The 72,089-nt window shown below is 35.9% G+C and overlaps 1 non-coding gene and 1 pseudogene across 1 annotated transcript; both read left to right on the top strand.

Annotated features, from left to right (window-relative positions):
- Positions 1-14,508: 14,508 nt before the first annotated feature.
- LOC118608112 lies at positions 14,509-14,615 on the top strand. The gene has a single exon (XR_004952914.1). It is a non-coding gene; the product is annotated as a U6 spliceosomal RNA (small nuclear RNA).
- A 34,810-nt stretch (positions 14,616-49,425) lies between these two features.
- LOC107520760 lies at positions 49,426-49,611 on the top strand (annotated as a pseudogene).
- The last annotated feature ends 22,478 nt before the right edge of the window (positions 49,612-72,089 follow it).

Genomic DNA, 72,089 nt, shown 5'->3' on the forward strand with positions numbered 1-72,089 from the left:
CAGAATTTTCTGAATTTCACTGTATATATACCTTTATCAATGTTTCATACTTTCATCAATTTTCATGTAATTTCTTAGTGTCCTTTTGTTTTAACTTGAGAAACTCCCTTTAGTATTTTTTGTAAGGCATGTGTGGTGATAAAGAATTTTCTATTGTTTTGTTTGTCAATGAATGTGTTTAATTCTAGTCATTTTTTTAAGGACTGCTTTAACTGGTAAAATATTTCCTATTGACAGTTTTTTTATTCTTAGTGTTTTAAGTACTTCTACTCTTACCTGTCTTGCAAATTTTCTGCTGAGAAATCACACAATGGTCTCCCTTGATGTGAGGAGTTGCTTTTCTCTTGCTGTTTTCAAAATTCCCTTTGTCTTTGAGTTTTTTGGCTTTATTGAAATATAATAGACAATTAGTTGCTTGTATTTACATTGTACAATTCAATGAGATTGTTTTCAATTATAGCTTGCATACTATAATATACCACATTCAATTGTATAGCATAGTAATCAGAGATAATTTACAAAAGAATTGCCACAACAAATCTAGTACACCTCTTTTCTCTTACATATGTATTACAACATTAATAATCATCTTCCCCATGCTGCATTTTATATCTCCTTGTCTCTTCTGCAACTATCCATTTGTACTACTTAAACCTTTTGCCTTTTTATGCCATCCCATCAACCCCCTCCCATCTAGTAGCCCTCAAACTGTTCTCTGTATCTGAGTTTATTTTGCTTTTGTTGCTGTTTATTTTGTTCTTTAGATTCCACATGTATGTAAAATTATGTGATATTTGCCTTTTTCTATCCAACCCTTTTCATTCAGCACAATAGCATCTAGTTCCGTCAAGGCAATATCTTTTTCATCCCCTTCCTTTTAGTCTCTGTGTGTCTTTTAATCTGAAGTGAGTTTCTTGTAGGCAGCATATATAGGGGTCTTGTTTTCTTATCCATTCTATCTTTTGGATGGAGCACTTAATTCTTTTCCATTCTTTTCCATTTGAGGTACTTGCTGACAGGAATGTAATTATTACCATTCTTTATTCCTGTTTTTGATACATGGTTTTTATTTTTAAAGAAGTCCCTCCAACATTTCCTGTAATACTGGCTTGGTGATGATAAATTCCTTTAGCTTATTTTTGTCTGAGAAGCTCTTTATCTCTCCAACTCTAAACGATAGCTTTGCTGGGTAAAGTATTCTTGGTTGTAGATCCCGAGTTTTCATCATGTCAAACATTTTGTGCCAAGACCTTCTGTCCTGCATAGTTTCTTTTGAGAAATCAGCTGCCAGTTGTATGCTCCCTTGTAGATAATCAACCTCTTTTCTCTTGCTGCTTTTAAGATTCTCTCTATGTATTTAACCTTTGGTATTTTAATTATGATGTGTCTTGGTGTGGGCCTCTTTGGGTTCCTCTTTCTTGGGACTCTCTGAGCTTCCTGGGGTTGTGTGTCTATTTCTTTCACAAGGTTAAATAAGTTTTTCATCATTATTTCTTCAAATAGCTCTTCAACATCTTGTCTTCCTTTCAGTACCCCTATGACACGGACATTTTGACCTTTAATAGTGTCTTGTAGGTTCCTTAAATTATCATTATAGTCTTGGCTTCTTTTTTCTTGCCATTCTGATTGAACGTCCTTGGCTTCTTCATCCTCCATATAGGTCATTCAATCCTCTTCTTTATTCACTCTGTTCATTCCATTTAATACACTTCCATCTCAGATAATGTGTTCTTCATTTCTGACTGGTTCCCTTTTATAATTTCCATTTCCATTTTTATGTATTTTTTTATCTCCTTGTTAAAGTTCTCACTAAATTCATCTACATCCCCCCTAAGTTTATCAAACATCTTTATAACCAGTATTTTAAACTCTGGATCTTTCAGATTGCTTGACTCCATTATTGCTGGATCTCTTCTGTTTTCTCATATGCTTCTTCTTTGTCTTCCATTCTGGCTAACTTTCTGTGTCTGTTTCTATGTACTAAGCAAAGCCTTTACATCTCCTGGTCTTATTAGTGCAGCCTTTGTGAAGTAAGTATCCAGTGACATGGTCCTGAGAGGAGTTCAGCTGAAGGCCAAATTTAGCCCCAGCCTAAATTTGTCCCTCCCGGGCCACCTGTTAAGATCCAATATGCACCCACAGATGCTGTGCTTATAGTTGCCTGAAGAGGTCATGCCAGAAACTGCATTCAGCTGCCACAAGTGTGAGTCTAGGCACTGCTCAGCAAGGGGCACCTGACTCACCGAAGATACATTTGGATGTGGCTTGGGTGGGGCTGCAAGTTGGGGAAGGTGGAGTTTCAGGGAATCCTCTGGGTGGAGTGACCTCTATTATCCAAGCTGATTAAGTCTCAGCTATTGTGGAGCTGGGAGCGGGGAGGGTTCCACAGAGAAACAGTGGATACCTCCAGAACTTCTATACAGAGTGAGTCTTGCCTCTTGCCCTCACCCTGACAACTCAGTGTCCCCATGTAAGTCCGTGGTGCCCCTGGAGCAGTGAAACCAGCGCTGGTCCTCAGAGAGAGCAGATTCGTCACTGTAAAAGTCTGCTCATGGACATGGCCCCTTTAAGAGACATCTGCAGCTGCTAACTGCCACTGCTATGGCCTCTGTCCCACTCAGCCACTCAAGATCTGGCAGCCTGGTGTCCTTGCCCAATCCTACCTCCTCTCATTTCAGTGTGATTTCTTACTTTTCTCCCTAGTTATAAGGCTTGTTCATCCAGATCCCAGGCAATTTTCTTTGCTGTTTGCTCCTTGTTTCTTTCACTACTTTGCTTTGGTCGCAAGTGGAATGAACAGAGCCTCTATCATCTATGCAATTTTTTTTCTCTGTCTTTGAGTTTTAAGAATTTTATTTTAATGTATCTCAGAGTAATATTCTTTGAATCATTCTCTTTGGGAATCTTTGTTTTTCATGGGTCTAGATAGCCATATCCCTCCTTACATTTGAGAAGATTTTAACCATTATTTCTTTTTAAAAACTTTCTGATTCTCTTTTTTTTTTCTCCTTCTAGAAAGGAGACTCCCATATATGCCAGAGAGTTTCTTCTTTTTTATTATTTTATGTTTTTAAGTTTATTGGGTAACATTGGTTAATACAATCATAATTTTTGGGTGTACATTATAATTTGACATCTATATATTCTATTGTGGGATTACCACCCAGAGTCCAGTTTCCTTCAGCTACCATATATTTCATCCCCAATGCCCACTTCATCCTCCCCCACCTCCCCTATATTTGACCCCCTTTATCCTGTCTACCTCTTCCCTCTTCTCCCACCCCCCACCCTCTGGTAACCACTAGTCTATTGTCCATGTCCTTGAGTGCCTGTCCTGTTCATTTGTTGCTTTTAGGTTTATATCCCACACATAAGTGATATCATGTGATTTTCAACTTTTTTTTTGTCTGGCTTACTTCCCTTAGCATGATTATCTTGAGGTCCATCCATGTTGTAAATGGCAGTATTTCATATCTTCCTATGTCTGAGTAATATTCCATTGTATATATGTACCTAGCTTTATCCAATTGTCTACTGTAAAACACTTCAGTTGTTTCCATGTCCTGGATAACATGAATAAAGCTGCTATGAATATCGGTGTGCAAATATCATTTCGAATATGAGTTTTCAAGTCTTTGAGGTAAACATCCAGTAAAGGGATTGCCGGATCATATAGTAGATCAATTCTTAGTTTTCTGAGGAACTTCCATACTGTTTTCCATAGTGGCTGTACCAATTTGCAGTTCTGCTAGCAGTGTATGAGGGTTCCTTTTTCTTTGCATCCCCTTCAACACTTGTTATCAATTGTGCTGTTGATAGAGCTGTTCTAACAGGTGATAGACAGTGTCTCATTGTGGCTTTGATTAGCATTTCCCTAATAGCTAGCTAGTCATGTCGAGTATCTTTTCAGATGCTTAATGGCTGTTTGCATGTCTTCTTGGGAGAAGTGTCTGTTCAGGTGCTCTGCCTATTTTTTGATTGGATCATTTGTTTAATGTCGTAATTGAGTAATATGAGTTCTTTGTATATTTTGGATATTAGGCCTTTATCAGAAGCATTGCTTACAAATATATCGTCCCATTGGAATGGTTGTCTCTTTACCTTGTTGACAGTTTATTTTGCTATGAATATTTTTAGTTTAATGAAGTCTCATTCACTTATCTTTGCTTTTACTTCTCTTGCCTCTGAGAACAAATTTGTAAAATCATCTTTATGTCCAAGGTCCATGAATTTAGTTCCTATGTTTTTTCTATGTACTTTATTGTTTCAGGTCTTATATTCAGGTCCTTAATGCATTTTGAGTTTATTTTGATCTATGGTGATAGACAACAGTCTAGTTTCCTTCTTTTGCTGATGGCTTTCCAGTTTTCCCAGTACCATTTATTGAAGAGGCTTTTATTTCTCCACTGTATTTTTTGGCTTTTTTTGTCAAAAATTATTCGCACATATAAATATGGGTTTACTTCTGGACTCTTGATTCTGTTCCACTGGTCCATGTGTCTGTTTTTCTGGCAATACTGGGCTATTTTGATTATTGTTGCTCTGTAGTATAATTTGATGTTAGGCAGAGTGATGCCTCCAGTGTTATTATTTTTTCTCAGGATGGCTTTGGCAATTTGGGATCTTTTGTGCTTCCATACAAATCTGATTACTTTTTGTTCTATTTCTTTAATAATAATAATAATAATAATAATAATAATAATAATAACAATAAAATGCTGATGGAATTTTGATGAGGATTGCATTAAATCTGTATAATTCTTTAAGTAATAAGGTCATTTTAACTATGTTGATTCTTCCAATCCAATAACATGGGATATCTTTCCATTTCTATGTATCTTCTTTAATTTATATTAATAATGTCTTATTATAGATTTCATTATATAGGTTCCTTAAAGTTTAGTTAGATTTATTCCTAGCTATTTTCTTCTTTTTGATGCAATTGCAAAAGACATTATTTATTCCACTTTTTTCCCCCCCAAGAAGTCATTATTAGAATATAGGAGTGCTATGGATTTTTGAACATTAATTTAGTATTCAGACACTATACTCTATTTGCTAACGTTTTCTGGTAGTGTTCTTGTGGAGCTTTTAGAATTTTCTATAAGAGAATCATATAATCTGCAAGTAGTAACAGTTCAATTTCATTTCCTATTTGGATACTTTTTATATCTTTATTTTGATTGATTGTGCTCGCTGGAAACTCCAATGTTACATTGAATAACAGTGGTCATAGTGGACAGCCTTATCTTGTTCCTGACTTAGATGAAAGGCTTTTAGTTTTTTACCATTAGGTATAATGATTGCTGAATATTTGTCATGTATGGCCTTCATTATGATAAGGTACTTTCCTTCAATACTGATTTTATTAAGTGTTTTGATCATAACTGGATGCTGTATCTTGTTGAAGGCTTTTTATGCATCTCTTCATATGATCATATAATTCTTATTTTTTAATTTTTTATATGGTATATCACATTAATTGATTTGCATATCTCAAACCATCACTGTGCCCCTGAGATGAAGCCCAACTGATCATGGTGTATAATTTTTTTAATATGTTGTCCTATTTGATTCACTAGTACCTTATTTAGGATTTTTGCATATTTATTCATGAGAGATATTGGTCTGTAATTTTCTTTTCTTGTGTTATGTTTACCAGGTTTTGGTGTATGAGTAATATTGGCCTCATAAAATGAGTTGTGAAGGATTGCCTCCTTTTCTATTTTTTGGAAGAGTTTGAGGAGAATGTGTATTAAATCTTCTTTGAATATTTGGTAAAATTTACTGGGGAAGCCATCTGGTCCTGGGCTTTTACTTTTTGGTAGGTTTTTGATGACCGTTTCAATTTCCATACTGCTGATCAGTCTATTTAGATTTTCCAGTTCTTCTTGATTTAGTCTAGAAAGGTTGTATATTTCTAAGTGCTTATCTGTTTCTTCTAGGTTATTAAATTTGGTGTTATATAATTTTTCATAGTATTCTTGTATGATCCTTTGTATTTCTGCAGTGTCCGTTGAAATCTCTCCTCTTTCATCCCTGATTTTGTTTGTGTCCTTTCTCTTTTTTTCTTTAGTGACTCTTACTAGGGTTTTTTCAATTTTATTAAACTTCCTAAAGACCCAGATCTTAGTTGCTTTTTTTTCTATTTTTTTCATTGTTGTTGTTTTCAATTTCACTTAATTCTGTTCCAATTGAGATTATTTCTTCCCTTCTGCTGACTTTAGGCTTCATTCGTTCTTCCCTTTCTAGTTTTTAAAGATGAAGTGCTAGGTTGTTTATTTGGACTCATTCTTGTTTTTGGAGATAAGCTTGTAATGATATAAACTTTCCTCTAATGACCACTTTTGCCATGTCCCAAAAGTTTTGATATGTTGCACTATCACCATCATTCATTTCTATGTATCTCTCGATCTCTCTTTTTATTTCTTCTCTGACCCAGTTTTTCTTCAGTAGCATTTTGTTCAATCTCCATGTACTTGTGTTTCTTCACACTTTCTTTTTACAATTGATCTCCAGCTTCAAAGCATTATGACCAAAGAATATGGTTAATATTATTTTAATCTTCACATATTTGTTGAGGCTATCTCTGTGTCCCAGTATGTGGTCAATCTTTGAGAATGTTCCATGTGCACTAGCAAAGACTGTATAAGCAGCTGTTTTGGGATGAAGGGCTCTGTAAATGTCAATTATGTCCAGTTGGTCTAATGGGTCATCTAAAAATGTTATTTCCTTATTGATTTTCTATTTGAATGATCTGTCCATATTTGACAGTGGGATATTTAAGTCCCTCACTATGATAGTGTTTTGGTCTGGTTCTTCCTTTAGTTCTATTAGTAATTGCTTTATATATTTTGGGGGTCCCTGATTGGGAGCATAGATATTAATAAGTGTTACATCTGCTTGGTGTATGACTCCTTTTATCATTATGAAGTTTCCCTCAGTATCTTTTTTTACTTCTTTTTTTATTTTGAGGTCTAATTCATCCGATATTAACACTGCTGCTCCCACTTTTCTCTGAATGCCATTTGCTTGAAAGATCATTTTGCACCCTTTCACTTTGAGTCCATATTTGTCTTTGGAACTGATATGTGTCTCCTAGAGGCAGCATATGGTTGGGCTTTGTTTTTTTGTTCCAATCTACAACTCTGTGCCTTTTTATTCATGAGTTCGATCCATTTACATTTAAAGTGATAACTGAAATATGAAGCTTTTCTATAGCTCTTTTATCTTTTGTTTTCTGGTAGCTCAGTGTTTCCATTGCTTCCTTCTCCTTGTGTTTCTGTTTTCTTTATTTTCGTTGGGTTTTGGGTGTTTTGTCTCTTTTCCTTGTTGTCTTATGTTATATACATCGGTTCTGAATCTTTCTATGTGTTACCATTACAAATATGTAAAAGATGGTTATGTGTATGTATGTGTGTGTGTGTGTGTGTATATATTATTCCACTTATGCCTAATCTCTATTCCTCTTTGTGAATCTAGATCTTTGAATTCTTCCCTTTTCTACTCTTGTTGTCTCAATTCGTCCTTATGTATGCTGAGTGTTCATTACTGTCTTGCAATAACAAATCTCTTCTTATTTAAGCTTATAACGCCCTATTCTGTCTGCCTGTTAGTCATCTTACTCATAGTTATGTATTTTTTTCTTTTTCTTTTTTTTCTTTTTTCTTTTTTTTAGGTAAGTTGACCGCTTTCAATATTTTCTGCATTGCAAGCCTTGTAATGGAGAATTCCCTCAATTTTTATATGTTTGGAAAAGTCTTTACTTTTCCTTCATGTCTTAAGGAGAGCTTTGCTGGATACATTATTCTTGGCTTGTGGTTCCTTTCATTTAATAGCTTGAGTATTAGATTTCATTCTTTTTTTTGCTTGTAAGGTTTGTGCTGAGAAATCTGACGATAATCTAATTGGTTTTCCTTTATAATTTACCATTTTCTGTTAACTGGCTGCCCCAAGAATCCTTTCTTTGTCGTTGATTTTTGATCATTTTAATACAATGTATCTTGGAAAGGCCTTTTTGGATTGAGATAATTGAGTGTTCTATTGACTTCTTGAATTCCAAGCTCTAGCTTATTCCTTACATTTAGGAAATTCTCACCAACTTATTTGTCTAAAAATGCTTTCTAATCCCTGCTCCTTTTCTTCTATGAAATTGCCTGTTAGTCTTGTTTCCTGTCCTGATGGTATCAGCTAGTTCTTTAATTTCTCTTTCATTCTTTTTTATTCTTCAATTTCTCTCTTCTTCCTTCTGATTTATTTCTAGATTTCTGTCTTTGATATCACTGATCCTTTCGTCCATTTGGTCAACTCTATTTTCCAAGCTTGCTATTTCCCTCTTCATCTCTTTCAGTGTGTTCTTCATTATCAGAAGTTCTATTTTATTTTTAGGGTTTCAATCTCTTTACTAAAACACTCATTCTGATGGTCTACTTTTGTTCTTGATTTCTGGAATTGTTGGTCTGAGTTCTTTTGCATCTCATTGAGTTTCTTCATAAGTACCATCTTGAATTCTCTGTCATTTAAGTTGCATATTTCTATGTCTTTAAGCTTATTTTCTGGAGATTTTTCTTTTTCTTTCTGAGTTGCCTTGTCACCCTCGTTGTTCATGGTGTTTAGTGGACTATTTCTCCTACTCGAGATTAATGGAAGTGTAGTCTGCTTTTTTTACCAGAAAGATTTATCATATAAAGGTCTCTCTTTAGCCTGTTGCTAGGAAGGTGTTTTGCTTTGGTTTCTAGTAGGTGTTATCTAAACTCATGGATCCCTGCTTTATATAAAGTCTTACTAATGCTTTTTTTCCCTTAAATATAATCAGTTATGCTTGCTATCCTCAGTCTCAGTCCCTGTCAGTGTTAGCAACAGTTTTGGTATTATTTGCTGAGATTCCCCTGGGGCTTCACTGTGTTCTGTTTTGGAGTATATGAGGACAAAGCCCTCTGGGTTGGACAATGGGGGCAGTGGCTCATGTTTTGCAGCCTGGCTAGTAATAATCAACTGTTGCTTCTCTGCCATCTCCATTTCTCTGCTGTCTGCCCTGACCTCTGATCACTGCCCCTGGGTTGAGCTCACAGCTCTCTCAGGCAATCTGCTGTACTGTCTCCCCTCCACCTTCTCCTGTAGAGAGTTCCAGCTATGTGAGACAGCTTCTTTTAATATCTGTGTCTACTTCCTGATTCCCATGTTTCTGACCTGTGGTAGCTCTTATGCAGAGATCACTCAGATGTGCTTATGTGAAGGTCAGGTGTTTTTTGTTGAGTTTAAATGTTCAGCTTATTGTCATTTCATGGGGAGAGATCTGGGGACATCTATCACTCTGCCATGCTTCTGACATCACTCTCTGCATATGCCTATTTGAGTTAGTGTTTCGGTTTCTTCAGATAAATATCCATAAATGGGATTGCTCGGTTCTTCTTTCTTTGTCTCTTGTCATAGACTTTATTTTAATGTCTATTCTGTCTGATATATGTATTGCTACTCCAACTTTTTAAATTTCCATTTACATAAAATATCTTTTTCCTTCCCTTTATTTTCAATCTGTGTGTGTCTTTCAATCTGAATGGGTCTCTTGTAGGCAGCATGTGTATTAGTCTTGCTTTCTTATCCATTCAACCACCCTATATTTTTTGATTGAATCATTTTATCCATTTACACTTAAAGTAATTATTAATAGGTTTGTAGTTATTGCCTTTTTAATTAATATTTCTAGTTTTTACTTCATCTTCTTAAAGAAGGCCCTTTAACATTTCTCATAGTACTAGTTTGATGGTGATGAACTCCTTTAGCATTTACTTGTCATCATCTTCTTCTTCTTCATCTTTATTTTTGAAATTTTAGGTTTGTTTATCTGTATTTCACTAATATAAAAAGACTCCTATGTGTAAATGCCATGTGACATTAAGCAGAACCTCTATACTTCTGTCAGTGCTTATTTGTCATATGTGGTACATTTATCCAACATGTGCACTACTTTCATGCAGAAAATATTAATTTTATGATGTTAACACACTCAACCATGATGTAACCTTTTAAAATATATTGTTCTGTGCATTTCATTGGTTCAGGTAAGAGACCAAGTTGTATAATATACTGACTTACTTACTTAGTACCCAGGCAAACTTGATGGATTTTTGAAACTATTTCAACCATTATTGCCTTCTCTCAATACTAATAGGCACTTGTATATCTGAGCTCAGCTACAGAATAGCCCGAAGTCTATATTACTGCATAATCATCAGGTTGGTTCAACATGTCAGTGATGACAGATGACCTAATTTTTTACTGAGAGTTACCCATTCAAAACATCTAACTTTTATAGATGCACAAATCAAGTGATATTATTAGAAGTACACTTTGTATTTTTGCAACTACACATTAACTTTTTTATTATTGCTACTATATTGTGTATTTCCAGGGGGTGACATTAACATATTAGTCTATTTGAATGATTCTCTAGGAGTTTCATATTGCACAGCCTATTTGGCCATGCATTGTAAAGTGTCATCTTTTTGTTATTTTTTATTGATAGATAATTAGTGAACAAATTCTACACACTGATCACAATAGCTTAGAACAAAGACAGTGCTTAATATAGCCTATGCAGTCAAAATAATAAAATATCATTGTCCCAAATCTGAATTTGTATATGGTAATGTTTTATACACTTCCACTCAAAATATTTTTGTATTAAGGCCTTTTGTGGCAAACAACAAAAAGCAAATTTGACAAACTTAAGTGAAAGAAGTTTAGTAAAAGAACAATGAAGGCTCATAGAATTTATGAAAGTCTAGAAGAACAGGAGGATCCAAGAAAGCAAGAAGCAGGAAATGAAAATCAAAGCCTCTGTTTTTAAAGTAGAGTTCACCTGTTTAGAAGTTATTTCTGGTTTTCCAGTTCTATTTGCCCTTACCACCATGGCTGCTGCTCTGGTAAGTATTATGTACAAATAGACTTTCTAAATTTATTACTGTCTTCAAAATTTAAAATCCAGAGAAAGGGCTTTTGTTTAACTGAGATTAAGTGGTCAACCTTTTGATTTCTCAGATCCAATAGTCAGAAGAATGAAATTGGGCAAGGGGAAATGAGTGCTCAGAATTATTATTACACAAATATTATACATAATGAGGAAGTGGCATGAACCTGAGAATGGAAGTGTCAAGTCACCCAATATTATCTAGGTGTTACATTCTTTAAACTGAATCTACCTAGGTGTCACTTAGAAATGGCACTACTTCAAAAGGTGTCATTTTCCCCCTATATTATGTTAGAAGAACACTGAATGGCCCAGTGATTTATTTACTTTCTCGCCTCTCCTGATTCTATTCTTTCCTTATCTTTACTTGAATTTCAGTGCAGCTTTTACTTTAATAACCTTATATAAAAACTAATTTACACTGGAATTTGGATTCCTGTGACTGGTTTCTTTTTGTTTCTTAAAATCATTAAATATATGACTCAATACCTTATTTTACCTATTTCATACCTTTTGAGGTATAGCATTCTTATTATGTTCCTGAGTTATGACTCCACCTTCTTCTGTGCTTCAGATTATTCTAGGCTAGGGCCTTTCTTCTTGGCCAAAGTGGTGTGTCAAGAGTTTCTTTTCATTGCCCTTACAGGTAACTGATCATATCTATATCCAGCATGTTTCCATCCATTCTGATCTTTTGCCGCCCTCTAGTGGTCAATAATTGCTTAATTTCACTTGAGACATCACTATTATCTATCATCAATATCTGTCTATCTATCTATCTATCTATCTATCTATCTATCTATCTATCTATCCATCCATCCATCATCTATCTATCTACCGTCTATCTATTCATTCTCTCAGGTTGTGTCTAAAAAAGGGAAGAGGAGGAGGAGAAACAAACTAGAAAACACATGAACACAGGTATATATATGTATATATATACATATTCATTCAAAATTTAGGAAAAATATTATTTACAATATTTGGTGGAACATAACCATTAGCTCTACTGATAGGGATTTATTTCCTTTTTGCTTATTTATAAGAAAGCAGAAAAATTTAACCATACAGAATGGAATTCTGCTGTATTATAGTAGCTTACTTTAATAGTCTTAGGGATATTGAGGTAGATAACAATGTATATAAAGTAAAACAAAGGCTAACCTCATCTGTTTTCCAAACAATATATTATTACTAGTATTTTACTATTACTACTACTACTTATACAACTACTACACTATTATTACCACCATATTAATCTAATAATAACAATTAGCATATAATAAGCACTAACTTTATACTAAGACAATGTGCTAATTAAAATAGATCTCATTTAGTACTCAAACCAACCCTCTGAGACATATACTATTATTAGCCCTCACAGATAAAGAAATTAAAGCTTCGAAATGTTAGATGAATTGTCTAAGTTTTTTAGCTAGTTAGGGGCAGATTTGGGATGTGAGCACAAGGAATCTTTTCTCAGTCTTTTTTAAAAAATTAGTTTTAGGTATACAGTACATTGGTTAGACATTTGTATAGTTTATGAAATGATCCCCTAATTATTCTATCACTCATCTGGCTCTACACATAGCCATGACAATACTACTGACTACAATCTCTATTCTGTACTCCCTATCTCCATGACTCTGAGACTCCAAATGCTTAACCCTTAAGCCAACCATTGAGGACAATGAAACCACTGCAGGAAATGTTGCACATTACTCTCTTAATCTTCTTATAGGAGTTTTAAAATTTCAGGTCTTACAATCAACTCTTTAATTCATTTTGAGTTGATTTTTTTGTATGGTGTAATATAGGGATTTGGTTTCATTCTTTTGCATTTGTCTATCCAGTTTTCCCAACATTATTTATTGAAGAGACTATCCATTGCCCATTGTATATTTTTGGCTCCTTTGTCATAATTTAATTTCTTTTCTCCCTTGAATGTACCATTTTTTCTTGTGTCTTTGCATGCCTTGAAATGTTTTTGTTGAAAACTGTACATTTGAATATTATTACGTGATAGCTCTGGAAATCAGTTTTCCCTGCTCCCCGCAATTCATGATTGCTGCTTCCTATAGGTAGTTTTTGCTTGCTTTTGGGGGGACTTATTTATAGTATTTCTCAAAATCTGTATTCTATGTGGTCTCTAAAGTCTATGTTTTTCTGCTTATTGGTCAGCCAGTATCTTGACAGTTACTTCAAAAGCCTAGCTTCAAAGAAAGAAAATAAAATCTCTTGCTCTTTGCTGATTGGCTCTGTGTTGGAGTTCTTTAACACTAGCCATGCCATAGATAAAGCTTGCCTTAGATTTTACTTCCTGATTTCATGGAGCCTAAAGGTTGTCCAAAGATATAAATTTAGTTTATTCTCTTATTTTTTTTTTCCGAAAATGGATATAGCACAGACATCTATATGGACTTCTTAATTCTACTGTATGTTCTGGAGCTTTAAAAGACCATAATTTTCCCATCTATCTTCTTTCCTAACCTCTTCTTTCTAAGGCATTTTGGGCTGTCCATTGCTTGTACACACTGTTACCTTTTACTTCAGACTGCTTTATTCAACACTTCTGCATTTAAATGCTCTCAGTCAATGCCACATTGGAAGCCATAGCAGCCATGGGAATCTTCTGAGTTGGGCAAAACAAAGTCAAGCCTTTGCACCAGTCGTTCACATAGGATTAAACACAAAACCACAATTTTTTTTTGAGAGAAAGGTCTTTTTGCTCTCTTGACACTAGCAACCTGAACTAGGAAAGTGGGCTGTTATGTTCATGGCAGCTGCCAATTTAGAGGATCAGAGATGGTAAATGGGTAATTTAAAAAGTGTATGCTCTCTTGCTGCAATATAGTAGCTACATTCTTTGTTTAATTCTCTCCCCAGTTGTAATTTTTGACTAGATAACGGAGTTTTGTAGAAATTAATTCTGACAGCATTTTCCAGCTTTTTTTTTTTTTTTGCTTTTTTTACTGGGATGGAACCCTTGTTTTCCTTATTCTTTTATTTTTGATGATGTCACTTCCTAGGTCTATTTTTTAAGTCTCATATCGATTCTTATTTATTTCGTATATAATTTTAACTTCTGTTTTCTAAATGTAACCTCAAGGAAAAAACTTATAAAATAAATAACTTTGTGCAATTAACATCTTACTTTCTCAAGATCATTTTGAACATTACGTATAGCTGGGCTATTTAAATTTCCCCCTATTCTTTCTCCCTGATGCTTTTTAAACTTTTTTCTTGTCAAAGAGGCTAAGTAGTTGACACATATATAATAGTCTAGGACAAGAGTATTTGCAAAAGTCCTAAAATTTTTTATTACAGAGGGTAGATTTCAAAAATTTTGAGTGGTAGTGAATTCTTTACTTTGTTTTTGCTAGTATCTCTGAGAAAAGCTATATTGGAGTCGATGTTTGGTTTTCAGCCTTTAGTTTATCATTCAGATAAGTTGACCTTTGGGTGTTCTGTCTCCTATATTTCAAAAGACCATGCATAATTTAAAAGACCATAATTTTCTTCATAAATTCCTCATAATGGTGCTCACTTTGGTAGCGCATATACTAAAATTGGAACAATACAGAGAAGATTAGCATGACCCCTGCATAAGGATGACACATAAATTTGTTAAGCATTCCATATTTTTAATAAATCAGACAGAAAAAGTTGAGAACCATATGTGGGATATAAAACTGAAAGCAACAAACAAACATGACAATCAAACAAAGACTCATGGATATAGACAGTGGATTAGTATTTACCAGAGGGTAGGGGAACAGAGAAGAGGTAGATAGGGGCAAAAGGGGTCAAATATTTGGTGACAGAAGGAAATATAACTTTGGATGGTGAACACACAATGCAATATGTATATGGCAAACTTGCGAATTGCATGCTCGAAACTTATTTAATTTTATTAATCAATGTCGCCCCAATCATTTTTAATAAAAATAGCCAAATATTTTTATGATAATAATCATGATGTCCAATTCCCCCCCCCCAAAAAAAAAGTTCCCTATAATGGCCATTATAATTTTAAGTCTTAAAAATGTTGTCATTTATCTAGGTAAGTAAAAACTTAGCATTATAATGAAGTACATATAAAACCAGTTGTGGGTCCCAGGCCTGGCTGGTCCCAGGTCTTGCTGTGATCCAGGCTCATGGGTAGGAAAAGGACCTGGAATTAGAATGTTATATTAGTGTAGTAGGATACCTGCACCTAACTCATATAAGAATGATTCAGCTTATTGTATCACACATGTGTGGCAGAATGCCATTATTGTTCTTGGACACATATAAAGCTCATGGAGTCCTCTAATGGAGCAGAAGTAGATTTCCACAATAAAGTACGCACCTGTTATTTCATTCTCATGTTGGCCCCTTGTATGTTCTTTCAACTGGGAGTCTCACCACTGAAACCTTCCTTTCTCAGTCAACTAGTTGCCGACACGTGGTTGTAGCCAACAGGATGAGGTGAGTACAGCCCCCAGCACAAGGCAAAACTGGGATAGAAGATACCCGGGTGGAGGACGTATGGCCCCCCACCTCCCAGTGGTATCCTGTGGCAGCATATATGGCTACATGGATGCCCCAGAGGATTGGGATGGAGTGAAGCCATGTCCAGAGGACATCTGGAAAGCCCTGAAGATGTTGGAGCCAAATGTCCCAACCACTCACCAAGAGGCAGCGGGTTGGGTGGCCTGGATATTCCTGGTGGCAGGCCAGCCTGGAGATTCAGGACCAGGTTCAGCGGGTTGCAGCAGCTACAATGCCAGGAAAAAGTGCTGGAAAGGTGGCTGGTGGTAGTAGAATGCATGCTGCAGGGCCCTGAAGAGTCACTGCCATCATCTCAGTCTGGGAGCCTGCCAGCAACACCACAACAGGCGCGGCTGGTGATACGGTGGCAGGTCAAAGTGGAACACCCGTTGGCAGTGGGGTTGAGGGGTGGGAGGGAGTGGTAGGAGGCAAGCCGGCGGCATCCCCCAGGTCAAAAAGCATAACACCTTGATTCAGTACACCCCTGGTGAACTCCAAGACCTGACAAAACAGGTATGGCAGAGAACCAGGGATACGGTTCTGGGGTGGTTGCTGTGGCTCTTGGTTTACAGAGCTGAAGGGACAGAATTATTTCCAGAAGAAATGGCTCAAGTGGCCTCCATATCAGTGATACCGTTCCTCAGGTAGCACCTCCAGAATGTGGTGCATACATCGTGGGTCACAAGTAATCACTCCCTGATTGTATCATGTCTGCTGCACAGACAGTGTGGGCCGACTGAGGGGAGCTGCCAGAGACAATGAGCAGATGGACCACATACTTATATCTGGTCCAGGGAACTTGGGAAATGGGCATGCGGCAGATGATGTTTCATACCCGGTATACTAGCCCTGATGAAGAGGTATTTACAACCCAGATGAAGGACTTGATTTTGACTTCTGGCCCTGCGGGTACTTTTAGCACTACAGCGGCACTGCTAGCCTCTTATGTAGGTAGGTGGATCCAAGAAGCGACATTCTCCATGGCTAGGTCGGGGGATGTGGAAGTGAAAAGCAAGGAGTGTTCAGCCTAAGTGAGCTCTGTACGCCCCCCACCACCACCCTGTACTCCCAAACCTGCCAGTTCATGGATGGAGGCATGGCCTAAAAGGAGGAGCAGAGCAGCCTCCAGATAATTCAGCCATGAAACTGGGCTGCAGGAAGATGTAGTTTGATTTCCTCACAGCAGGTGTTGCAGCAACTTAATGAAGTGCTGCTGGTGCTGTGGAATCAGCTGTGCCCTGACCAGCAATTCATTCTTATTTCCAGGAAAGTCAGAACCTGTGAGGTGTGGCTGGCCAATTATCTCCCTGATTAGGCATGCAGCTGGGACACCCTGTTAGCAGGGGAGCCGGTTGACCTGAGGCCATGTATGGAACTGACTATACATTGGTCCTCTCGCAATGTACAGACGGTATTAGCCCTTGTGGACATGGGTGCTGACAGAACTCTGCTTTATGGGAATCCAGACAAGTTTCCCACTCATTGAAGCCACAGAAGGCTATGGGGATCAAATCATTTGCGTGCAGCAGGTCCTGTAACACTGGGTATTAACAGACTGCCTCCTCGGATATACTAAATGTACATGTTCCCATATAGGAATACATTTTGGGGAATTATGTTTTGCGAGGCTTGACTGTGAATATCATCGCTAATGAATTCTGTCTTCACATCCAGGTGATGAAAACAATTATCTGGGATTTCCACGACATGCCCCATTGGTGTTGCCCTAGGCTACCCAGGTAGTCAACACAAAACAGTATTGCCTGCCCAGTGGCCATGAGGAAATAGGGCTCACCATTATGGAGCTGGAAAAAGCTGGTGTCCTTCGTTCTACTCATAGCCCATACAACTCCCTCTCATGGCCAGTGAAGAAACCTGCTGGCTCCTGGCACATGACAGTTAACTAATGGGAGCTCAATAAGGTTACGCCGCCCCTACATGTTGCCGTGCCAAACATCATGGACATTATGGACCAGTTGCCACATAAACTTGGACAATATCATTATGTGGTGGACTTGGCAAATGCCTTTATCTCTATTTCCATAACCCAAGAAAGTCAAGAACAGTTTGCTTTAACCTGGGAAGGGCAACGGTGGACATTCCTCATCTTTCTCCAGAGCTATCTGCAAGGCCTACCTTGAGCCATAGTCTCATGGTTCGAGGTTTAGCCACGTAGAAACAACCACTTGCAGTGCTCTTGTACCATTACAGTGATGATATAATGCTGACCTCTGATTCTCTTACAGAACTAGAAGCAGTGGTAACCAGCCCGTGAGAAGCTCTTGCTGACTGGGGTTGGGCAGTCAATGAGGACAAGGTCCAGGGACCTGGGTTTTCTGTCAAATTCTTGAGAGTTGTCTGGATGGGTAAGACAAAAGTAATGCCAGAGGCAGTGATTGATAATATACAGGCATATCCCCGACCTGAAACTGTGAAGTAGCTCCAAACTTATTTGGGACCGCTGGGGTGTTGGAGAGTGTTCATTCTTCATTTGGACTCCTTGATGCAACCCTTGCACTGTCTAATGTGACAGGGTTCCCAGTGGGATTGGACCCCCGAGATAGAAGAGGCCTTTAAGGCTACAAAACAAGCTGTAGCACAAGCCTAAACTCTACACATAGTAGATCCAGCCCTCCCATTCCTGCTTACAGTGCAGGTGGATGATGCAAGGTTTGGATGGGGCTTGTGGCAGAACCATGGTTCCTGGAGGTACCAATAGGCTTCTGGTCCTAGTAATGGAAAGGAATGAAAGTATGGTATTCTCTGATAGAGAAACAACTAGCTGCCATATATGTAGCCCTTCTGGCCAGTGAGGCCATCACTGGCCCTAGTCCCATAACCATTCAGTCCACATACCCTGTGGAGGGGTGGCTGTAGTCCTGGGTGAAGACTCCCTGTACAGGAATTGTACAGATCCCTACAATGACCAAGTGGGTGGCATATCTGAAGCAGCAGGCACAGTTCTCTGTGAGTTCCCTGTCAGGTCAACTGCACTCCCTATTAGAACTAGTGCAGTTTCAAACAGAGCTCCAGGTGGAGCCTGCTGAGATGGGAGATGTACCAAGTTCCTATGTAGAGGTCGAGCTCCCATTGCCGAGGATGCCTGGTACACAGATGGCTTGTGCCATGGACAGTCTCCAACGTGGGCTGCTGTGGCATTGCAGCTGTCCACATAAACCTTTTGGTATGAAACTGGTGTTGGGTGGGCCAGTCAATAGGCTGAGCTTCAGGCTGTGTGTTTGGTCCTCATGAATGAAACTGGCCCAGTACACGTCTGCACCAAAATTTGGGCTGTGTATCGAGGTCTAACTCTGTGGCTATTCTGGTGGACTTCCCAGGAGTAGATGATAGGTCACTGCCCCCTATGGGGCTGTAGATTATGGGAAGACCTCTGGAAGCAAAGACTTCAGTAGGGCCCATGGTATACCGTTTTCCCGGCCATTAGCCATTACAGGCCTCAGGCAATGATGCAGGTGATGCGCTGGTACACATTCACTCCACCTATGTACCACTGCTGGTTCCAGTAGACATTGGCCCCTGGCTCCACCAAAGGCTGGGGCATGTAAGGGACCATACCATGGAACAGGTAGCAAAGCGATGGGAGCTATTGTTGACCTGGGCACAAGTGCAAGTTGCTGTGTCACAATGCCCCTGGTTTGCTAAGCAGCACCCAGAGAGACGGCAGGTAAAAAAGTAGCCCAAGGGTGGTGCCCTGCTGGGATAAGCCACTCCAGGAATGGCAAGTGGACTTTATAGGGCCTTTCTCACAGACCAGGGACACTACTATGTGTTCACAGATACGGACATGGCCACCAAACTCAGGTTTGCATGGCCGGTGGCAGCTGCTGATTATGCTGACCAGACACAGGCAGACCTCCAGGAATTGAGTGCTGAAGTCTAAGCCATCCATGTCCCGGAGAAGACCCCTTGAAAACTTGGTGGAATTCCGCGGGGTCTTCCTGGAGCTGGTAAGTAGCTGCCTTAGCCCTGTAGCCTGATAGTGTTTTATTGTTCTTTATATTGTTATTATGGATTGTGGGCCGAAGGTAGTGTCCTCCTGGCCAGATCCCATACCACAACCCTGTAGGGGTGGAGTGTAGGTCCCAGGCCTGGCTGGTCCCAAATCTGGCTGCGATCCAGGCTCACGGCTAGAAATAGGACACCAGATTTAGAATGTTACATTAATGTATTAGGGCGCCTGCACTCAGCTCATGTAAGCATGATTCAGCTTATTGTATCATGCATGTGTGGCAGAATGCCACTATTGGTCTCTGACATATGTGGAGCCCATGCGGTCCCCTAGCATAGAAGCGTGCTCCCTGCAAGAAAGTGGGTGCCTGCCATTTCGTTCTCGCATCGACCCCTTGTGCGTTCTTTCAACTGGGTGTCTCACCACCAAAACCTTCCCTTCTTGATCAGCTTGGCACTAACACCAGGTGTTATGCCAGATGGAACTACTTTACCATAGATGAACTCATAACAAACAAGAAAGATAACACTCTTGTAACTCAAAGCTTGTGCTTATAAAAAGGATCTCAGGGTCTCAGACCGATGGGAGTCTTGGAGGTGGCTAAATGAACAATGATATGATGATTTTTGTCACCATAATATCAATCAAAGAGAGTGTCTTTTATATATATGTATGTATATGTATATATACATGTGTGTGTGTGTATATATGTATGTATGTATATGTATATATATACATATGTGTGTTGTGTGTATATATATGTGTATATATGTGTATATATGTGTGTATATGCTCACATATATATGTGTATATACACATATATATGTGTATATACACATATATGTATATATGTGTATATATATGTGTGTGTGTATATATACACATATATATACATATATACACACACATATGTGTGTATATACATATATATGTGTGTATATATATATATATATAAACACACACATATATATACACATACATATTGACAAGACGGAGTGTCACATGAAGTTTCTGTAAGATACCCAGGCATTTTACCAATCATCTTTGCATGATTTTTTTTTAACCAATCGAATGGACCTCCAATGATTAGTCCGTGGACTTGTATTGGATTATATCAGATCATATCACAAGGTTATTTGATCAGTGTCTCTATTTATTCTTTATGGCACACTCTTTTATATAGTAAATAGAAACAAAACTACTCAGAATAAAGAAAACACATAAGACATGACTTCATTTAAATAGACACCTCTTGAAAACTGTAAATAAACAGAAGAATAAATAGATCACAAAAAAAATGAAATAGTACTCCTTTGAAAAGAAAGATATAAGGGAAACATCATGGAGTGAGAGATATCCCTAGATCTCTCCCCTTGAAATAATAATAAGCTGAACATCTAAAACTCAACAAAAAACACTCAAACTTCACATCAGCACATCTGAGCATAGAATCTACACATAAGAGCTACCATAGGTAAGAACCCCAGGTGTCAGGTGGTAGGAATAAAGAGGAATACAGAATCTCCTTCTCACAGCTGCTAGAGCTCCCTGCAGGAGAAGTTGGAGGGGAGAAGGAGTGGTGAGTTCTTGAAGCGAGTTCATGCAGCAAGTTTCTTGAACATTCCTGCCTGGAATAGTTGTAAGCTCCCCAAGGCCAACTGGTGGCAGGGCCCAATCATCAGGGTGGAAAGCAGAGAAACAACAGTTGATGTTTACCCACCATGCTTGCAAAACTGAGGCAGAACCGCAACCCCCACCCCAAACCAGAGGGCCCCTTTCCCCAACCCGTTGAGACAGATCACCATGGAGCCCCGGGAGAATTTGAGCAAATGCTGCCGAGACTATCACTAACACTGGCATGGACTGAAACTGAGGGTAGCGGGCGTGACTGAAACTGAGGGTAGCGGGCGTGATTAAAGATCTACCAAAAAATAAAAAAGGCATATTTAAAGCTTTATATAAAACAGGAATCCAAGAAGGTCAGACGCCACCTACTGGAAACCCAAAGAAATACTCCTTCTTTGTAACAGGCTAAAGAGAAACCTTTATATGATAAATCTTTCTGGATAAAAAGCAGACTACATTTCCATAAATGCCCAGGCAGAGACATAGTCCATTAAACACCATGAACAACCAAAGTGACAAGGCATCCCAGAAAGAAAGAGAAAAATCTCCAGAAAACAAGCTTACAGACATAGAAATATGCAACTTAAATGATGAAGAATTCAGGATGCCACTTCTAAAAAAAAACAATGAATTCCAAAACAAGTCATATCAACAGTTTCAGGAATGGAAAAAAACGACTAGATGAGCAGAGCAAAAATACCGAAACCCTTGAAAAGAACAGAATAGATTTTCTGGAGGTGAAAAAAAAACACACATTACATGAGTTGAAAAATTAAATAGCAAGCTTAGAAAATAGAGTTGACCAAATGGGAAAAAGGATCAGTGATATTGAAGAGAGAAATCTAGAAATAAATCAGAAGGAAGAAAAGAGAAACAGAAGAATAAAAAAATAATGACAGAGAAATACAAGAACTATCTGATATGACCAGAGGGGAAACATAAGAATAATGGGCATTATGGAAGGTGAGGAAAAAGAGCAGGGACTAGAAAACATTTTCAGACAAATAATTGATGAGAATATCCAAATCTAAGGAATGAGCTGGAGCTTGGAATTCAAGAAGTCAACAGACACCCAATTGCCTCAACCCAAAAAAGGCCTTCACCAAAAAAAAAAAAATGGTATTAAAATTATCAAAAATCAACAACAAAGAATTCTTAGGGCAGCCAGAGAGAAAAAGAAATGGTAACTTATAAAGGAAAACCCATTAGATTATTCTCAGACTTCTCAGTGTGAAACTTACAAACCAGAAAGGAATAGAATCAAATATTTAAACTATTAAGTGAAAGGAGCTACCAACGTAAAATGATGTATCCAGCTCAGTTGTCCCTTAGATATGAAGGAGAAATTAAGACTTTTCAAGACATACAAATATTGAGGGAATTCTCCACTACGAGGCCTGCACTACAGGAAATATTGGAAGGGGTTAGTACACAGAAAGCAAAATAACAAACAAACAAAAAAAAAAGCAAAACATAATTAGAAGTAAAGTGACTACCAGGAAAATAAAAGCAGAGGAGTACAACTCTTATTAAGAACAGGGTATTATACCCTTAAAAAACAAAAAGAAAATTGTTATAACAAGAGAATAATGAATGTTCAGCATGTATAGGGACAAATTGAGATAACAATGACTGAAAAGGGAAGGATTAAAAGATTCAAACTCACAAAGGGGAATGAAGATAAGGCACGCACAGAAGAAAATGGATGATTGTGTGTGTGTGTGTGTGTGTGTGTAATTTTTATATATATATATATATATATATATATATATATATATATATATATATATATATATAAAACTATCCTTTACATATTCATAATTGTAACCACATGCCAAAAATTCAAAACCAAAGTATATAACACAAAAGAAGAAGGACAAGAGGGAAAAACCCACAAAAGCCAACTGAAATAAAGAAAACAGAAATACAAGGACAAGGAAGCAATGGAAACAGTGAGCTACCAGAAAGCAAAACATAAAATAGTTATAAGAAGACCTCATATTTCAAAAATTGCCCTAAATGTAAATGGACTGAACTCACCAATAAAAAGGCACAGGATTGCAGACTGAATCAAAAAACAAAACTCAACCACGTGGTTCCTCTAGAACATAGATCTCAGCTCCAAAGACAAGTATAGACTCAAAGTGAAAGGGTGGAAAATGATAAATCAAACAAATGACATTCAGAAAAAAGCGATAGTGGTACTAATATCAGACAAAAAAGACTTCATAATAAAAAGAATAAAGAAAGATACTGAAGGACACTTCATAATGATAAAGGGAGTCATGCACCAAGAAGACATAAGACTTATTAATATCTATGCTCCCAATCAGAGAGCCCCGAAATATGTAAAGCAATTACTAACAGAACTAAAGGGAGAAACAGGCAAAAACGCTATCATAGTAGAGGACATAAATACCCCACATTCTTCTCTAGTGCACGTGGAACATTCTCAAGAATTGACCACTTACTGGGACACAGAGATAGCCTCAACAAATATAAGAGGGTTGAAATCAGACCAACCATATTCTCTTCTTATAATGCTTTGAAACTGGAAATCAACTGCAGCAAGAAATCAGGAAGAACCACAAATACATGGAGATTAAGCATCATGCTTCTGAAAAACAACTGAGTCAGAGAAGAAATAAAAAGAGAGATCAGGAGATACATAGAAATGAATGACAATGATAGTACAACATATCAAAGCTTTTGGGACGCAGCAAAATCGGTCATAAGAGGAAGCTTCATATCATCACAGGCTTATCTCCAAAAACAAGAATGGTTCAAATAAACAACCTAACACTTCATCTTAAAAAAACTAGAAAAGAAAGAACAAATGAAGCCTAAAGTCAGCAGAAGGAAAGAAATCATTAATTAAAATCAGAGCAGAAATAAATGAAATAAAATAAAATAAAATAAATACAACAAAGAGCTCATTCTTTGAGATGGTTAATAAAATTGACAAACCCATGGCTAAACTCACTAAAGAAAAAAGAGAAAAGACACAAATAAACAAAATCAGGGGTGAAAGAGGGGAAATTATTACTGATATTGCAGAAATACAAAGAATCATATAAGAATACTATGAAAAATTATATAACAATGCATTTAATAACCTAGAGGAAATGGACCAGTACTTAGAAAAATACAATCTTCCTAGACTAAATCAAGAAGAACTGGAAAATCTAAATAGAATGGTTGACAGTATGGAAATTAAAACAATCATCAAAAATCTACCAAAAAATAAAAGTCCAGGACTAGATGGCTTCACCAGTGAATTCTACCATTCAAAGAAGATTTAATACCTATTCTCCTTAAATTCTGAAAAAAATAGAAAAGGAGACAATCCTTCCCAACTCATTTCATAAGGCCAATATTACCCTGATACAAAAACCTGGTAAAGATAACTCAAAGAAAGAAAACAACAGACCAAATCCTTCATGAACACAAATGCAAAAATCCTAAATAAGATATTAACAAACCGAATACAGCAACATATTCAAAAGATTATACACCATAATCAAGTGGGCTTCATCCCAGAGACACAGGGATGGTTCAACATATGCAAACCGATTAACGTGATACACCCCATAAACAAATTAAAAAACAAGAATCATATTATGATATAAATAGATGCAGAAAAATCTTTCAACAAGATACAGCATCCATTTATGATCAAAACACTTATCAAAATTGGTATAGAAGGAAAGTACCTTAACATAGTAAAGGCCATCTATGCCAAACTTTCAGCCAACATTATATGTAACTGAAAAATTAAAAACTTTCCCTGTAGGATCAGGAACAAGGTAAGTCTGTCCACTATGGCCACTGTTATTTAACACAATATTGGAGGACCTATCAATCAGACAAGAGAAACATATAAAAGTCATCCAAATAGGAAAGGAAAACATCGAACTGTCACCATTTGCAGATGACATGATTCTTTATATAGAAAACCCTAAAGACTCCACAAGAATACTCCTAGAAACAATAAGCAAACAAAGTAAAGTTTCTGGATACAAAATCAATGTTCAAAAATCTATAGTGTTCCTATACTCTAATAATGAAGTGTCAGAAAAAGAAGTGGAAAAATAATTCTTTTTGCAATTGCAACAAAAAGAATAAATTTCCTAAGAATAAATTTTATGAAAGAAGTGAAGGACCTATACAATGAAAACTATAAGACCCTATTGAAAGAAATGGAAGAAGATATAAAGAAATGGAAAGATATTCCGTGTTTTGTATTGGAGGAATCAACATAGTTAAAATGACCATATTACCTAAAGCATTATACAGATTTAATGCAATCCTCATCAAAATTTCACCAACATTTTTATAAAGAAATAGAACAAAAAACAATCAGATTTGTATGGAAGCACAAAAGACTCCAAATTGCCAAAGCCATCCTGAGAAAAAAGAATGATGCTTCAAGCATCACTCTGCCCAACTTCAAATTATACTACAAGGCAATGATAATAAAAATGGCATGGTATTTGCAGAAAAACAGACACACGGACCAGTGGAATGGAATCAAGATTCCAGAAGTAAAACCATATTTATATGGGCAAATAATTTTTGATGAAAAAGCCAAAAACATACAGTGGAGAAAGGAAAGCCTCTCAATAAATGGTGCTGGGAAAACTGGAAAGCCACCTACAAGAGAACGAAACTAGACTGTTGTCTATCACCACACAGCAAAATTAACTCGAAATGTATTAAAGAGCTGAATATAAGACCTGAAACAATAAAATGTATAGAAGAAAACGTAGGAACTAAATTCAAGAACCTTGGACTTAAAGAGGATTTTATGAATTTGACCTCAAAAGCAAGGGAAGTATAAGCTAAAATAAACAAAATCTACTACATCAAACTAAAAAGCTTCTGCTCAGCAAAAGAAACCATCAACAAGGTAAAGAGACAGTCATCTCAGTGGGAAAATATATTTGCAAGCAATGCCTCCAATAAGAGCCTAATATTCAAAATATACAAAGAACTCATACAATTCAATTACAACAATAATACAAATGATCCGATCAAAAAAATGACCAGAAGACCTGAACAGACACTTCTCCTTAGGGGATATACAAATGGCTGACAAATATGTGAAAAGATGCTCAGCATCACTAGCTATTAGGGAAATGCAAATCAATACCATAATGAGATACCATCTCACTCCTGTTATAATAGCTATAATAAACAAGACAAGTAATAACAAATGCTGGAGAGAATGCTGAGAAAAAGGAACCCTCATGCATTGCTGGTGAGACTGCAAATTGGTATAGTCACTATGGAAAATAGTAGGGAGGGTCCTCAAAAACTAAGAATTGATCTACTGTATGATCCAGCAATCCCTCCATTGGGTATTTATCCAAAAGACTTGAAAACGCATATCCAAAAAGATATTTGCACACCAATGTTCATAGCATCATCATTCACAGTGGCCAGGACATGGAAGCAACCAAAGTCTCCTATGATAAATGATTGGCTAAAGAAGCAGTGGTACATATATGCAATGAAATATTACTCAGACATAAGAAGAGATGAAATAGTGGCATTTGTGACAATATGGATGGACCTCAAGATAATCATGCTAAGCAAAATAAGCCAGACAGAAAAAGTTGAAAATCACATAATATCACTTATGTGTGGGATATAAAACCAAAAACAACGAGTGAACAAGACAAGCAAACAGAGACTCATAGACATGGACTATAGACTAGTGGTTACCAGAGGACTATAGACTAGTGGTTGCTAGTGAGTTGGGGTAAGAAAGAGGAGGTAGACAGAATAAAGGGTGTCAAATGTAGGGGAATAGGAGGAAGGTGAAGTGAGTAAAGGGTATTAAATATATGGTAGCTGAAGGAAACTGGATTTTGGGTGGTAAACATACAATGGAATATACAAAGGTCAAATGATGATGTCCACCTGAAAATTATATAATTGTATTAACCAATGTTATCCCAATAAACTTAAAAAAGGAAAGATCTATTTATCTAAGACAATTCTAGTTACCTTACAGAAATCCTAAAATAATAATTTTTTTAAATTAATTAATTAATTTTTACGGTGACATTGGTTAATGAATTCCAGTAAGTTTCAGCAATACACTGTAACGGTAAGGCATATATATATACATACATATATATTTACATTATGTCACTATGTGTTCACCACCCATAGTTGGATTTCTTTCTGTCACCACATATTTAACCCCCTTTACCCTATCTACCTCGCCTGCTTCCCCACCTCTACCATTTTGTAACCCCTAGTCTAGTCCATGTCCATGAATCTCTGTTTGTTTGTCCTGTTCATTTGTTGCTTTTAGCTTTATATCCCACACATAAGTGATACCATGTGATTTTCACCTTTTTCTGTCTGGGTCATTTCGCTTCGCATGATTATCTTGAGGCCCATCCATGTTGTCATAAACGGCAATAGTTCATCTCTTCTTATGTCTGAGTAATATTCCATTGTATATATGTACCACCAGTTCTTTATCCAGCCATCTATCCTAGGACACTTCGGTTGCTTTCGTGGAGTTGCGCAGTCAGCACAGGCAACAGACAGACCTTAGCTAGTGCTGTGAGTGCATTTTAGGAAGACAGTTGTGGACAGACCACTGCTGCCTGTATGAGCTGCAATGTCTCTTGAGGGGATTGCAGGGGACTGTACTGGCCCAATAGCCCTTGGCTCCCTGAGATCCTGCCCTATCCAATACACTAAGTGCCCACCTCACATAGAAAGGCAGCTGCCCCTGCCCTGAGGTAGCACATTTAGGCCCAGGGTGGGCAGCAGTTGACCTTGCTACAAGTGGAAACTTATACAGGGAGCCACAGAGATAATGTTGGCATGTAAACTGACAGTGCAGCGGCAGGGGGAAATTTACTCAATAGACTCAGGAGACCCCCAGGGTCCCTGCACTACCCAACATGCATATCACCCAGAGGCTCATCCAGTTTCAGACACTTACACTCAACTGACAAGCAGTGTCAGTCCTTGAGGAGCACTGGTTCCTCTGCCAAACTGCCATAGGTCAGGGATGGGGAATAACTGACCACTGTTTACAGTGTTGTCTGGTCCTCTTATCTATAGATCTAGCATAGGCAACAACCATCTGTGGATCATTTGTAGTTCTCACCGGGTAGCCCTAAGCAATAAAAAAGCAGAGGCTGACCTTGGCCTAGTGGGAAACCCATCCCAAGGGGCCAAAAAACCAATGCATCTGGAGGCTTCTACCAAACCACAACAGAGAAACTCCTGACTAGTGTAATTAGTGATACACACAAAGGGTGGTTGTAACAAGTACACAAGTCTGCTAGGACAAATCCCACTCAATGGGGTCAGCCTCCACAAAACAACTCTTACCCTATGGGTGTAGTCGATTCTCAAATTTAGTCAACCTGAGTGTTAATCCTACCCACTGATCTACTAACAACAATAAAGGCTTGGTGACAACAGCAGATCACATACAACACACACAAAGATCATGTCAAGAGCCACCGGCATAAGAAATCAGGGAGTGTGTGCCACTCGGCCACACAGGACACCTTCCACATTAGGCCATCTGGCCAAGGCTGAGAGACCAAACAAATATTCCTGACACATAGAAATGAATATGGAGATGCTAATAGCATCAGAAAACAAAGAAACATGACACAAACAAAACAACGAGAGAAAACTCCAGAACATAAGCTAAATGAAATGGAAGCAAGCAACCTACCAGAGACAGAGTTCAAAATAATGGTTATAAGGATGATCAATACACTTATGAGAAGAATGGATGAGAACAAGAACAACATCAACAGAGAGATAGTAAGCATAAAAAAGAACACAAACCATAAAAAAGAACCAGACTGAAATGATGAATACAATAACTAATGTAGAATACACTAGAAGAATTCAACAGTAGGTTGGATGAAGCAGAAAATCAAATCAGAGAATTGGAAGACAAGGTAGCAGAATACACCTAATAAGACCAACAAAAAGAAAAAAATAATTAAAAAAATACAAGGATAGTTTAAGAGACCTCTGGGACAACATGAAGCCTAAAAATATCCGGATTATAAGTGTACCTGGAGAGAAAGAGAGAGCAAGGGATTGAGAATCTATTTGAAGAAATAATGATAGAAAACTTCTCTAACCTGGCAAAGAAATTAGACATACAAGTTCAGGAAACATAAAGAGTTCCAAACAAGTGGAATTCAAAGAGACTCACACCAAGACACAACATAATTAAAATGCCAAAGGTCAAAGACAAAGAGCAAATCTCAAAAGCAGCAAGCGAAAGACAGCTAGTTATTTACAAAGGTGTCCCCACAAGAATGTCTGCTGATTTTTTTAAATGAAAATTTTGAAAGCAACAAGGTGCTGGCAAAGAAATATTCAAAGTTATGAAAAACAAGAATCTACAACCACAAATACTCTACCAGCAAGGCTTTCGATTAAAATGGAAGGTAGATAAAGAGATTCCCAGACAGAGAAAAGTTTAAGAAATTAATCAACAATAAGTCAGCATTAAAAAAAATGTTAAAGGGTCTTCTGTAAAAAGAGAAGGGGTAAAAAAGAAAATAGAAATAACAAATATGAATAATAAAATGGCAGTAACAATGTACTTATCAAGAATTTCTTTAAATGTAAAAGACTAAATGCTCCAATAAAAAGACATAGGGTAACCAAATGGCTAAAAAAAAAAAAAAAAACAAGACCTATGCATATGCTGTCTACAAGAGACCCACTTCATATCAAATGACACTCACAGACTGAAAGTAAAGGAATGGAAAAAATATATCATGCAAATGGAAATGAAAAAAAAAGCCAAGGCAGCAATACTAATATCAGGTAAAATAGACTTTTAAACAAAGGCTATAATAAGAGACATAAAAAGGGCATTACATAATGATAAAGGGATTGATAAATCAAGAGGACATTCCCTTAATAAATATATACGCATCCAACATAGGAGCACCTACATACATAAAGCAATTATTGACTGACATAAAAGGAGAGATCAATCGTAATGCACTCAGGAAGGTAAAAGACCTGTTTGCAGAAAATTATAAGTCATTGAAAAAAGAAATTGTAGAAGATACAAATAAAGGAAGCATATACTATATTCATAGCTAGGAAGAATCAACATTATTAAAATGGCCATACTACCCAAAGCAATCTCTAGATTAAATGCAATCCCTATCAAAATACCAATGGCATTTTTCAGAGAGCTGAAACAAATCATCCTAAAATTTATATGTAGCCATAAAAAATCCTGAATAGCCATGGCAATCTTGAGAAAGAAAAATAAAGTTGGAGGTATCACACTACCTGATATTAAACTATACTACAAGACTACAGTAGTCAAAATAGCATGGTCCTGGCATAAAAACAGATACATTGGTCAACAGAACAGAATAGAGATTTAAGAAATAAATCCATATATATATGCTCACTTAAAATATGACAAAGGAGTTAAGAATATATAATGGGGTGAAGACGGTCTCTTCAATAAATAGTGTTTGGAAAATGGGACAGATACATGCAAAAAAAATAATAAGAAGCTGGACCACTTTCTTAAACTGTATACAAGAATTACAAGAATAGATTCAAACTATATTAGGCTTAAATGTAAGACCAGAAATCATAATACATCTAGAAGAAAACATAGGCAGTAAACTCTTTGATATTACTAACAGGAATTTCTTTTCAGATATATCTTCTCAGGCAAGGGAAACAAACAAACAAACAAACAAACAAACGGGACTACATCAACTAAAGAGTTTTGTACAGCAAAGGAAACCATCAACAAAACAAAAAGACACCCAACGGTTTGGAAGAAGATATTCGCTAATGATACATCTGATAAGGGGTTAATATCTAAAATATATAAAGAACTTATACAACCCAATAACAACAACAACAACAACAAAAACAATCCATTTTAAAAAATGAGCAGAAGACCTGAACAGATACTTCTCCAAAGAGGAAATATAAATAGCTAATAGGCATGAAAAGATGTTCAAAGTCACTAACCATCAGAAAAATGCAAATTAAAACCACAAGGAGATATCACCTCACCTGTCAGAATGGCTATTATCAATAAACCAAAGAACAAGTGTTGACAAGAATTAAGAGAAAAGGGAACCCTCATACATTGTTGGTGGGATTGCAAGTTGGTACAGCTGCTATGGAAAACATTATGGAGGTTTCTCAAAAACTTAAAAGTGGATATACCTTTTGACTCAACTATTGCACTTCTGGGTATTTATCCAAAGAAAACCAAAACAATAATTTGTAAAGATCTATGCACTCCAATATTCATGGCAGCACAATTTACAATAGCCAAGATATGGAAGCAACCTAAGTGCCCATCGACCAATGATTGGATAAAGAAATTTTGATTCATATATACAATGGAATATTTCTCAGCCATTAAAAAAATGAATTCCTACCATTTGCAACGACATGGATGGACCTAGAACTTATTATGCTGAGTGACATAAGTCAGACAGAGAAAGATAAATACCATGAGATTTCACTTTCATGCAGAATTTAAGGAACAAAAAGAACAAAATAATCAAAAATAGACTCACAAATATAGTGGACAATTTGGTGACGGGCCGAGGAAAGGGGAGTTGGGGGGCTGGGAGAATGGGGTGAAGGGTTAAAGAAGTACAAATTAGTAGTTGATAATTGGTGGCAGGGATGGAGAGCACAGTATAGGGATGCAGTTAGCATAAATATGATGGCTAAGTGGAGGGCCAGTGGAGGCTGGGAGAAATTGTGGGGATCGTTTTATGAACTGTATAGATGTCTAACCAATGTATTGTATACTTGAAAGTAATTTAAGTAAGTAAATTTTTTAAAAAGGAAGATCTAACACTTATTAATATTTATGCTCCTAACAAGAAAGCAGCAAAATATAAAATGCAAATATGAACAGTATGAAAGGGAAAATTGACAAAAACACAATTATAGTAAGGGACTTAACTACCCCACTGTCAGCTATAGACTGATCATCCAAACAGAAATCAAGTATAAAGAAGTATCATCCTGAATAACACAATAGACCAATCGAACACAATTGCTATTTGCAGAGCCTTTCATCCCCAAACAGCACACTATATATTCTTCTCTTGTGCACATAGAACATTTTCAAGGATAGGCTATGTGATAAGGCACAAAACTAGCCTCGATAAATTTAAGAAGTTTGAAATCATACCAAGCATATTCTCCAAACATAATGATTTGAAACTGGAGACAACTGTAAAAAGAAAGTGGGAAAAACTACAAATATAACATGCTAATAAAGAATGACTGGGTCATAGGAGAAATAAAAAGAGTGATCGAGAGATACATAGAAACAAATGAGAATCAAAGTACAGATAACAAATCTTTTGGGACACAGCAAAAGTGGTTATAAGAGAAAAGTTCATATCATTACAGGCCTATCTCAAGAAACAAAAATGAGCCCAAATAAACAACCTAACATTACATCTTATAAAAACTGGAAAAGGAAGAACAAGTGAACCCTCAAATCAGCAGCAGAAAGGAAATAATCAAAATTAGAGCAGAATTAAATGAAATTGAGAACAAAAAAAAAGTAGGAAAAAAATTAATGCAACAACGAGTTGGTACTTTGAGAAGATTAATAAAATTGATGAATTCCTGACTAATTCAATGAGAAAAACACGGAAAAGATACATGTAAAAAATAATAAATGAAAGATAAGTTACAACAATACCACCAAAATACAAAGAATCATACAAGAATACTATGAGAAACTATACGCCACCAAATTTAATAACCTAGAAGAAATGGACAAGTTCTTAGAAAGATACAACCTTTCTAGACTGAATCAAGAAGAACTGGAAAATCTAAACAGACTGATCAACAGTATGAAAATTGAAACAATCATCAAAAACCTCTCGAAAAGTAAAATCCGGGACCAGGTGGCTTCACCAATGAATTCTACCAAGCCTTCAAAGAAGATTTAGTACGTATTCATCTCAGACTTTTCAAAAATTCGAAGAAGGGACAATACTTCCTAAATCATTTTATGAGGCCAACATTACCCTGATACCAAAACCTGGTAAAGATAATGCCAAAACAAGCAAACAAACAACAACAACAAAAAGAAAAACTATAGACCAGTATTTATCATGAACATAGATACAAAAATCTTAAATAAATTTAAAAAACTAGCAAATTGAATCCAAGACATTAAAATTTTGTACACTATTATTACGTGGACTTCATCCCAAGAGCACAGGGATGATTCAAGATACACAAATCAATCAATGTCTTACACCACATAAACAAAATAAAGGATAAAAATCATGTGATCATATCAATAGATGCATAAAAATCACTTGCAAAGATACAGCATATATTTATGGTTAAAACAATGAATAAAATGGGTATAGAAGGAAAACAACTTAACATAATAAAAGCCATATATGATAAACCCTCAGCTAATATCATACTTAATGGTGAAAAACTAATAACCTTCCCTGTAAGATCAAGAACAAGACAAGGCTGTCTGCTAGCACCTCTATTACTCAATATAATTTTGGAAGTCCTAGCTAGAGCAATCAGGCAAGAAAAAGAAATAAAAGTCATCCAAATAAGGAATGAAGAAACAAACTTGTCACTTTTTGCAGAAGACATGATTCTCTATATAGAAAACCATAAAGACTCCACAAAAGCACTATTAGAAATAATAAATGAATACAGTAGAGTTTCAAGATATAAAATCAATGTTCAAAAATTCATCACATTTCTATACTCTAATAATGAACCTTTGGAAAAAGAAATGAAAACTTGCAAAAAACAATAAAAGACCTAGGAATAAGACTAATATGAAGGACCTATAGGATGAAAACTATAAAACACTATTAGAGGTTTGGAGAAACATAGAGAAGTGAACGATGTCCCCAGATCTGTCCCTTTGAAACAACAATAAGTGGAACATCTAAAAATCAACAAAAAACACCCAAACTGCACATTAGCACATCTGAGCATGGGATCTGCACATAAGAGCTACCAAAGGTCAGAACCCCGAGCATTGGGCAGTGGACTGGGAGAAGGAAAGAAGTTGCCTCTTGCAGTCACCAGAATCCCTGTAAGACAAAGGGGAAAGAGAAGGTGTGGTGAATTCCCTGAACAGGCCTGCCTGGGATTTCTGTGAGTTCCATGCAGCCAGCAGGAGGCCACAGACATCAGGGAAGAAAGCAGAGAATCAAAGACCACAGAGAAACAATAGTTGTTTTTTACTAGCCATGGTTGCAAAACTGAAGCTTAGCCATAGCCATTATTCCTCAATCCAGAGGGCCTCTGCCCCCATATCCTCTAAGACCAAACACCACAGATCACCATGGGAATTGGAGCAAAAGCTATCGAAACTGTCACTAATACTGACAGGGACTGAGACTGAAGATAGCGAGCATGATTAAATATCTACAAGAAAAAAAAAAACATTATTAAGGCTTTATATAAAGCAGGGATCCAAGAGGCTTAGACACCACCTACTGGAAACCAAAAGAAAAACTCCTTCCTTGCAAGAAGCTAAAGAGAACCCTTTATATAAAAATCTTCTCTCTAGAAAAAAAAGCAGAACACAATTCCATTAAAGCCCAGGCAGAGCAATACTCTATTAAACGCCATGAACAACCAAGATGACAAGGCAGCTCAGAGAGAAAGAGAAAAATCTCTAGAAAATAAGCTGACAGACATAGAAATATGCAACTTAAATGACAGAGTTTTAAGGGTGGTATTTATAAAAAACTCAGTGAGTTCCAAAACGAGTCATATCAACAATTTCAGGAATTGAAAAACAACTAGATGAGCAGAATGAGTTCCTTAGCAAGGAGATTGAAATCCTCAAAAAAAAAAAATAGATCTTCTGGAAATTAAAAACAAAAAAAGCACTGCAAGAGTTGAAAAATGAAATAGGAAGTTTGGGAAATAGAGTGGACCAAATGGAGGAAAGGATCAGTGATGTCAAAGAAATCTAGAAATAAATCAGAAGAAAGAAGAGAGGAATTGAAGAATGAAATATAGTCAAAGAGAAATAGAAGAACTAGCTGATACCATCAGGAGAGGAAACGTAAGAATAATGGGCATCATTGAAGGTGAGGTAAAGGAGCAAGGATTAGAAAGCATTTTCAGATGAATAGTTGATGAGAATTTTCCAAATCTAACACATGAGTGGGAGCTTGGAATTCAAGAAGTCAACAGGACACCCAATTCTCTCCAATAAAAAAGGACTTCACCAAGACACATTGTATTAAAATTATCAAAAGTCAATGACAAAGAATTCTCAGAGCAGCCAGGGAAAAGAAAACAATAATTTATAAAGGAAAATCCATTAGCTTATCATTGGACTTTTCAGCATAAACCTTACAAGCCAGAAAGGAGTGAAATCAAATGTTCAAACTATTAAGTGAAAGGAACTACCAACTTAGAATAATACATCCAGCTAAGCTCTCCTTTAGATATGAAGGAGAAATAAAGACCTTTCCAGACATACAAAAGATGAGGGAATTCTCCACTACAAGGCCTGCATTACAGGAAATACTGAAAGGGGTCAGAAAGGGGTCAGTTCACCTAAAACAATATGACAAAAAAAACGTAAATAGGATTAAGGTGACTATCAGGCAAATAGAAGAGTGCAACCCTTCTAAGACCAGGATCTTATAAGCTTAAAGAATAAGAAGAGATTTGCTATAGCAAGATAGTAATGAATGTTCAGCATACATAGAGACAAATTGAAACAACAATGACTGAGAAGGGGAAGATTCAAAGATCCAAATTCTCAAAGGAGAATGGAGATAAGGTAAGAAGAACCAGAGGGAAAACCCACAAAAGCCAACCAAAATAAAGAAAACAGAAACACAAGGAAAAGGAAGCAATGGAAATAGTGAGCTACCAGAAAGCGAAACATAAAATGGTTATAAGAAATTCTCATATTTCAATGATCACCCTAAATGTAAATGGAATGAACTCACCAATAAAAGGGCACAGAGTTGCAGATTGAATCAAAAAACAAAACCCAACCATATACTTTCTCGAGGAGATACATCTCAGCTCCAAATACAAATATAGACTCAAAGTGAAAGGGTGGAAAATGATATTTCAAGCAAATGACATTTGGAGGAAAGCAGAAGCAGTGGTACTAATATCGGACAAAATAGACTTCAAACTAAAGAAGGTGAAGAATTGTGCACCAAGAAGACACAAGACTTATTAATATTAATGCTCCCAATCAGGGAGCCCAAAAATATGTAAATAATTACTAAAATAACTAAAGGGAGAAACAGACCAAACTCTATTATAGTAAGGGACCTAAATATCTCACAATCAGATATGGACAGATCATCCAAACAGAAAATCAATAAGGAAATAACATCCTTAAATGACACATTAGACCAAATGGATATAATTGACATTTATAGAGCCTTACATCCCAAAACAGCTTGGTATGATTTCAACCCTCTTATATTTGTTCAAGCTACCTTTGTGTCCCAGTATGTAGTCAATCCTTGAGAATGTTCCATGTGCACTAGAGAAGAATGCATAAGCAGCATATGATTGTTTTTTTTTTTAAATGTATTCTGAAACTCTGTGCCTTTTTCTTGGTGAGTTCAGTCCATTTACACTTAAGGTAATTATTGAAATATGAGGTCATCTATAGCCATTTTATCTTTTGCTTTCTGGTAGCTCACTGTTTCCATTGCTTCCTTGTCCTTTTGTATCTGTTTTCTTTATTTTGGTTGGCTTTTGTGAGTTTTCCCTCTGGTCTTTCTTCTTTTATGTTATATACATTGGTTCTGAATCTTTGGCATGTGGTTACAATTTTGAATATGTAAAAAATAGTTATATATATACAATCTTTCATTTTCTTTTGTGTGCATCTTATCTCCATTCCCCTATGAGAATTTGGATCTTTGAATCCTCCTCTTTCCAGTCATTGTAGTCTCCCAATTTGTCCCTATGAATGCTGAATGTTCATTGCTATCTTGCTATAGCAAATCTTCTTATTCTTTAAGCTTATAATGCACTGTTCTCAGTAAGGGTTACACTCCTCTTCTTATATTTATCTGATAGTCACCGTAATCCTATTTATGTTTTTTTTTTTTTGTCAAATTGTTAAGGTGAACTGACCCCTTTCAGTATTTCCTATAATGCAGACCTCATAGTGGAGAATTCCCTCATCTTTTGTATGTCTGGAAAGGTCTTTATTTCTCCTTCATATCTAAAGGAGAGCTTAGCTGGATGTATTATTCTAAGTTGGTAGTTCCTTTCACTTAATAGTTTGAACATTTGATTTCACTCCTTTCTGGCTTGTAAGGTTTATGCTGAAAAGTCCAATGATAAGCTAATGGATTTTCCTTTATAAATTATTGTTTTCTTTTCCCTGGCTGCTCTGAGAATTCTTTGTCATTGACTTTTGATAATTTTAATACAATGTGTCTTGGTGAAGTCCTTTTTTATTGGAGAGAATTGGGTGTCCTGTTGACTTCTTGAATTCCAAGCTCCCACTCATGTGTTAGATTTGGAAAATTCTCATCAACTATTCATCTGAAAATGCTTTCTAATCCTTGCTCCTTTACCTCACCTTCAATGATGCCCATTATTCTTACGTTTCCTCTCCTGATGGTATCAGCTAGTTCTTCTATTTCTCTTTGACTATATTTCATTCTTCAATTCCTCTCTTCTTTCTTCTGATTTATTTCTAGATTTCTTTGACATCACTGATCCTTTCCTCCATTTGGTCCACTCTATTTCCTAAACTTCCTATTTCATTTTTCAACTCTTGCAGTGCTTTTTTTGTTTTTAATTTCCAGAAGATCTATTTTTTTTTTTGAGGATTTCAATCTCCTTGCTAAGGAATTTATTCTGTTCATCTAGTTTTTTTTTTCAATTCCTGAAATTGTTGATATGAATGGTTTCAGATCTCACTGAGTTTTTTCAGGAGTACCATCCTGAATTCACTTTCATTTAAGTTATGTATGTCTATGTCTATAATCTTACTTTCTGGAGATTTTTCTCTCTTTTTTTCTGAACTGTCTTGTAACCTTGGTTGTTCATTCTGTTTAATAAGCTATTTCTCTGCCTGGGCATTAATGAAAGTGTATTCTGCTTCTTTTTTTTTTTATCCAGAAAGAAAATTTATTATAAAAGGTTTCTCTTTAGCTTCTTGCAAGGAAGGAGTTTTTCTTTTGGTTTTCAGTAGGTGGTGTCTAAGCCTCTTGGATCCTTGCTTTATATAAAGCCTTAATAATGCCTTTTCTTTCCCCTTACAGGTGTTTAATCATGCTCGCCACTCTTAGTCTCAGTCCCTGTCCATGTTAGGGACAGTTTCAGTAGCATTTGTTCATAATCCCCTGGGTTTCTGTGGTTTTTTGTCTTGGAGGATATGGTGATGTGTTCCTCTGGGTCGGGGGATGATGGTTGGGGGCTATGGCTCAGCTTCAGTTTTGCAACCATGGCTTGTAAAAAATCAACTATTGTTTCTCTGTGGTCCCTGCTTCTGCCCTGATGACTGGGCCCTGCCACAGGCTGCAAGGAGTTTATAGCTCTCCAAGGCAGGGGTGTTCAGGGTACTCATCACCCTTTCTTCTTCCTCTTCCTCCTAAAGTTTCTCAGGCTGTGAGAGGCAACTTCTTTCTTTTCCCAGTCTCCCACCTGACACCCGGGACTCTGGCCTTTGGTAGCTATTATGTGCAGATCCTATGTAGATCCCAGATGTGCTCATATACAGTTTGGGTGTTTTTTGTTGATTTTTAGATGTTCAGCTTATTGTTGTTTCAAGGGGAGAGATCTGGTGATGTCTCTCACTCCGCTATGTTTCTCCAAACTCCTAAGTCCTCTGGAAAGTGGTTCTCCTCTTTTCCTGCTGTGCTGCTAGGCTGGTTGCTGAATCACTCTTCATAAAGTCTCTGGGTAGCTGTACTTTTACTAACTTTACCACTGGCTTTATATTTTTGTGAGCTGGATCATTTTATTCCTTTAAAAGGAATCTGAAATCTGAGTATTGGTGAGACTCTAGAAAGCTTCCTTTGATTCACAGTGAGTAGCACACTTTTCTGCATGTGAGGACTCTGCTTTCCAGATGTGTACACTCAGTTTTCCTCCCCTGACTTCAGTCTTGGTAGATGAAATTCTGAAAGTGCCTTGGGACAGGATTTTCTCCCACCTCTTTCACCCTCCCTTCACCAGGACAGAGCCCCTAAAATAATAAGTTAAATTCAGAAACTGGACCTCAATAAAAAGGGCAGAATTGATTGTTGTTAAAGAATTTAACTATTAGATCTTCAGCACTGTTGGAATTTAGCACTAATGGAGGCATGGTGAGCATGCTTGTTGGTCTGAAGGTCCCATAAAAGCTTGCAAATGAGGGTCTTTATATTAATGGAACCTCCACAATTTTCAAAGTGTGAAATCACCATTCATATAAGACAGAAAACACAATGTTGGATGTCCACCTTTTTAAAGAACAGCATAACTGTGCTAGTCATGCACAGTCTCTTCAAGCAGATTGCTGAACTTATATAGGTGTTTTTTGTTGTTGTTGTCTGTTTGTTTGTTTGTATTTTGGTACATATGAATATTAAGGATTGGTGGATTGTCTGGCTTCTGGGGGAGAGAATAGTTTGACCTCCACTATGGAAGCATGATTTCTCAGGTAAAATGGTTTTTGGTGACTGGCTTTGAAAGGTGTGTTTACTGTTGTGATTCTGTTTTCTGTACTTGGGGTGAATTGCTAACCAGGATCTAGCGGTTACTTATTATAATAATTATAGAACGATTTGCTTTCAACTAATTTTGGAGATTCTCTTATTCTTATAAGTTAAATTTACCACTTTTCTAGGAGATATGTATTATTTTAAAAATTCTTAAACATTTATAAAAACAAATCACATTAGATGGAAAATATAATCTGCCATTTTCAAATGGGTAGTATAGAACACTAAAACAGGGTATTAATAGAAAAATGATATATAGAAAATATAAATGTTAATTAAAAATACTAAAAACTAATAAGAAAATAATTAAAATTTCATATTATTCAGACATTTTTGAAAATGAGAATGTTTATAAAACAACATAAAATTATACATATTTTTATTAATAAAAAATTAAAATAAATAAACTATTCAAGTCAAGAAGCTAAAAAATACATTAATTTAATGGAGCAAGATAAATCCAGAAAAGCAGGATGAAGAAATTTTAGAAGGTAACAAGTAATTAATGAATTAAACAGAGAAGAAGACCTAAATTAACAAATGCATGAGAGTAAGTATTTTGAAATACAAAATAAACAAAATTTTGGAAACCTTGTCATGTCCAGCAAGGGGTAAATCCTGCCATGTCCAGTGAAGCCCTGGAAAATAAACCTGAACGGGAAAGGTGGGAGATGAGAGAAAAAAGAAGGCAGAAAGAAAGAAGAAAAAAAGTAGGGATCAGGAGGTCCGCTACCCACTGATGATGGACAATAGCCCAGTTTCATTTTTGCAAGCTGCTTTTATACAAGAACATACTAGTTCGCATAAGCAGTTTCCCTTAGTTATAACAATATTGTTTCTTCTACTTTTCCCAAGCCATATCTTCTCATGGCCTTCAGCTTGTTTACCTGCCTGCGGCTATGTTTACTTTCTAGTTCTCAGGTGGAATCTATGGAAGATTCGTGGAGGTGAAGTAACGCTTGGTTTGCTTCGCAGTTTGCAAGGACTTTGTCAGTTTACACACCTCTCTCCACAACTACAAACTGCTCTCCACATGTCTAATCAATAAAATACAATTTATTAATATTAAAAATGATATAAAGGACATAACCACATAGACCAAGAAAATTTTAAATATCATATCGGTGTTCTAGGCACTAATTAACTATAAAATCTCATTAAAATGGACATTTTCATAGTACAAGATAAATAACTAAAATGTTTCATTAAAAGCAAAAAACTTGAGTAAACCAAAAATCATTAAAAAATTATGAAATAAATAACTGCATGGACTCCAAATTTCTGGCAATGGTGAACTTTATATTTGGACCTGCCTTACTATTTAAAAATTCTTAATTAAATATAAGATATATTTTTAAAAAATACATTGATGAGCTGACAATATAGTAAAGCATTACTGGCATATACCAAAAAAGAAGTCAGGCCTTAAAGAGTTATATAGAGCACTGAAATTCACTTTTCCCCTGATTTTTTATGATCATTGATCTACTCAAGTTTTTTGCTTTTAATGAAACTGGTTTGTGATTATTATAAACTAGTGAGAGTAAATTAGATGGGGATTAAATCCTAAGGCCTATAAATAATGTAAGCTTAAGAAGACATAGTCCCATATTAAATCTGGGACCCTGAAAGTCTATATTTTTATGAAAAAGATAAATCAGAATTAAACATGTCACTCTCACCATTCTCAATAGCCCAATCTTAAAGCAGTCAAATGTTAATGAATATTAGGATGAAAAATAAAATAATTTTATGTTTTTCAAATGGAATATTATGCAACAATAAAAGTGAAAAAGTACAAGTATATGTCACAACATGGATAAACATTGCAAACATGATATTCGGTAAAACAAGCAGGGCTTGGCTTAAAATAGTATATACTGTATGATTTTATTCACATGAATTTCAAAAATAGACAAAGAAAATCTCATTGTTTCTACATAGGTATTAAACCTATATTACAAGAAATAATTATATAGGGAGTTCTGGGGACAAGGTTGTGATTAAGAAATGAAATACAGAGTTATTTTAGGGGATTTTAATGTTATCTTTTCTGATGTGGGCAAAGATCATTTGTGTGTATTGTTTTATATTTATTTTTTAAACAAACACCTTATTCATGCTAATCATGCTAAGTGAAATAAACCAGACAGAAAAAGTTGAAAACCACATGATATCCCTTATATGTGGGATATAAATCTAAAAGCAACAAACAAATAAGTCAAACAAACAGAGACTAATGGACATGAACAATAGACTAGCAGTTACCAGAGGGTAGAAGGGAAGGAGTGAGGGGGGAGGTAGATGGGTAAAAGGAATCAAATATGTGGTGACAGAAGAAAAATCTAACTATGGGCGATGAACACACAATGCATTATATATATGCCTTACTGTTAAATTAATTGTACACCTGAAACCTGAAATTGGATTTCATTAATCAATGTTACCAAAAAAATAAAAAAATAAATAAAAACCCCCAGCTTATCGAGATATAATTTATGTATCATAAAATTTACTCTTTTACAATGTGTAATTCAGTGGTTTTTATTCTATTCAGAGATTTTCAACCCTCACCACTACCGATTTTAGAATATTTTTGTCATTTCTATCACCCAAAGAGAAACCACATAATCCTTAGCAGTTACTCCCCATTCTCCTTTTCCTTATCTCTAGCAACCACTAATCTAAATTCGGTCTTGGATACAACTATGCCAGAAATTTCATATAAATAGAATCATACAATATGTGTTCTTTTATGTTACGGCTTGTTTATATTACTGTTTTCAAGTTTCATCCATATTGTAGCATGTTTTACTACTTCACTTTTTATGGCTGTAAATATTTCATTGTATGGATAAACCACATTTTGTTTATCCACTCCTTGATAGATGTTGGGATTGGTCCTCATAGACTATTATAAACAATAGCCTACAAGTTTTTGTGTGAATAGATATATGAGTACAATTGTTACGTCATATAATAACTCTAAGTTTAATATTTGAAGAACTCGCAAACTTTTCTACAGCAGCTACACTATTTTTTACATTTCTACCAGAAATCTATGAGGTTTCTGATTCTCCACAACCTTGTTAATATTTATTAGTTTCTTTTTTTTAAATTATAGCCATACTAGTGCATATGAAGTGATATATTACTGTGTTTCTGCTTTGCATTTTCATAATGACTAATGATGTAGAGGACCATTTTTTGTGTTTATTGGCTATATATATATATATATATATATATTTAAAATATATATTCAAATTCTGTCATTTTTTAAAAAGAATTAATTATATTTTTGTTATTAATCGATAAATATTCTTTATATACTCTGGATACGAGACCCTTATCAGATATACATTTTTAAAATATGTTCTACCATTCTCTGAGTTGTCTTTGTACTTTCTTGGATGGTATTATTTGATGTACGCAGATTTTTAATTTTGATAAAGTCTTAATTATTCTATTTCTTTTTCTTTTGTAGTCTGTACATTTAGTGTCATGTGTAAGAAAGCATTGCCTGATCTAAGGTCATGGATATTCCTATGAATTTTTTAAGAGCTTTATAGTCTTAGTTCTTACATTTAGGTATCTAATTCATTTTTTAATATATATTATTTCTATTTTATTAGATTTTGATTTTTAATTTTTTTTCATTTTATTTTATTATTAGTTTCAAGTATACAGTACATTGGTTAGACATTTATATATTTATAGAACTATCTCCCTAGTTGCTCCTTCTCTCTTCTGGCTCTCCAGCTACCCATTACATTAATGCTAACTGCATCCCCTATTCTGTGCTCCCCATCTCCATGACCATCTATCAACTACTAATTTGTACTTCTTTACCCTTTACTCCATTCTTCCAAACTCCCAAATCCCCTCCCCTCTGGCAGTTACCAGATTGTCCTCTATATTTGTTAGTCTGTTTTGATTAGTTTGTTCTTTTTGTTCCTTAAATTCTGCATATAAGCGAAATTATATGGTATTCATCTTTCTCTGTCTGACTCGTTTTACTCTACATAATAACCTCTACGTCTTTCCACATTATTGAAAATGGTAGGATTTCATTTTTTTACTGGCTGAGTAAGATTCCATTGTATATATGAACCATACCTTCTATATCTATTCTTCTGTTGATGGGCATTTGGGTTGCTTCCACATTTTGGCTATTTTAAATTGTGCTGCTATTAACATAAGGGTGCATAGATCTATATGAATTATTGTTTTGGTTGTTTTCTTTGGATTAATACCTAGAAGTACAGTTGTTGGGTCAAAAGATATATCCATTTTTAATTTTTTGAGAAGCCTCCAGACTGTTTTCCATTGTAGCTGTAACAATTTTCATTCTCACCAAGAATGTAGTAGGGTTCCCTTTCTCCACATCCTCACCAGCACTTGTTTTTTGATTTATTGATGATAGTAATTCTGACAGGTGTCAAGCGATAAGTCATTGTGGTTTTAATTTGCATTTCTCTGATGATTAGTGACCTCGAACATTTTTTCATATGTCTATTGTCCTTCTGTATTTCCTCTTTGGAGAAGTATCTGTTCAGGTCTTCTCCCCATTTTTGATTGAATCGTTTTTTTTTGTTGTTGTTGTTGTTGTTGAATTGTATGAATTCTTTATGTATTTTGGATATTAGCCTCTTATCAGATGTAGCATAAATGAATATCTCCTCCCAATCAGTCGTTTGTCTTTTTTGTTGTTGTTGATGGTTTCCTTTGCTGTACAAAAACTTTTTAGTTTGATATAGTTCCATTTGTTTGTTTTTCTTTTGTTTCTCTTGTGCAAGGAGATATATCCAAAAAGAAACTACCATTAGGAATATCAGAAAGATAACTACCTATGTTTTCTTCTCAAAGTTTTATGGTTTCAGGTTTTAATATTTAAGGCTTTAATCCATTTTGAGTTTATTCTGGTATACAATATAAGAAGGTGGTCTACTTTCTTTCTTTCTTTTTTTTTGCATGTATCAGTCCAATTTTCCTAACACCACTTACAGAAGAGACTGTTTTTGCCCCATTGTATATTCTTACCGCCTTTGTCATGTGTTAAGTGGACATATAGACATGGGTTTATTTCTGGGCTTTCTATTCTGTTCCATTGATCAATGTATCTGTTTTTATGCAAGTATCATGTTGTTTTGATTACTGTAGCCTTATATTATAGTTTGATATCATGCAGTGTGATACCGCCAACTTTGTTCTTCTTTCTCAAGATTGCCATGGCTATTCGGAATCTTTTATGGTTCCATATAAATTTTAGGATTATTTGTTCTAGCACGATGAAAAATGCCATTAGTATTTTGATAGGGATTGCATTGAATCTAGATTGCTTTGGGTAGCATGTCCATTTTAATGAAGTCGATTCTTCCTACCCATGGGTATGGCATATGCTTCCATTTATTTGTATCTTCTCCAATTTCTTTTTTAATGACATAATTTTCTGAGAACAGGTGTTTTACCTCCTTGATTAATTTGATTCCTAGGTGTTTTATTGTTTTTGAAGTGACTGTAAAAGGAATTGTTTTCTTAATTTCTCTGATAGTTCATTATTGGCATATTAAAATGCAACCAATTTCTGAATATTAATTTTATATACCACTATTTTAATGAATTCATTTAACGGTTCTGACAGGTTTTTTTTTTTTGTAGAATAATTACAGTTCTCGATATATAGTTTCATGTCATCTGCAAATTATGACAGTTTTACATCTTCCTTTCTAATTTGGGTTCCTTTTATTTCTCTTTTTTATTTGAATGTTGTGCTAGGACTTCAAACACTATGTTGCATAAAAAGTGGTGAAAGTAGACACTCTTGTTTTGTTCCTGATCTTAAGGATAATGCTTTTAGCTTTTTCAGTTGAGCATGAGATTAGCTGTGAGTTTCTCATATATGGCCTTTATTATGTTGAGGTATGTTCCCTCTATTCCTAGTATGCTGAGTGTTTTTATCATAAATGTATGCTACATTTTGTCAAATGCTTTTTTCACATCTATTGATATAATCTTATGATTTTTATCTTTCAATTCATTAATGTGGTTTATCATATTGATTATTTTCAAATACTGAACCATCCTCACATCCCAGGAATAATGACCACTTTATAATGGTGTATGACCTGTTTAAAACATTGCTGAATTTTTTTGCTAATATTTTTTGAGGATTTTTACATCTATATTCATCAAGGATATCAGACTATAATTTTGTTTGGTAATGTCTTCATCTGGTTTTGATATCAGGGTAATGGGGGCCTTGTGAAAAGAATTCTGAAGCTTTTCTTCCTCTTGAATTTTTTGGACTAGCTTGAGAAGATTAGGTGTTAATTCTTTTTTGAATGTTTGTTGAAATTCATCTTTGAAGTCATCTGTTCCAGGACTTTTATTTTTAGAAAGTTTTTAAATTACTGATTTGATTTTGTTGGTGGTAATTAGTCAGTTTAAATTTTCTGTTTCTTCTTTAACTCAGTCTTGGGAGATTGTATGTGTCTAGGAATTTATCTATTTCTTCCAGATTATTCAATTTGTTGGCATACTATTGCTAATAATATTTCTTATCATCCTTTTTATTTCTGTGGAATCCATTTTCACTTTTCTACTTTCATTTCTGATATTATTTATTTGGGACCTCTCATGTTTTGTCTTTATTAGTCTGTTGAAAGGTTTATCATTTTTTTTTTATCTTTTTAAAGTACCAGCTTTTAGTTTCTCTGATCTTTTGTATTATTATTTTGTTTATTGCTGCTCTGGTCTTTATTATTTCCTTTCATCTACTCGTCTTGGGCTTTGTTTGTTGTTGTTTCTCTAGTTCTTTTAAATGTCGTGTTAAATTGTTTATTAAATATTTTTTCTTATTTATTGATGTAGGTTTGTATTGTTATGAATTTCACTGTTATAACTCTTTCACTGTGTCCCATAGTTTCTGGGTCATTGTGTTTTCATTTGTCTCAAGGTATATTTTGAATTTTTTCTTGATCTCATTGTTAACACATTCATTGTTTGGTAGTATGTTCCTTAGCCTCCATGTGTTTGTGTATTCTTTAGGTTTCTCTTATAATTGATTTGTAGTTCCATACCATTGTGGTCAAAGAAGACACTTGATATGATTTCAATTTTCTTAAATTTACTGAGACTTATTTTGTGGCCTAACATGTGACCTATCTTGGAAAATGTTCACGTGCACTAGATAAAAATGTATATTCTGCTGCTTTGGGGTGAAATGCTCTGAAAATATCAATTAATTTCATCTGGACTAGGGTGTCATTTAAGAGCTCTGTTTCTTTGTTATTATTATTATTTTTTAACTGGAAGATCTGTCCATTGGTGTCAATGTGGTGTTAAAGTGCCCTACTATCACTGTGTTACCGTTGATCTCTCCCTTTATGTCGGCCAATGTTTATTTTGTATATTTATTTTGGTACTCTTATGTTGGGTGCATAAATGTTTACTAAGGTTATGTCCTCTTGTTGGATTAATCTTTGTTTTTTATTATATCATGTCCTTCTTTGTCTCTTATTATAGCCTTTGTTTTAAAGTCTATTTTGTCTAATATAAGTATGGCTACTTCAGCATTTTTTTTCATTTCCATTTTCATAAAATATCTTTTTCCATTTCTTTAAGTCTGTGCATCTCTTTCAATCTGAAGTGTGTCTCTTGTAGACAGCATATGTATGGTTCTTGTTTCTTATCCATTCTGCTATCTTATGTATTTTTATTGGAGCATTTAATTCATTTACATTTAAAGTGATTATTTATAAGTACAAAGTTATTGCCAGTTTATTATTCATATTTATGCTTATTCACCTTCTTCTTTTTTTTAAAAAAAGTCCCTTTAACATTTTTTGTAATACCAACTTGGTAACCAAGATTTCTTTACCTTTTTCCTGTCTGGAAAGTTCTTTATCTCACCTCGAATTTAAATTGACAGCTTTTCTGGGTAAAGGAATCTTGGTTGTAAGTTTTTTTTTTTCATTTCATCACTGAATGTTTTGTGCCAATCCCTTCTGGCTGGCAAAATTTTTGTTGAGACATCAGCTGACGATCTTATTGAAGCCTCCTTGTAAGTACTAGCTGTCTTTCTTCTGCTAAGTCTATGATTCTCTCTTTGTCATTAGTTTTTTGCATTTTAATTATTATATATCTTTGTGTTGGCTTGTTTGGGTTCATCTTTTGGGACTCTCTGTCCTTCCTGGACTTGTATGTCTCTTTCCTTTGCCAGGTTAGGTAAGTTTTCCATCATTATTTTAGTGAATAGGTTCTCAATTTCTTGCTCTCTTCTAAGTATCCCTAATGTTATGTTTGTTGCTTTCCCAAATGTCCCTTTAACTTTCCTCTTTTTTTGGATTTTTTTTTCTTTTTGGTGTTATGATTGGATGTTTTCTGCTACCTTTCTTCCAACTTGCTGATTTAATCTTCTGCTTTATCTAATGTACTGTCTATTACTTCCAGTGCATTCTTCACTTCTGTTATTGTGTTCTTCATTTGTGCCTGGTCTTTTTATGGTTTTTATGTCCTTTTTATGCTTACTCTCTCTTTGCTAAAGTTCTCACTGAGAACTATGTTCTTTGAGCATCTACCCCTATGTTCTTTGAGCATCCTTATAATCAGTGTTTGAGACTCTGTACCTGGTATGTGGCTTACTTTTGTTTTATTTAGCTCTTTACCTGGAGTTTTCTCCTGTTATTTTATTTGGGACAAGTTTCTTTGTGTTCTCTTTTGACTTTCTATGTTTGTTTCTAGTTATTAGGTGTATTTGCTACATCTCCTATGCTTAGTCAGATGGCTTCATCTAGTAGGTGCCCTGTGTGGCCCAGTGGCACAGTCTCCCTGGTCACCTGTGCCAGGTGCTCCAGGATTGTTGCTTGTGTGGGCCATGTGTAGTCTCCTGTTGTAGTTATGGTTCGATAGCTGCTGGCATATCAGTGGTTGGTATAGACTTTCAAGCTGACTGGCTCTGAGGATTGGTAGTGCCCACAGGATATGAGTTGTTTATGGGAGCTGATTCTACAAAGTGAGATTTGCCCCATTGGACTCATGTGCCTACCGAGAACCACCTTTTGGGTGTGTCACTTGCAGAACTAAAAAGATGGTGCTTTGTTGTGGTTTGGTGCCAGCCTCCAGCTGTGATGATCTGGGGCCCCTCAAGAGGGGCTCCCATTCAGTACAAGTTTAGCTGCTGCCTCTGACTGCCCAGAGCCACATGGTAAGAGCTACAAAGCTGATAGCTTCTTGTACTAGACCTGGAGGCATGTAGGAGAGACCATGTGGCAAACTGAGCTCAGCTGCCACTATTACTGGGCCTGAGTCAGCTTAGCAAAAGACCCAGGCCACCCTAAACCTGATGCTGGCTACAAACTGCATGTAAGGTTCAACAGCTGAATTGGGTGAGGCAAAGTCTCAGGAACTCACCAGGGTGGGGCAAGCTATGTTCCTCAGGTTAGTATAGATTCATATTTGGTGCCGGTGCTGAGACTGTGGCCATTCACAAAAGTTTTAGATCACATGAAGATTAGCTGCTGCTTTAGTCCCACAGACCTCTAAGATTTGATCAAGAAATGCTGCAAGGAAGGTTTTTGCCTCTTTGTCTCCAAGAGAGCAAGATGGGTCACCAGCAACTGTACTGGAGCCGTCTGAGAAAATTCAGGTAAGATTCTCATTCTTGCTGCATCTGCTAAAACCAGCATGATATGATCTGGAAATATGGCCTCAATATGTGCCACTAGTGTTTCTGTCAGTACGCGAGAAATATAGGCTTCATTAAGTTGGATTAAGTGAACTTCCATGAATGGGGTCATTCCAGACATCTACCTTACTGCAAATAAACAAACAAACAAACAAACAATGCTTGCTCATTGTACGCAAAATAAAAACTTCAATTATGAGTGGGAAAAAAATAAACACTGCAATTTGGGTCAAGACTTGTTGCCTGCCCCCTGAATTGTCTTCGGAGCTGAAACTTGTTCATTGCTGCTATGAGAGCCTCTTGCTGAGAGGACTCTGTGGGGTGGATTTTCTAGCCATTAATATGCCACAGCAATATGAGAGTTAAGTGAGGTGGAGTCCCAGGGGAATCACTGGGGTAGAGGGTTTAGATTTAACCAGGCTAATGCAAATTCAAGATTTGGCCATGTAAGGGGAGGGCTAAACCCAACCAAGATGATACTTGCAAGCAGGCTATACTGGAGAAGGGCTCAACATAGGGATAATGGCTACTGTTTCTCCAGCTCTCACCCTGAAGCCACATAATTTAGTCTTTCCCCGTATTTCTCTGGCACCTCCCAAACTGCCATCTCTATGCCAGATCACAGGGTGAATGCCTATGAGCGGGTAAGACTATGTGTGGTTCCTTAAGAGGTCTGGGTTTCCAGCAGCTTTCTGTCTCACCCAGATGGTCTGAATCCTCGCTGATTTTTACAGTCATATTTTGTGGTGATTTCTACTCCTGACAGTAGGACTCTGGGCTAGGGAGTCCTGGTGTGAGACTGAGGCCCTTTGCCCTCCAAGGGGATCTTAGTGGAAAAGATATGTCTTCTGATGCTCAATTGCCAAAAGCAGGTGTGTGGCCAGGCCATTTTGCATCTGCACCTCTCCTACCAGTCTTGACATGGTCTCTTCTTTATATCCTTAGTCATGGAAATTCTGTTCGGTTAGTCTTCATATGGTTCTCCAAGTTGATTTTCTATATTTTAGTGTAATTTTATTGTGGTCATGGGAGCAGGGAAGAACAACATTTACCTACCCCCATCATCTTGACTGGAACTTGTTTTATTTTACTTTTTGATGTTCATGTCCATTTATCTAAGTGGTTAAACTCTTTGAGGGAAGGGACTTTGTTTGACTTGATATTTAGTCTTCAAGACCTCATATAGAGTAAGTGCTTTAAAAATGTGATGAGGATGCAGAGAGATAGAGATTGAGAGAGAAGGAGAAATAGAGGCAGGGAAGGTGAAAGAGAAAGTGAGCCAAAAGGTCAGAAGAATGCAGATAAAAGCAGTAAGTAAAAAGCATATAAAATCTGGAAGGCAGAAAGGAAAGCAAGCAAAAGGGAGGAAGGAAGGAAGGAAAGAAGGAAGGAAGGAAATGAAGAAGGACGTAAAAAGTAATTCCTGAGAAAGCACAGAGTTTTTCTGCACCGATTAACAATAAAAAGAGTAGCATTTAGGGAGTATATGTGGGAATTCTAAAAGAATTACTTAACGAGACAAAATAAAAATTGTATTACTTGACTAATCATCATTGAAGTGAATAAAACTGTAAAGAACTTTTGCAGTGGTAATTCTGGCTAAGATGACAGAGTAGGTAAACACTGTGCTTGCTTCCTCCTACAATCACATCAAAATTTCATATGAACTAGAGAAGCCATCATTGGGAGTCTCCTAAGGTCTGAATGAACAGAAGTCCTCCAAATGGGGACACACAGAAGAGACCATCTTGAGATTGGTAGGAGGGGTAGAGATGAGAAATGGGCTGGTCTTTCACCCACATGTGGCAGTTTAGAATTGGGAAAATATCTTGACTGTGGAGATCTTTCCAGAGAAACAAGGGTTCTCTGCTCTCCAGTCCAGGGTTCCAGTGTTGGAAAGAAAGGTATCTAAAACTTCTGGTGGTCGAAACCAGTGGGGATTGTGGCTGAGTGAGACAGAGGACTGCGGCCTATATACAGACTTACTCACTGATGGACTCACTCTCTCTGAGCTCTAGCTCTGTGGCAGCAGTTTGAAAGGCAGCCAGGGACATACGGGAAATAAATGATTTTTCTGGCTTCAAAGCAATGGCTGGAGGGGCAGCTTTCTCCCAGACAGAAGTGCTGGCAGGAACATTGTTCTTTGTTGAGCACTCCTCCATCTGGCTTGTAGACCCAGGTGGGCACCATATCTGAGTCTCCATCAATGAAGGTAACACTGTTCACCCTGCCCTGGTGATTCCCTGAGACCCTGCCCTACTCAAAGTGCTGGGCCACTCAAACTGCTTCCAGAGGATTTCCAATATAAATGGCCTGCCTTGGCTCATGTTATATGTTACTCTTAAAGGTTCACAAAACCTAAACAAGCAGCATCTTGCCTCAGCACGCCATGTACTTCTTGCTGAGCAGCCGCAAGCTTGGCACTAGCGGCAGCTGGCCTCGGTTTGTAGCGTGGCCTCTTGAGGCACTTCCAAGCCCAGCATAGGTGGCAGCTATCTGTGGATTGTTGGTGGCTCATGCCAGGTGTCCTTGCGTAGGGCATAGGCTGCAGCTGAACTTGGCTTGTGGTAGGGCCCCTCTCAGAGCTTCTCCTGGTGGTTGGTTTGTGTCTCACCCAGAGCACCACGTGCAATACATCTGAGGACAACACACCCAAAGGAAACACATGGCAGGCACCAGAGCCCTGCTAAAGTGAATTCTGCTCTGTAGGATCAGCCTCTGCACAACAGCTTTTCTACTGATCACAGCCAGTCCTCAGAACCAATCAGCTTAAGGGGCAATTCCTCCCATGACAAACAAACAGCAACCAAGGCTCAACTACAACAGGAGAGCACACACAACCCATACAAGGGACATACCTGGAGCACCCGGCTCCAGTGACTAAATGAAACTGTGCCACGGGACCCACAGCACATCTACTGCATAAAGGTCACTCTACTAAGACCAGGAAACATAGAAGCCCTAACTAATACATAGAAACAAACACAAATAGGCAGCTAAAATGGGAAGACAAAGAAAGATGTCCCAAATGAAAGAACAGCACAAAGCTCTGGAAAAAGAACTAAACAAAATGGAGACAAACAATCTACTAGATGCAGAGTTCAAAACACTGGTTATAAAGATGCTCAATGAACTTACAGGAAGAGTAGATGAACTCAATGAGAACTTTAATAAAGAGAAAGAAGACATAAAAAAAGAAATAGAAACATTAAAAAATAGTCAGAAATAAAGAATACATTAACTGAAATGAAGACTCCCTTAGGAGGAATCGACAGTAGATTATTAGATGAAGCCAAGGACTGAATTAGCGATTTCAAAGACAAGGTAGCAGAAAACACCCAATTAGAAAAACAATAAGAAAAAAGAATCTAAAAAAATGAAGGCCTATGGAACAACATCAAGTGTATCTACATTTGCATCATAGGGATAACAGAAGAACATAGAGAAACAGCAAGGAATCTAAACCCATTTCAATAAATGATGACAGAAAAGTTCCCTAACCTGGTGAAGGAAATAGACATACAAGCCCAGGAAGCACAGAGAGTCCTAAACGAGATGAACCCAAACAGGCCCACACCAAGACACATCATAATTAAAATGCCACAAGTTAAAGACAAAGAGAGAATTTTAAAAACAGCAAGAGAAGAGCAGTTAGTAATCTACAAGGAAGCTCCCATAAGTCTGTCAGCTGATTTCTCAACAGAAACTTTGCAGGCTGGGAGGGATTGGCAGAAAATATTCAAAGTGTTGAAAAGCAGTGAGCTACAACCAACATTACTCTACCCAACAAAGCTATAATTTAGAATTGAAGGACAGATAAAGAGCTTCCCATACAAGAAAAAGCTAAAGAAGTCCACCATTGCCAAGTCAGTATTATAAGAAATGTTAGAGGCACTTCTTCAAGAAGAAAAAGGAAAAAGAAAAATAAGATAAAAAATAATAATAAAATGCCAATAACTACATATTGAGTAACAATTACTTTCAATATAAATGGATTAGGTACTCCAATCAAAAGATAGGGATGCTAAATGGATAAAAAATTAGATCCTTACATATGCTGCTTACAAAAGTCCCACTTGAGACTAAAAGATGCACACAGACAAAGCAAAGGGATGAAAAAAAGGTATTTCATAAAAATGAAAACAAACAAAAAGCTGGGGTAACAATATTTATACCATACAAAATAGACTTTAAAACAGAGACAAAGAAGAAACCAGTTATCCCATTTCAGTGTATTTATCTGAAGAAACCAAATACACTATATTGAAGGGACATGTAAATCTATGTGTCTGTTGCAGCTTCATTTATAGTAGCCAAGATATGGAGGTATCCTGGTTGTCCATCAATGGATGAATGAATCAAGAAGAAGAGATTTTATATATACACACACATACATATGTATGTATGTATGTATGTGTGTATATATATACACACACGTGTGTGTATACGTATGTGTGTGTATATATACATATATACATATATACATATACATATATATGTATGAATGTATGTATGTATGTGTGTATATATATACACACACGTGTGTGTATACGTATGTGTGTGTATATATACATATATACATATATACATATATACATATATACATATACATATATATGTATGAATGGAGTAAGTCAGACAGAGAAAGACAAATGTCGTATGTGGAATCTAGAGATCAAGATAAACAAATAAACAACAGAAACAAGCTTATAGATGCAGAGAGCATTTTGATGTTTGCTAGATTGAGGAGCGAGAGGATGAGTGAAGGGGAAAAGGATTAAAAGGTACAATTGGTAGTTACAAAATAGTCATAGGGATGTAGAAAATAGCATGGGGAATACAGTCATACATCACCATGTATGGTATCAGGGGTGTACTAAATTATTGGGGCGATCACTTCATAAGTATATAAATGTCTAATCACTATGTTGTATACCTTAAATTAATATAATATTGTATGTCAACTATAATTATAAAAATAAAAATATAAAAATTTTTAAAAAGACCACTTGCAGTGAAATATGACTATTGCTCATATCTGCTTATTCTTTATAATGACTAATTCTTTTACATGTATACTATGTTTCTGCATTTTAAAAGTCTTCATTTTCTTGTCAGTGAGCTTGCAGAACATAATCAAACTGTTCTATTAGAACAGACTTATAAAAACAGTATTATCATTTCTTTTTTGCTATGGGTAAATAGCAATTTGATGCAAAAGACCTCCATTTTACATTTTCCAGAGCTTGCTTTCAATCATTTATAGTTAGTAATTATGAGTGGCTTATAAATAAACACTTGGGATGATTTTTTAAATGTTCCACATTTACTTACAGGACTGGTACTTCCACCACTATGTCACTTAAGTGGTTTTGAAACATTGTGTACAGGTTAATTTTACAATGAATTTGAAGTTTGTCATCCTGCTTAAGTACACATATATAGGAAGGATTAACAGACTGCTTGGAGACCAAAAGAAGACAGAGCTAAGGGCAATCAAGACAGAGTCTATTAGAAACATGAAATCAATTGGTCAAAAAGTAGAAGACTGTCAACAAAAATAACATGTTATGGACACTCAAGGCTTTCTGTTTATGCTACAGGAAGGCTAAAATAATCTATGGTTTTCAATGCTTGATTTAGTTTTCCACAAGCCTAATTAACACCAGATTAAGTTTTCTGCCACTATAGTTTATTCCTGATACTGACAAATACTTGTTGTTTATTTGTCTTCTATACAGAAAGACTGTCAGCAATAATGTAATGACACATTTAATAATATTGGAAACAATATAGTAATACTCATGTACGGAAAGTTGTGAACTATTTTAATACTTTTTAGAAAGTCAATTTTCTAACGAACAAGAAATTTCCTGGAAACAAACCATCTCGTGTTCTATCTAGTGTGTCTACTTTGTTTATTATAAAATGCAAATTTAAACATTTCCTGTTTCAAGATGGGCACCTTTGCTTCAACAAGACTGAATTTAATAACAAATTTTTTAAATTTTCCACCAAATGTCACTAATCTCTTTTCTATGACAAATATATGAGAAAGTTTAATTCAGGGATCTCTGTTTAGAACAATACAGAAAGTGAATTGTAACACTATCTTTGCCAACTCATTCTTTTGTGCTTCAATTTTTCCAAACCCAGAAAAGACTTCTTAATCTCACCTCTGGTGATGCTGATATATACATTTATGTTTGTATGTATGTGTGTGTGTGTGTATACATATATATATGTATATATATACACATATACATATATATGTATATCTGTGTTTGTGTATATATAATATATATATATATACATATATATATGTTCAAGATCAATTTGGAATCATGCTACTTATTTTATTTTTCTTTGGATCTTTAAATTCTATGCAAGAGGTTACAGGGACACAATAAAACAGAAGATGTTTGCTTACATATGTGAACAAACCGGCGGCCAGACTTTCATCTTGCTTCCCGAATGTTCCCCCTTGACTTCAAAGAGAGTTTGATAGGCTTAGAAATAGTCAATAGGGTAAAACTGAACAGGAAATCACTATAAAAGAATAGGCTTCAAAAGAATTATTTCAAACTATGACTTATAAAAACATATACTCAAAAGAGATACACAATAATTTATTTCTTTCTGGCTCCTCTTGGCTTAGCCCTCTCCAGTGACCAGGGCTTAACAACTCTTCCAAAAAATCCACAATAAATAGAAGGATAATTTCTCCTTACTACTATTTATTCAACTAGTCAACTTTTTGCTTTAGCTAACATGATCCCTCAAAAGTTGAAAATTTTCCTGTTCCTTCCCAAATTATTTTTCTGAGAAGTGTCAGATTATGTAAGATCCCCTTCCCTCAGACCTCTATACTTTAAATTTCTCAAGACACAGTATGGTTGATCAAGAAAGTCATTACTGAAGAAATCTCTAAGGTTGTTTGACTTCTTCCCTCTCCGTGGTAAATGTTGCCGAATCCAAAGATTGATATATAATAAATTCCTAAATAATGCAAAGTAAGCAATAATAGCCACCTCAGTGATCTGTTAAGTATCTGAAAATATCTCTCTGTGCTCCAGAATTCAAGTTAAACTGCAGTAATCCGTGGATGGTATTGTTTAGGCTTATTCTTAAAATAAAATTGAAACTAATGTCTTCAAATAGCAATAAACAAACAAGAATGAATAGCTCTTTAATAATAGTTGTGGAGTCAATTCTAACTAAACTGTTGCAGTATGTTACTAAGATGACCTCCGAAAGAATAAATACACCAGTCTTCAGTGTATATACCACGTCATTTATTTTACTCCTAATAATTTGTTTTCTTTATTTTAAAAATGGTTTTGGGTTATAACTTACAGACAAAAAAAAGAGTACAGATCTTAATTTTATAACTCAATTTAAGTTTACACATGTATGAATATGTGTACAACCTAGATGAGAACAGAAAAGAAGTCCAGTACTGTAAAGGTTCACTTATTCCACTTCAGAGTCAGTATCCTCAAATAATTATTATTTTGACATTAATCAACATGAACTCATTTTTTATGAATATCGTACACGCACACACACACACATATACATATATATGATGGAACCATATAGTATATAGTCTTTTGTGCCTGAATTCTTTTCCTTGTAACTATGTATCTATGTTATTGCACTATTACTATTTAATTATGTTTTATTACTTTCTTAATTGAGGTCTAAACTATTGCTAAAGAGTTTATAAATTACAATATTATTTCAATACATGAGGTATCTAATGAAAATGAGGAACTTTGACTTCAGGCTATTAACCATGTCCTGTTTAGCCCATCATATCAATGTTACTGTTATCATAAAATTGAGACATTCTCAAAAATATCTCTGTTTCATGAATGTATCAGAAATAGATAATGGTTTGCTAATCAAAAGGAACAACTCTTTTTGAGGCTCTGTCGATTGCGTAATAACAGTATTAAAATGAAGGTGTAAGCAAGGTGATATTGAAATTTTGATGGAACATTTTCCATTTTCTTTTTTTAAATTTTATTTTATTAGTTTCAAGTATACACAGTACATTGGTTAGATATTTATACAGTTTATAAAATGATCCTACTAATTGCTCCTTCTCTCCTTTGGTTCTTCATCTAACCAATACATTAATGTTAACTGTATTCCCTATACCATGCTCCCCATGCCTGTAACTATCTATCAACTACTAATTTGTACTTCTTTAACCCTTTGCTCCACTTTCCCAGTGCCCCAACCTCCCTCCCTTCTGTCCATCACCAAATCGGCGTCTATATTTCTGAGTCTGTTTTTGATTAGTTTATGTTATTTGTTCCTTAGAGTCCACATATAAGTGAAATCATATGGTATTTACCTTTCTCTGTCTGACTTATTTCACTCAGCATAATAACCTCTAGGTCCATTCATGTTGTTGCAAATGGTAGGATTTCATTTTAAAAAATGAAATTTCATTTAAAAAAATGAAATCCTAAATGGCTGAGTAATATTCCAATGTATGTATGAACTATAATTTCTTTGTCAAATCGTCTGTTGATGGGCATTTAGTTTGCTTCCATATCTTGACTATAGTAAATTGTGCTGCCATGAATATTAGGGGACATAGATCTTTACGAATTATTGTTTTGGTTTTCTTTGGATAAATACCCAGAAGTGCAAATACTGGGTTAAAAGGTATATCCATTTTAATTTTTTGAGAAACCCTCAGGTAGTTTTTCATAGTGCCTTTACCAGTTTGGAATCCCACCAATAATGTATGAAGCTTTTCTTTTTCTGATCCTCTTCAACACTTGTTCTTTCATTTATTGATGATAGCCATTTTGACAGGTGTTAGGTGATATGACGTTGTGGTTTTAATTTGCATTTCTCTGATAATTAGTGACCTTGAGCATCTTTTCATATGTCTTTTGGCCATTTGTATTTCCTCTGTGGAGAAGTATCTGTTCAGGTCTTCTGCCCATTTTTTTACGTGAATCTTTTTTTTTGTTGTTGAATTGTATTAATTCTTTTTGTTTGTTTGTTTTTTATGAATTCTTTATATATTTTGGATATTAACCTCTTACTGAATATATCATAAGTGAATATTTCCTCCCAATCAGTTGGTTTGTCTTTTTGTTTTGTTGATGGTTTCCTTTGCTGTACAAAAACTTTTCAGTTTGATGTAGTCCCATCTGTATATATTTTTTTCTTTTGTTTCCCTTGCCCAAGGAGATATATCTAAAAAGAAATTCTTGTTAGTAATATCAGAGAGTTTACCGCCTATGTTTTCTTCTAGAAGTATTATGGTTTGGAGCCTTACATTTAAGTCTTTAATCAATTTTGAATGTGTTATTGTATATGTTGTAAGGTATTACAGCTTCTATTTTTTTGCATGTATCGGTTCAATTTGCCCAACACCATTTATTGAAGAGACTTTCTTTACCACATTGTATATTCTTACTTCCTTTGTTATATATTAGGTGAACATATAGGCATGGATTTATTTCTAGGCTCTCTATTCTTTTCCATTGATCAATGTATCTGTTTTTAAGCCACTACCATGCCATTTCGATTTTTGTAGGCTTTTAGTATATTTTGATATCAGATTGTGTTATACCTCCAAATTTGTTCTTCTGTCTCAAGATTACCATGGCTATTCGAGGTCATTTATGGTTCCATGTAAATTTTAGGATTATTTGTTCTAGCTCTCTGAAAAATGTCATTAGTATTTTGATCAGAATTGCATTTAATCTAGAGATTGCTTTGGGTAGTATGGCCATTTTAATGATATTGATTTTTCCTAACCATGAACACAGTACATGCATCCATTTATTTGTATCTGCTTCAATTACTTTTTTCAATGACATAATTTTCTGAGATCAGTTCTTTCATCTCCTTGGTTAATTTGATTCCCAGGTATTTTATAGGTTTTGATGGGATTGTAAATGAGATATTTTTCTTAATTTCTCTTTCTGAAAGCTCGTCATTTATGTATAAAAATGCCACCAACTTCTGAATATTCATTTTGTATTCTGCTACTTTACTGAATTCGTTGATCAGTTCTAACAGTTTTTGGTAGAAACTCTAAGGTTCTTTCCATATAGCATCATGTCATTGGCGAAAAACAAGATTTTACTTCTTCCTTTCCAATTCAGATAGTTTTATATCTCTTTCTTGTCTTATTGCTATAGCTAAGACTTCCAATACAACGTCGAAGAGGTGTGGGGAAAGTGGGCATCCTTGTCTTGTTCCTGATCTTACAGAAAATGCTTTTAGCCTTTCCCCCATTGAATAAGCTGTTAGCTGTAGGTATGTTCAGGTATGTTCCCTCTATTCCCTCTTTGCTATCAATATGATCATATGTTTTTTATCTTTCGATTTGTTAATGTGGTGTATCAACATTAATTGATTTTCAGATACTGTACCACCTTGCATCTCAGGAATAAATCCAACTTAATCATGATGTATGATATTTTAAATGTATTGCTGAATTCGGTTTGCTAATATTTTGTTGAGGATTTTTGCATCACAGTCCATAAGAGATATTGGCCTATGGTTTTATTTTTTTTGTAATGTCTGTCTGGTTTTGAAATCAAGGTAGCGTTGGCCTCATAAAAGAAGTTAGGGATCCTTCATTTTTTTTTTTTAGAATACTTTTAGAAGTAGGTATTAATTCTTTGAATGTTTGGTAAAATTCATCTATGGAACCTTCTGATTCAGGACTTTTGTTTTTTGGGAGATCTTTGATTACTGATTATATTTCATTGCTTATAATCGATCAGTTCAAATTTTGTGTTTCAGTCTTGGGAGATTGTTTATTTCCGAGAATATGTTAATTTCTTCCAGATTCTCCAATTTGTTGGCATATAATTGCTCATAGTATTTTCTTATGATCCTTTGTATTTCTGTGGATTCCGTGATTATTTTTCCTCTTTCGTTTCCAATTTTATTTATTTGAATCTTCTCTCTGTTTTCCTTGATGAGTTTGGCTAAGGGTCTGTCAATTTTGTTTATCTTTTCAAAGAACCAGTTCTTAGTTTCATTAATCTTTTGATTGTTTTTCTAGACTCTATTTCATTTATTTCTCCTAAGATCTTTATTATTTCCTTCCTTCTATTCACTTTGGGCTTTGCTTGCTGTTCTTTTTCTAGTTCTTTTAAGTGTAGGATTAGATCATGTATTTGAGCTTTTTCTTGTTTCTTGAGGTAGACTTGTATTGGTATGAATTTCCCTCATGGGATAACTTTTGGTATATCCCATAAATTTTGAGTCGTTGTGTTTTCATTTCCATTTGTCTCTTGGTATCTTTTGATTTCTTCCTTGATCTCATTGATAACACATTCATTGTTTAGTAGCATGTTATTTAGCTTGTATGTGTTTGTGTCTTTTCCATTTTTTTCTTGTAGTTGGTTTGTAGTTTCATACCATTGTCATCAGATAAGACAGTTGTTATGATTTCTTTCTTAAATTTATTGAGACATGTTTTGTGTCCTAAGATATGGTCTACCTTGGAAAATGTTTCCTGTGCACTTGAGAAAAATGTATATTTTACTGCTGTGGGGTAAAATGCTCTGAAAATATCTATTAAGTCCCTCTGACTAGTGGGTATTTTAGACCCATTGTTTCCTTCTTGATTATTTGCCTGGAAGATCTGTCTATTGGTGTCAATAGGGTATTAAAGTCACCTACTATGAGTGTATTACTATTGATCTTTCCTTTTATGTCAGCCAATAATTGCTTTACATATGCAGGTGCTCCCATGTTGGGTGCATATATGGTTACTATGGTTATGTTCTATTGAATTATTGATCCCTTTATCATTATGCAATGCCCTTTTTATTTCTTATTATAGACTTTGTTTTAAAGTCTATTTTTCTCATATAAGTATTACTACCCTGGCTTTTCTTCATTTAATTTTTGTGAAGTATCTTTTTTCCATCCCTTTACTTTCAGTCTTGCAGTTTCATTTGATTTAAGTGGGTCTCTTGTAGACAGTACATACATGGGTCTTGTTTTCTTATCTATTCAGCTACACTATGTTTTTTGATTGGAGTATTTAATCCTTGTACATTTAAAGTGATTACTGATATGTACATATAGTTACTGCCATTTTATTATCTGGATTTATTTTTCTATTTTTTTGACCACTTTTTTTTTTACAGAAGTCCCTTTAACATTTCTTGTAATACTAGCTTGTTGGTGATGAACTCCTTAAACTTTTTCCTGTCTGGGAAGCTCTTTGTCCCTCCTTCCATTTTAATCACAAGCCTTGCTGGGTAGAGTATTTGTGGTTCTAGATTCTTGTTTTTCATACCTTTAAATATTTCTTCTCAATCCCTTCTGGCCTGCAAAATTTCCATTAAAAAATCAGCAGACATTCTTATGGGAACACTCATGTATGTAACTAGCTGCCTTTCTCTTGCTGCTTTTAAGATTCTCTCTTTGTCTTTGACATTTAATATTTTAATTATATGTCTTGGTGTGGATCTCTTTGAATTTACTTGTTTGGGACTCTTTGTGCTTCTTGAACTTGTATGTCTATATTTTTTACCAGGTTAAGAAAGTTTTCTGTCATTATTACTTCAAATAGATTATCAATCCTTTTCTCTCTTCTCCTTCAGGTACTCGTATGATCTGGATATTGTTATGCTTATTTTGTCCCAGAATTTTCTTAAACTATCGTCATTTTTTTAAATTATCTTTTCTTTTTGTTGTTCTAATTGGGTGTATTCCACTGCCTTGTTTTCCAGTTCACTAATTCGATCTTCTACATCCTCCAATCCTTCTAGTGTACTCTTCATTTTAGTTATTATATTCTTCATTTCTGTCTGATTATTTTTCATGGTCTCTATGTTATTTTTAATGCTTACTTTCTCTCTGTTGAGGTTTTCATTGTGCTCATCCATTCTCTCTCTAAGTTCATTGAGCATCCTTATAACCATTATTTTGAACTGTATCTCTGGTAGGCTGCTTGCCTCTGTTTCATATAGCTTATTTTCTGGAGTTTTTTCCTGTTGTTTCCTTTGTGGCATGTTTCTTTGTTTTCTCATTTTATTAGCCTCTCTGTGTTCATTTCTATGTGTCAGGAATATTTGTTTTGTCTCTCAGCCTTGGCCAGATAGCTTTTTGTGGAAGGTGTCCTATGTGGCCTAGTGGCACAGTGTCCCCAATCTCTCGTGCCAGGGTCTCTGGATGTGATACTTGTGTGGGTTGTGTGTGATCTCCTGTTGTTGCCAAGTCTTTATTGTTGTTAGTATAGCAGTGGATGGGATTAACACTCAGGCTGACTAATTATGGGAATTGCCTGCACAGGTTAAGAGTTGCTGTGTGGGGGTTGAACCCACTGAGTGGGATTTGCTCTAGCAGGCTTGTGTACTTGTTGCAACCACCCTTTGTGCGTGCCACTAATCGAGCTGGTCTGGATTTGCTCTGTAGTGGCCTGGTGCCAGCCTCCAGATGTGTTGATTTTTTTGGCCTCTTGGGAGGGGTTCCCTACTAGGCCAAGGTCAGCCACTGCTTTTGATTGCTCAGGGGACAATCATTGGGGACTATAGCTATCCATAGATGTTTGTTGCCTATGCTGGATCTATAGGTAAGTGGAAGAGACAATGCTGTAAGCAATGATTGGTTATCTTTCATCGCAGACTTAGGGCAGTTTAGCAGAGGGACCAGTGCTTCTCAAGGCCTAACACTGCCTGTCCGTTGCCTGTAAGTCTCTGAAACTTGAAGAGCCTCTGGGCGATACGCATGTCAGTTGGTGCAGGGTCCCCAGAAGTCTCCTGGATCTATAGAGTAAATTCCCCCCTGCCATTGCAGTGTCAGTTTACATGCCAGTGCTGTCTCTATGGCTCCTTGTACAAGTTTTCAATCATAGCGAGGTCAGCTGCTGCCCATTTTGGGCCTGAATATGCTATCCCAGAGCAGGGGCGGCTGCATCTCAATGTAAGGTGGGCACTTTGTGGATGGGGCAGGAGCTCACGGAGTCAAGGGCCGTCAGGTGATAGCCTCAGTTTTCTGCAATTTCTGTGTCTGCACATTCCCACAATAGTCACAGATCACATGGAGACAAGCTGCTGTCTGGGGTAGTCCCCCAGACACCTGCTATACCCTCAAGAAAGGTTGCAGCTTGTACAGGCAGCAGTGTTCTTCCCACAACGATTTTCCACAAAATGTGCTCACTGTGCTAGCCAAGGTCTGTTGCCTGTGCAGAATGCACAATCCCAGAGCCAAGCAGGACAGGGGAGGCTACCTATCAATGGGCTACAGACCCTCTGTGGCTTGTATCTCAGGGAGACAAGGCCATCAGCCCAATGCAGCCTCAGTTTTGCTGCAACTTCTGTGCCTGGGCTTTTCTGCTGTTAACACAGATCACAGAGAGTGAGATCAGTTGTCATCTGGGGTGGCCCCACAAACCCCTGTGATCCCCGGACACAGTATTGCAACTCTTGCAAGGAGTAGAGGTTTGCCTGAAACTTATTTCTGTTCAGTGCCAGCCCAGTGCTAGCCAAAGTTTTTGCCTGTGTGGATTGGGAGACTCAAAAGCGTGAGGTACAGAGTTGGTAGTTCATTGTCAAAGGACCACCTGAGGCAATTGTGGGTAGGGTAGTGCAGGGTCTCAGGGAGATAATGGGAGTCAGATAAATATATTCTCACTCTTCCTGCAACTTTGGTAACCATTAACATGTTCCCGCAGAAGTCCCAGGTCACAGCAAGACCAGCTGCTATCTGGGACTGGCCCACAGATCCCCAAGATCTGCCCATGTTCTTGTTGGCAGCAGTGATCTGCCAGAAACAATCTCTGAAATGTATGCTCACAGTGCTGGCTGCCAGCTGTGAATATTCGGCCCTGTATTGGTGCAGGGTGTGGCAGCCATCCAGCAACAAAAATCCCCGGGGCCATCTTCAGGCTGGGTGGGTGAGGGCTGATCTTAGGCCATAGCTTCCAAATGGCCCTGTGGGAGGGGTTTGCACAGTCAAGCTATTGAGGTCTGTAGATTGCCTGGTAGAGGGGCAGGACTAAGGCACAATGGTGGCTTCCCTTCCAGACCTTGTTCTGACACTGAGTAATGTAGACTTTCTCAGTAAGAATCCCACACGAGTATAGGGAATGCAGTTGGCATTAATGTAATGGCTTGGTGGAGAGCTGGAGAAAAGAAAGAGAAATTTGGGAGATCATTTTATAAACTGTGTAAATATCTAACCAATGCTATATACTTGAAACTAAATTTAAAAAAAAATCAGGAAGTAGGAAAACACTGCTTGGGAAGAAAGTATAGATCAAAGTCAGCTGGAGCCATCACCAGGTTTCCCGAAGATTTGGGTCTATAATTTCTCTAAGTGTTTCTTGGAACATAGTAAGCCATCAAAATTGTTGTATAAATAAATGGATTTCCAAGTTTTATTCTGATTTTGGATGTTCTACCTGCTAAAAATAGAATAACCAATTTTTAAGTGTAAATAAGATATACTAGATTTTGTTATTTTTGCAACTTCACTCTTGACTAAGCTTATGTTTCTGGCTCATATATGCTTTAGGTGTCTCGAGATAAGTGTCCTCATTGAGACTCTTATTTTTTGCCTATAAATCAGCATGCTCTTGGAGAACACACACACACACACACCCTCAATCCAAATTAACAAGAGAGCTACAGCTATAATGTAGGTCACCTTATTCCTAATTCAGTATTATTTCTATTCCAATACATTACCACACAATTGATGACTATTGAAACACTTTTTTAAACTGGTAGGGGTTGCTCCTACATTTATGGATATAAGAAGGAGTAAGATATAAAATAACTAGAGAAACTAAGCAAAACAATTTAAACTGAAATGAACAATTTTTAAATTTCTAATTTTAATGCTTTGGATACATTTTTAATACAAAATAGCACTATATATTTAGTCTTGGTCTAGCTCCTTTGGTACTGTCTCACTAAAATAGAATTACCTTCTAATTACGGTGTGCTTTGTAGTGTTTCCACAATGATTATCTCATTGAACCATTATAACAATCCAAAATGTAGGGGAAATATTGCATTTCAAAAATGAGAAACTAAAATCTATATAAATCACTTATTTAGGGACAGAACACAGAGTTTCTGCCTCTTGAAACCAGTGTTATTTCTATTGCATTTAAATTCAAAAACTTCATTGAGTCTCTATTAAGTATTTTCACTATGATACAAAGTGATTAAAACAGTCCTTGTTTATATATCATACTTTTTTGTAATACTTTATTACATTTTTTTCAAAACAATTATATGCTATATCAATTTATGCATTGGGTCATTTATTATATACTCATGACAATTAATTGTGAATGTCAGTGGTCGTGTTTATTTGCTATAAACAAACACTTAAAATGTGGAGGTAGCTTTCAAATTGATTAATGAACAGAGGCTGAAAAATTTTTAAGGACCAAGTTAGAAAAAGCCTAGAGTTCTTTAAATATATGGTTAGTATAAATATCAATATTAAAGACTCTGGTGAGAAAGATTCAGAAGGAAAGGAATAACAAAGTAGAAAGAAATCTATATTACCTTAGAGAATACATGTGTAGTCATAAACAAACTGTTGGTAGAAATATAGACATTAAAAAAGCCGCTACTGAATGCTTAGACAGAAATGAGGAGCATAGTAGAGAATATGTTGTGCAAATGGCTTTTAAAGACAGAGAAAGGGGCCATAAGTCAAGCTGGAAAAATAAGGCAAACCACTTCTACCTTAGAGCTTTCATAAGAAATGCATCCCTATAGACACATTTTAGATGTCTGATCTCCAGAAATGTAAGATAACAAATTGGTGATTTTTAAGCCACAAATTTTGTGGCAATTTGTTAAAGCAGCAATAGGAAACAAATTTCTTTTCTAAACATTTTGCCTTTTAATTTGCCACCTGAATTTTATCTAGATCAAACTGATTAGGTCACTTAAACTCAACACTGTTTTACTTTTTATTTTATTTATTTATTTTTAAAAGTCTTTTTTTGTTTGTTTAATTAATTATTTTTTTAATGTTGACATGGGTTAACAAAATCCAGTGTTTCAGGTGTAAAATTTAACAGATATATATATATATATATATATATATATATATATATATATATATATACACATACACGTACACACACACATATATACATATATGTATATATGTATATGTATGTATATGTATATATACATATATATATATATGTGTATATATATATTGCATTGCCTGTTTACCTCCCATAGTTATATTTCTTTCTGTCACCACATATTTGACCCCTTTTACCCTACTTACCTCTCTGCTTCCCCACCCTCCCCACTGCCTCTGGTAACCACTAGTTTATTATCCATGTCCATAATCTCTGTTCATTTGTCCTGTTCATTTGTTTCAGCACTGTTTTAAATACTCTGAAGGAAGATCTTGTTAAAGTACAAATTCTAATTTAGTGGGTCTGGGGTTGGGCTTGAATTCTGCAGTTGTAACAAATTCTTAGGTGATGCCAATATAGTTTGAATAGGGTAGCAATATAATTTGCTACAGTAAATCATTAGTCACAGCCCTCCTTAGTACCTACATAGTAATTTTAGTCATATAATGGCTTGCTCTTTATTCCTATAGCCACTAAATTAAGTCATTTTTTAAAACATTTGTTTGTTTATCTAAGACAGAACAGAAGGATGTGATCTTTTCAGGGAAATAACTAAATTGGCTTTGTCATTTCTGGGGAGGCCTGGCCAGGCCAAGCAGGCCGATCTCTCCTGCAGCCCACGGGGAAGGGCTAAGCAGTGTCCCCCCAACTTGGAGGAGGCCAGGGCTTAAGGTAGCAGTCTCATTTCAGTTCAGCACCTGAGTAACTCAAGCTTTTAATTAGCTTGGGACAAAGCAAGAAGACCTGCCTGCACATCCCAACACCCCTGAGACCCTGAGCCCTCCCCAAGTGGCAGGACAAAGGATCGGCCCCCAAGAGCTCCAGCTGGGAACTGAGGAGACAGAAGAGTTCACTAGCTTTCTCACCAAGACAGGTAAGAAGAGAGGAGAGAGAGACATACACACAGACACCAAGACACACAGAGGTGGGGAAAGAGAGACACAGAGACAGAAGCAGACAAGGGAGAAAAACAAGCAGAGCCTCTTAGGGAAGCTGAGACCCCTGCCTCTGGAGACAGGACTCTTCTGAAGCAGGAAGAAGGGCCCCAGAACTGGGAGGGGACTTAAGTTGACTTGGTAAGAAGGACCCACAAGGCCCAGTGTGCTCTTTCATTCACTCATTCATTCATTCACTCAGTTCTATAAACCTCTGGAGCTGCTTCTCTGTTTTGAGCTTTGGGCACAGCCTTTCTTTCTTCCCAGCTAGATTTGATAGTCCCTTCAATCTCTGGGGGTCTGGAACAGAGAATTCCTGTTCAAATGCAGCTCAGCTGCCAGCCTAGCACTGGAAGTGTCCTAGGGGTGAGGATGGAGGAATTCATAATGATCGTGGACACTTGGCAGAAATGAATGTGCTCTGAGCCCTATAAGAGGGCCCACAGCATGTATACAAGGTGGGCAGAGCATGGGGGGACTGGAGTCAGAGAGACTTCCTGGGTGTTCTGGTATCTGATGGGACCAGTTAGATGCTCTTACCCATTTTTCACTGCTTTCTTTCTTTCTTTTTTCACTGTAACTATCTATCTTTCCTTTTTAAACAAGTTTCAGATATAGAGTAAAATTGCTAGACATTTATATAATTTATTAAGTGATCCCTCAGATTACTCTATCATACATCTGGCACTACACAAAGCAATTCCAATTACACTGACTATATTCCCTATTCTGTGCTCTACATCCCTGTGACTGTTCTCTAACTACTAATTTATACTTCTTCGTCCCTTCACCTTTTGTACCCAGTCTTCCAACTCCCGCCCCTCTAGCAATCATTAATTTGTTTTCTGTATCTGTGAGTCTGTTTTCATTAGGTTTGTTCATTTCTTTTGTTCCTTAGATTCTGCACTAAGTAAAATCATACAGTATTTATCTTTCTCTGTCTGACATATGTCACTCAGAATACCTTCTAGGCCCATCCACATTGTTTCAAATGGTAGGATTTTATTTTTTATGACTGACTAATATTCCATGAGATATATGTACCATAATTTCTTTGTACAATCATCTATTGATGGTCACTTAAATTACTTTCATTACTTGGCTATTGTGAATAGTACTGCTGTGAACATAAAGGTACATGGATCTTTACAAACTGATATTTTGCTTTTCTTTGGATAAATGGCCAGAGATGAAATTCCTGGGTGAAAGATAGTTCTAATTTTAAATGTTTGAGGAACATCCAAACTATTATCCATAGTGACTGCACCAATTTACAATTCTACCAACAGTGTATAAGGATTACCCTTTCTCCACATCATCGCCAACGCTTGTTGATTTTTGATTTGTTGACAGTAGCTATTCTTACAGGTGTGATGTGATATCTCATTGTGGTTTTAATTTGCATTTCTCTGATGATTAGTGACCTTGAGCATCTTTTAATATGTGTATTGGCCACCTGTATTTCCTCTTTGGAGAAATATCTATTCAGGTCTTCTGCCCATTTTTAAAATTGGATTGTTTTTATTGTTGAGTTGTATAAATTCACTATAAATTTTGGCTATTAACCCCTTATCAGATGTATCACAGGGAAATATCTTTTCCATTCAGTAGTTTGTCTTTTTGTATTGTCGTTGGTCTCCTTTATTGTGGAAATACTTTTTAGTTTGATGTAATCTCGTTTGTTTATTTTTTCTTTTGTTCCCCTTGTCCAAAGAGATGTATCAGACAAAAAAAAATGTTACTAATAGTAATATCAGAGAGTTTACTGCCTGTGCTTTCTTCTAGAAGTTTTATGGTTTCAGGTCTAATATTTAAGTCTATAATCCATTTTTAGTTTATTCTTGTTTATGGTTAAGGAGGTAGTCCAGTTTCATATTTTTTGTGTGTGTATATCCATTCAGTTTTCTGAATACCATTTATTGAAGAGACTGTCTTTACCTCATTGTGTATTCTTGCCTCCTTTGTCATATATTAAGAGACCATATAGGTGGGAATTTATTTATGGGCTCTCCGTTTTATTCCATTGATCTATGTGTCTGTTTTTATGTCAGTACCATGCTGTTTTGATGGCATAACCTTGTAGTATAGATTGATATCAGGTAGTGTGATAACTCCAATTTTGTTCTTTATTCTCAAGATTGTTATGGTGTTTGGGATCTTTTGTGGATCCATATTTTTCAATGACAAAGCTTTCTAAGAACAGGTCTTTTATCCCCCTGGTTAATTTGATTCCTAGGTATTTTATTGATTTTGATGCAATTGTAAATGGAATTGTTTTATCTCTTTCTTTTTCTGATAGTTCTTTATTGGTGTATAAAAATGCAACTGACTTCTGAATATTAGTTTTCTTTCCTGATAAATTAAATTTACTTATCAGTTCTAATATTTTTTGATAGAATTTTTAGGGTTCTCTCTATATAGTATCATGTCAGCTACAAATAATGACAGTTTTAATTTTTCCTTTCCAATTTGGATGGCTTTTATTTCTCTTTCTTTTCTGATTTCTGTAGCTAGGACTTCCAATACTATGTTAAATAGATGTAGGGAAAATGAGCCTCCTCATCTTGTTCCCAGTCTTAAGGAAAACACTTTTAGCCTTTTTCCATTAGTATGTTAGCTGCAGATTTGTCGTATGTGGCATTTATTATGTTGAAATGTGTTGCTTCTATTCCCACTTTGCTGAGAGTTTTTATCATAAATGGATGCTGGATGTTTTCAAATTCTTTTTTTTTATTTATTGGTATAATCATATATTTTTTTATCTTTCAGTTTGTTAATGTGGTATATCATATCAGTTGATTCATGGGTATTGAATGGAACTTGCATCCCAGGAACAAATCCAACTTGATCATGGTGTATGATCTTTTTAATGTATTGCTGAATTCAATTTGCTAATTCAGTTTTATTGAGTATTTTGCATCAATTTTTGTCAAGGATATAAGCCTATAGTTTTCTTTATTTGTACAGTCCGTGTTTGGTTTTGGAATTAGGGTGATGATAGACTCATAAAAAGAATTAGGAGCTTTCCTTCCTCTTGAATCATTTAGAATAGGTGTTAATTCTTCGAGTGCTTGGTAAAATTCATCTATGAAGCCATCTGGTCCAGGATTTTTGTTTTTTGGAAGGTTTTTGATTACTGAATTGATTTCCTTGTTGGTAATCAGTCGGCTCAGATTTTCTGTTTCTTCTTGACTTAGTCTTGGCATGTTGTGTGTTTCTAGGAATGTATCTATTTCTTCTAGGTTGTCCAATTTTTTGGTATACTATTGCTCGTAGTTTTCTTACAATCTTTGTATTTCCATACAGTCTGTCATTACTTCTCTTCTGTCATTCCTGTTTTTATTTATTTGGGTCCTCTCTCTTTTTTTCTCAATGAGTCTGGTTAAAGGTTTATCAATTTCGTTTATCTAAAGAACCAGCTATTGGTTTCAGTGTTCTTTTGTATTGTTTTTCTAGACCCTGTTTCATTTATCTCCACTCTAATTTTTATTGTTTCCTTCATTCTACTCACTTTGGGCTTTGCTTGCTGTTCTTTTACTAGTTCTTTTAAGCGAAAGATTATATTGTGTATTTGAACTTTTTCTTGTTTCTTGAAGTAGGCCTGTATCAGTATGAATTTCTCTCTTAGGACTGTTTTTGCTGTGTCCCATAGTGTTTGAGATATGGTGCTTCCATTTTCATTTGTCTCTAGGTATCTTTTGATTTCTTATTTGATGTCATTGTTAACCTATTCATTTAGGCTCCATATGTTTGTGTATTTTCCAGTTTTTTTCTTGTAGTTGATTTTTAGTATCATACCATCGCGGTCAGAGAATACACTTGATATGATATCAGTCTTCTCAAATTCGTTGAGACTTGTTTTGTGACTTATCATGTTGTCTATTCCAGAAAATGTTCCATGTACACTTGAGAAGAATGTATATTCTGCTGTTTTGGAATAAAGTGCTCTTGAAAATATCAATTAAATCCATCTTGTTTAGTGTGTCATTTAAGGCTTCTGTTTTCTTGGTGATTTTTTGTCTGGAAGATCTGTCCTTTTGTGTCAATGGTGTGTTAGAGTCCCCTACTATGAGTGTATTACTTTTGATCTCTCTCCTTTTATGTCAGTCAATAATTGCTTTATATATGTAGGTACTCCTATGTTGGGTTCTATATGTTTACTAGGGTCATATTCTCTTGTATTGATCCTCTTATCATTATGTAATGTCCTCCTTTTTCTCTTATTATAACCTTTGATTTAAAGTCTATTTTGTCTGATATAAGTATTGCTACCCTAGCTTTTTTTTTTTCCATTCCATTTGCATGAAATATCTTTTTTCATCCTTTTACTTTCAGTCTGTATGTATCATTTTATCTGAAGGTGGTCTCTCGTAGACAGCATATGTATGGTTCTTGTTTTCTTATCGATTCAGCTACCCTGTATCTTTTGATTGGAGTGTTTAATACATTTACATTTAAATTGTTTATTGATAGATACATAGTTATTGCCATTTATTATTTTTATTT

This window comes from Rousettus aegyptiacus, unplaced genomic scaffold (assembly GCF_014176215.1).
Source record: "Rousettus aegyptiacus isolate mRouAeg1 unplaced genomic scaffold, mRouAeg1.p scaffold_m13_p_9, whole genome shotgun sequence".
Lineage (NCBI taxonomy): Eukaryota > Metazoa > Chordata > Mammalia > Chiroptera > Pteropodidae > Rousettus > Rousettus aegyptiacus.